The sequence below is a fragment of the Amblyomma maculatum genome, unplaced genomic scaffold (genome assembly GCF_055883805.1).
Source record: "Amblyomma maculatum isolate TAMU_Amacu unplaced genomic scaffold, ASM5588380v1 scaffold_13, whole genome shotgun sequence".
In the NCBI taxonomy this organism is placed as follows: Eukaryota; Metazoa; Arthropoda; class Arachnida; order Ixodida; family Ixodidae; genus Amblyomma; species Amblyomma maculatum.
The window spans coordinates 23,707,275-23,779,363 of NW_028146738.1; the positions used below are offsets into that span (position 1 = coordinate 23,707,275).

Genomic DNA, 72,089 nt, shown 5'->3' on the forward strand with positions numbered 1-72,089 from the left:
AAGGCACACTTGCACACATGCTAGCTAATTTGCGCGCATTCCGGCTCGCGAGCGAAAAAAAGGTGCACGTGGTGCACGAGCCTTCCACGGCACCAACGGATCAGCGCGGCGCAGACTCTCAGTACGGCACAACCGCCACAGCACCACGTACACAACGCGACCACGCTCCGAATGCGTACAGCGCCCCCTGCGCTTTCATCCGGGAAGCGGCCAACCGGTTCCGTAGGGAACCCCGCTCGGACGGCAGACTAGCAAATACTTCTAGGGACTCTAGTCTAGCCACCATACTATAGTAGAGCCATTTGTTTAACCTACACCAGCTACACCAGTGTAGAAAATCTATATTTACAATGGATTTTTGCTGCACTGGTGTAGCTGGTGTAGCTTAAAGAAATGGCTCTAGTAACGTTGCTACAAATACAACGTTACTAGAGCAAACTCAGTTCCACAGCTCCGCCCGGAGAGATGTCCTCGGTGACGGTCGCGTGAACTAGCGGCGCTGCAGTTGACTCTTGCTCCTTGCCGGGCGCGTCGTCTGCTTCACGTGGCGCGGATGCATGGAGCGCCCGGCATACACGTAGCTTTTACATGCTGTCGTTGCACTCCGCACGGCTGCATTGCAGTTATGACTACATTATGACAGTTTTGGCTTCGAAGGTATACATTACCTCAGTGAAAGCTTTTGTGAGATGCGAAATTTAACGCCATGAAACAACTGTGAAAGCGTTGTCGACTTGCTCGCCAGAACCAACGCTTTATTCGGTTTCATTTATTTTTATTACGCGATATCGTGAGGCGCAGGTCATTTCGTAAAAACATATGACGTAGCCGCTCATTGCGCAGCGTAAGCGTGCTGTCATTTTTGCTTCTTATTTAGCATCCACCTAGTTTCAGTTCAATTTGTGGCAGGGAGCCAAGCTGCCGACATGTGTGCCTCCAATTTTATGCCGTTCACTGTAAACGTAGGGTGTGCGCCGACAAGATGATGTGTCTTTACCCTAAAATAAAAAACAAATAGACGCACGCTTTGCCAGCTACGTTCCAGCCATTAGATGCCTAAAATTGGCGGAATGAAGAGACGGCGTTAAAGGCGCTATCGAGCCCTCTCTTAAGACAAGCTTTCTGCTATATTTTTTTTTACATAAGGCCTCTTCATGCTGGCCTGCATGCTTTGCATCGTGGGCAACGAAGCCTATTGAAATGAATTGCAAGTCTGTCATTCGTTCGTGTCACTAATATACTTCCTCGAGATTAAAATGTGGGCACAACCTCAGCAGATAAGAGATATAACTTACTTCGAAGTGAACAATTTCTGATCTGCATTTATAAAAAGAACTATATTCAAGTGCTCTCGTGATAGTTCGTGTAGCAAGGCTATTTTCTTGCTTGCACATATTTCGAACGCCTTTTAAGGCATTATATATACCGAAGATAAAGCACCCTAATAATCGCGCTGCCCCGCGTGTTTCGACAGCAATGCCAGTAGAGAATATGCAAGATTCCAAGAGCCTATCAGTGTACATAGCGCAAATCGGACAGCTGAACTGCACAAATGGATTTTGATTTGGATCATTTTGAGTTCGTCGCAGTACCTGCAATTCGAAGGAAATTTGACTATTTTCGCGATGAGGAAATAGACGAGCCATCAGGGAGAGAAATTTTGCTTGTTGAGCAGACTTTTGTCATTAAGCGGTTAATTTTCACGGCAATGATATGCTGCTCATAAAGATTTCATATCATGCAAATTGAGCGCTGATTCTCTTCTGAAGCATGTCAGTGAAGCAAAATTGAGCACGGGGCTTCCAACTCAGAGCTAATGCGAAGAGAGGAGACATATTAGAACTGCAGAGCAATTCGACAAGCCGGATGATCACAAAAATCAAAACGTCTTCGATGTAACTGAACATGCGGCGTAGAAAACGCAGCAAGCTGCGGCAGTTGCCAAGACAAAGAAAAAAGATAATGAATGAATTAAGCCTTTAATTATTTGATTGAAGGGATGACTCTTGGCCGCTGTTGGGGTAGTTAGGGAGTTAGGAAGGGTGGGAGTGCTTATCACTTCTTCGCGGTTCTTCAATCTGTTTCTCGTTAAAAGATAAGCATCTAAAAAGCTCAGGAGATGATCTAGATCGGAATCTACAAGCTAGGCCTTCCAGACTTGCAATGGCTGGTACATCAAGCTCCTGCCTGGACTGAGGTATGATATGTTGAACGGTTTCATAACTGCATTTTTGTGAGGCGGGCAAGCACAAAAGCTTATAAGCTTCTGAATGAGCTCAAGATATGCTACCAACCAAGCTTATGAGATCCTTAATGCATGCATTGAAGTGAATTTGCTGCAAATATGGTTTTTGCTGTTGAAGCAATACAAAATCACATGGTAAAAAAAAAAAAGATAGTCAGAGGAATTTAGGAACACTAATGCTCATTTCCCACTTGACACACACACGCGTGCAAACACACACACACGCGCGCAAACACACACACACAGAGGATTATGCTGCCTACTCAAATATTTCCCAAAAGCTCCTCTTAATTGCGTGTAACCTTGCAATGTTTTTCTATGTTGATGAAGTCAAGTTCTGGTTGTTTGCTGCATTTCATTAGCATTTGGCATTAGTGTTGTTGACAATATTGAATTTTTGTCATTTTTTCTTGCTCCAATAAATAACGATTAGGTTCATGCAATTCACTTCTAATGCCCTTTCCGGCGGTTGTAGATACCTTAAATATCGTGTTTTAAAACTGTTATCGTGTGCTATAGACCTTTGCAACGAAGGCCTCCTAGGCGCCACCATATTGCTCGCTGGGCTGCTGTGTGCGCCTGACGTCAACACGGTGGAGGCGGCAGCGGAACCGGTTTGCAACAGTTCAAAGAGGAGGGTTTCGACAACCTCCTCACCTGATGCAAAGGTCTATAGCTAGTTTGAAATTACATTTACTTCCCCTACAAGCAGTGAAATTATGTCGTTTTTATTTTCTTTGTGTGTCTAAAGGGGGAAGGGAATATCTCAAGGGTGCGACTTGATTACTCGTAATATAAGTTTTTTGAATGCGCTTGTTCAGTCGTTTCCTTTTGGCAGTGCACACGCCTATTCTCACTGATTCCTCTTTTAGTGAACTGATTAAGTAACTCTTCACATCTGACGTTGTTTTAGATGACAAAGGAATAATGTTTTTTTTTTTTGCATTGCTATATACGGGAGTGCCGATCCGGAGCTATGTTCCACGCCATACTTCGAAAGTTAGACTTTAAGAAAATCGCTTCTGATTAGGCGGCGACGCAGGCCTCAGGTCCTGCAAATGCATCAGGTCCGTCGGACGTAAACCTGAACCCCACCGATATTTCCCGGATCCGCCCGGCTTTCCCGACGTACCCCGGAGAAAAACACATCGGGTCCACCCCTGATCGGGTCCGTCCGCCGTACCTCTGAAAAATATTTATCGGATCCATCCGACGTATCCCGAAGAAAAACGCACCGGGTCCGTCGGACTCGGGTCCGTCCGATGTACCTTTAGCCACAGCCTACAACCAAACTAACTTATGCTCCCACGCTTGTAACACGACATCGCGTCAGGTCACCAAAAGTGCAGCACCGCACTTTAATTTTATCTCTTCCCACTTTACATATGCTTATCTCACCCACCTTTCAAAATAAATGTCGTTGCAGGAAAACGCAACAGGGAAAATAAAATTCTTTGTGTGCCTCCAGCAGCTTCAAATCGTAACGGCCGACGCAACGCCAAAAGTTTTTAACTATACTTCGTTTCATACATCAGGTGCAACGCAGCGAAAGCTGCGCAAGTAGTCCGCAAGAAAAAAAAAAAGGAGGCGTATCACTACGCGCTCGTTTTGTAGCCGAGTGGTTCCTGCGGAAACGGGCTCTATTCCGAGTATACACGTTTGCAATAGCTTGCTTCGCGTGCCTAGACATCTTCGCAGTGCGGATCTTATAGAAAAAATGTGCACCGAAGAACCATTTTCTCAAAAAGAGATGCGCAGCGCGGAGGGCACAGCCAGCGCCATCTAGTGGCACAGCTGGCAAGGTTGTGGGGCAGCGAAAACTCGACATGAACGAAAACGACATAAAAAGCATACAAATTCACCGAATCCGATCCGTTCTCCCTAAAAAAGGGGCTCTTTATGAAGTTGATGGCAAATGTAAGATGTATTAAGCTTGCAGACCAAATAACTATTATTTCCTCTCGTCAAGAGCAGGTACTATTTTTCATCGCGGATGCAGAAAGCGCGAACAAGAGCTGTAGCTTTGGCAGTGTTGCACTTGATGTATGAAACGGAGTATAAGTGAACTGCATACGTATGCATACCTGTGGTCCGCAGGAACACTGAAGTGCTCTCCGCTCTTGCCAGATGTGCTGCACCACTTCGCACAACAATACATGTCGGACACTGTGCCAGTTGAAGTGGTACATCTGCTTTCGCTTGCGCGGCCGCGGTGGTCGTCTGTCGTCTGCTGATGAGGCGGCGCTGTAGGCGCTGCCGTGGCCGCAATGCGTCACGTGCACCAAACTATTTTCAAATGTGTTTTTTTAATAGTTGTTGATGGTTACTGTTTAACGCAAAAGCAAGTTTTTAATGTTGTTGTGGTCAAGTAATTTTATTACAATTAGCCTTAACTTTAGCTGCGCGCGTTTACCGGTGATACCAGGTTCGCTGCAGTCGTTTCGACTATGTCGGCGTCTACAGCGCGGATGCGCAACATGCCACAGCCTCACTATAACTAATAAAACTCTGCAAAACTTAGACACCCCTTTCATTACCGCCTTAACCAATTACTTTAATGAATGCTGGCAACAAGGCACTTTGCCGGCCCAGTTGAAGGAGGCAAAAGTAGTATTTATACCAAAGCCAGGCAAACGGCTTCTCCCCACTAATCTTCGACCTATTTCCCTCACTTCTTGTGTCGGAAAATTAATTGAGCATATGTCATTCATACACGACTAAGCAGCTTTTGGAGGAACGGGAGCTCCTGCCCAACTATATGTTTGGTTTCCGTCCGGGTCTGGCCACTCAAGATGTTTTCCTACAGCTAAAGAACCACATCCTTGATTCAAAAACTCGCAATACACGAGCCATTCTTGGAGTCGGCCTCACCAAAGCATTTAATAATGTAACACACTCTACCATTCTTAGTAACCTACAAACGCTACAAGTAGGCAGCCACATGTATAAGGGCCTTCCTCAGCAGCCTAACAGCGACTCCCACACTGGACCCTCATACGCTTCCATCTCCCAAAACAACTTAATGAGATTCCAGACATACATGTCGCCATTTATGTGGATGACATCACTGTCTGGGCATGTCGAGACAGTGACGCCACCATAGAGACTCACCTCCAAACAGCCCTCAATGCTATTGACATCTATGTGAAGGAAAGAGCTAGGCCTATCATGCTCAATCTAAATCTCAACTCTTCCTTTACCGACCCAAATCCACTCATCTTGATAGCCCACCTATCACTCTGACACTCGGTACACAACCGGTTCCCGTACTCAAATCAACGTACTATATGAATGACTCTACTCCCATGGAGCACATGGAGATGTAATCAAAGCAGTCCAGACTCATGCTCAGCAAACTACTCGGCTCATCCGTCGTGTAGCACCTCGGAAAACAGGCCTTTATGAAAGAAATACACTTCGCCTCACACAAGCATACGTTACCAGCAGAGTCGCATATGCTCTTCCATACTTACCCCTCACTAGCAAGGAACGCGATCGAGTGAACGTTTTACTCTGGAGTTGTACAAAAACAGCCCTGCGCCTTCCTCCCAGCACTTCACTCCACTTACTCAAATTGGGGCCCATAATATGTATGAAGAACTCCGTGAAACCACGCTGACATCCCAGACGGCCCGTCTTTCGCGTGCACCAGCAGGTCGCGCAATGCTCTCCCTATACATCCCCAATAGGACTCCCATCTGAAGGCACCCCATTACCTCCTGCAATAGAGGCTTTACAAAAGTTAGCGCCATCTAGTGAAAGAAATAGAAACTGTGCGCCGCGGCCATGTTTTGCTCAGTCCGCCCGCGCCTCCCATCGAGTACGCTGTCAACGTGCGCCTTCGTAGAACCCATGCATGCACCGGAAGGTGCATTGGAATGCTCACAAGCGATTGTTTAATTTTTTAACATCACAGCAGTCGCTGTTAGCTCCAAGCTCGATTCAGAATGATGCCAGCATGTTGTTGCGTGCCCTACTGCAGCCAGCGCACGTCATAGACGCGCACGAAATCATGGTATACGCGTGTATGCGGCCGTTCGTTTGCAGTCCTAATCGGCTTTACAAGGGTCACTTGCATCATGTAAAGCATTACTGCACGTCCCTCTGACTGAGAGCAAGCTCACAGAATGTGCTATCGCCTAAAACAGCAAGGTTAATTGTTTTGCGCGCTATGGAGCCTTGTGAACTTGAAGGATAAATTTATGCTGCGATGGAGGACACGGGAGAAGGAGCAATGCATGTGTAACGAATGCTATTGTGCAAATACGTTCTTTGAAACATTTTGTACGTAGGTTACATTTACCATTGTGTATTTGATTTAAGACACAGGCATGATTACCGAAACTACTTTTTACAGTCGTACGAAATGGTAGTGCTTGGTGCAGAGAGCAATACGGTTGTCTAGTGCGCCCGAGGTGCGTGTTTCACGCTGCAAAAGCAAGCGGCTGCCAAACCCGCGGCGTCTAGAAAAGCAGGAAAAGATGACATTCCACTAGTGTGTTGTAACATGATCACGTACAGCCCGCTTCGACCGGTCCACGTCCAGAGCGCGCAGCTCAGGTTTTATACCTGCCAGCGCGGCCTATAAAATAACGAAGCGTGCGCTTCACTTTTGTGTTTTTTTGAGTCTCCCGGTGATTCGCTAATTCACAGCTACCTGAAACTCACAGCAATTTTTAAATATGTCAAGTTCTTGTTTATTTCCTCTGTCAGAAAGCAAACATTTGAAGCAGTAATCTCATATGAAAGCGCTGACATTGGAAGCTTCGAGGAACTCGGGGGAGGAAGGACTCGGCTGAAACGAAAAGAAATTTGAAAGGTCAACTCACATTACTGCGAAGTGTTTGTGCTTTGTGCAACTGGCTGTGTTCATAAAATCAGATTTATATTATATCATGTCGTTATAGAAAAATTAAAGGGTCACTTAAGCTCCGCCATTAAAGGTATAACGCGATAGTATCTCTCTCTCATACACACACGCACGATGTTTTTTTCTTCGCGTGTTATAGTTTAGCTCTTTTATTTATTTATTTTATTTACCAAATACTGCAGGCCCTAACTGGGCTCTAGTAGGAGGGGCGAAAAGAATACAATGCAGTGAAATATGAATTCATCAAAAGTCACATACTACACACAAGTGTAGTATGTTATATGTTATGTATGTTATATTTCTATTATTTCTTTATTTATTTTAATTTTATTTGACGTTTTATATTCTTATACACCAATACGCATGCGTCAGCAACGATCGGCTTTCCATTCTGAGCAATTTGACACTTTTGAACACATTCTTCAATTATTTCAATTAATCAATTACACATTCTAAATTTTCTTAGCATCACCAAGCACTGGTTTTTCATTCAGACACCTTTAAACCCTTACTTTCCAATTTTTCTTTTTTTCGTTTCTTTATTTCATCAATTAATTACAAAGATTTTATTAACTCGTCATCGCCTATCGCACACCAATCAATATACAATCACTGGAAGCACAAATTACCCTGACACTTTTTTTTTTACGCAGCCCCCGATTATTTCCGAGACTAATGCCAACTACTGCGTCGACGGCATGGGAAGGAAAGTGCTAAGCGCCACTCCAACTTACGTCAAATTACGCATGATCCTTTTATCATAAAATAAAATGCATCCTCGCTCATTTCACCAACCAAGTATCTTCCAGTGGGATGAGTGACGGTGATTGCGCAAACCAAGCAAACAAACTCGCGATGATCTCTCATAGGCATTTAAGTAAACAACAAAGGCGCACAGACAAAAAAAATCCACATTACAGAACTCTGAATACTGTACCTGGATAGGGATGGCGCTGCGGATTGCCGAGGGGCGGGGGGGGGGGGGCATGCACGACTCGTAGAGCAATTTGTAACTGCACTCGGCAGCGCAGCCGGTGGGGTGGGCCCTGCCACGTCTCGGCTGTCAAAATACGCTTCTAGGCGTCTCTAACAGAAACCGCTAGGGACCGAACAGAGGTCCAAGCACAGCACACTGGGTTAAAACGTGAAAAGCGCGAACAGAACGGCGAGCGCTGACGGACGGACACGAAGCGAACGGATGGAGCGAACAAAATATGGCGGCCAGCGTGGGATCTGGGGGCCGCTCACGGTTGCCAGACGTACTTTTGTAAACCCTCTATTCGCTCCAAAATTTCGGTACCCCCCCCCCCCCCCTTCCTGAAAACATGAACCCAGAACGGGACGGGAAACAGAACAGCCAGGGCACAAGCCTTACACAGACAATATGGAGAAGACCCCAGTGTGGCATATGTAGATGCGGCCACTTATGCAAACACCCATCATAAGGTATTAGCAGTTACCAGCAATCATGCAAAACTGCTCTCAGCCATTGCGCTAGCCATGACATCCACACCCGCCGCGAAAATAATTTCGGATTCTAAAACAGCTATCCTAAACTTTGCCAATAGTTTATTGTCCCCCAACACCCATCGCCTTTTGCGTTTTTGGCAACCCAGACAATCTGTCACCCTTATTTGGACACCCGCGTATGCGGGCCTTCCTGGTAATGAGGAAGCTCATTCCCTGGCCCGAGGTCTCACTTTCCAGGGTGGGGAGGAACAGTCTTCCTCAGATGCCTGCTGTCCTTTCGTGACATCCTTACCTACCACAATAGGCGGACTTACGCACCCTCAGCCCCGAATCTCACAGTAACACAAGGTGCCCATTGGCGCAAGCTACAAACACGCACTGCCTCAAACCCCATCCTTCTCCACGCCCGCTTTCCTGACCAGTTTTCTTTTTTTCTGAAAGCTCTGTGGCAAATCTGGCGACTTTCTACACACTACTCGCCTGCCCCTCATTCCCTCATCCTCCTTCACCAGTTGTGGCCCTAGATTACTGGGAAAAGCTACTCACCAGTACCTCCTATAAGAACCAGCGCAAGATCATTGCATGTGCTCTGCTCGGATAGCCCTCCAAGGGCTTTCCTTTGCTTTGTAAGAGGGCCCTCCGTACATGGAGAGGGCTCTGAAATGCCATGTAGGGGGCAACGCCCCCACCCTCTGTAATATTGGCAGTAAATGTTCCTACCACCTCCGGAGCCCTCCACTACGGGACCCCTCTCTCTTTCCACTCTCACTACCACCCTCCTCCCTTCCCTTACGGCGCGGTTCAGGTGTCTACAGAACAAGTGTGACAGATACCGCGCCTTTCCTTTCCTGTGAACCAGTTATTCATATTTTATCCCGCTCGTTCACGTTCAAACATTGCAAATTTCCCGCCACTGGAAGTTAGGCCTACGTCACCAGAAGTCGAGCACACGTTGCGCCCGTTGGGCGTCGACATTACCATTTTGGCTATTTCGACGTCTGATTGGCTTAATTGGATATAAATATTTAACTATAATTAACCCACATCAACCATTTTGTCCTCTCCACATATTTGCTTGACGCTCTATTCGGTGGTACTGTAGGGGGCAACGCCCCCACCCTCTGTAATATTGGCAGTAAATGTTCCTACCACCTCCGGAGCCCTCCACTACGGGACCCCTCTCTCTTTCCACTCTCACTACCACCCTCCTCCCTTCCCTTACGGCGCGGTTCAGGTGTCTACAGAACAAGTGTGACAGATACCGCGCCTTTCCTTTCCAGTGAACCAGTTATTCATATTTTATCCCGCTCGTTCACGTTCAAACATTGCAAATTTCCCGCCACTGGAAGTTAGGCCTACGCCACCAGAAGTCGAGCACACGTTGCGCCCGTTGGGCGTCGACATTACCATTTTGGCTATTTCGACGTCTGATTGGCTTAATTTGATATAAATATTTAACTATAATTAACCCACATCAACCATTTTGTCCTCTCCACATATTTGCTTGACGCTCTATTCGGTGGTACCATTCTTTTTCAGATATACCAACTAGTTCCTCTTTTACAGCGCCGACAGGTCATGCCCGCGCGAAATGCATTAAAAATGGTATAATCCGTTTGAGTTATCACCAGCGACAGCGGCATTCGTTACTGGACAGCAGATTAGGGTTGCTGGACAGGTTTTGGCATTCTCGTCCGAACACTCTATCCGAACTTTTTCTTGATCTCTGTGTGTATAAGCTCAGCACCTTTAAGCTGAAGAAAATGACAGAGGTGATGGAAGATCTAACAGGAGATGGTGGAGTAAAAAAAACGGTGAGAGCCACACTTTTGATCATACCGATGGGCCAATTTTTCTATAGCGTAGGCCTCGTTCCTAGCGTTGCAGTGCTGGCGTAATCTGGCCTCAGATGATGGATCATGTGGAGCATTGATTCGTTTTTGTATGCCGTGTAAGAGCAGCCTAAACGAGGAAACCAAACGCTCTTTGTGCAACTATTTCTTCCTAATGCGCTGCTTGAGGGACCTCAAGCTGCCTGCCCACCAATGACGTAGCTTAGTGGCTGAATTGGGAGCTTCTTGCGCGATTGACGAGTGAGGCGACACTTTTTAGGTGAACGCCTTTCTAGGCTCACAGAAGGAAATGCCGGGCGCAAGGGTTGTGCGCGTTATGTTTCCTTGTCTAACGTTCCTGCCATCTCCAATCCCACACTTGAACGCGCGCCAAGGAACGCCATGCGACAGAAACTATGGTGTACCGTCCAAACTCTCACTTGCTGGAAAAAGTGTGACAGATACTGCGCCTTTCCTGTAAACCAATTATAATTATATGTAGCACTGCAACGAACGCCGATAAAAGGCAAATGAGAAGCCAATGGGCAAATAATAGGAGAGGAAGGGTAGGTTCTCGCTCTAATTTTTTTTTCTGCTGTCGTACACCGAGGCTCCGAAGTCCCATAGGACTGTAACAGGAGCCGTAACTCCTGTTCTGGAATTTTGAAATCTGTTCACACCATTTAACTGACGACCTAACGAGCCAGACAGTACAGTTTCGCTCATACTTGAGTGTTGTAGTATCTGGACGAAACGTTGTGTGAAAAGTTCCATACAGGTTCGATACCGATGCCTACTCAGTATGCAGGGCATAGTTCCATCCCGCTGGCAGTCCCCCGCTTTTCCATGGAGGATCAACTGCGTGTTAAAAGACCCCTATAGTGATGGCAAACATCGCATTAATGCGTGAGATTTAGATGACACATGTCTGCTTGAGTCGATAAGAACCTAAGCAGATCGCAACACCATCTTCGTGCGCCTTTCCGCAATCACCAAACGCGAGCGCCATTTATTTGTTTCATCAGTGAAACGCTTTTGTTGTGCGGCTGTGAAGCCTTCCTAGTTGTGGTTTATTTGCGCCGGATGAGACTCCGCATATAGCATATATTGTAAAATATAAATGGCGTCCTGTGCTTATGGAGCATCTACCAGTTTCAGGAGTGATTCCCGTTAAGCGAACTAGGATCTCGGCGTTCGGCTGCTCATACAAGGGGCTTCAAACCGCGGATGCCGCTGTTACCACTACATTTGGTTTGGCTTGTAAGATTTAGTGTCCCAAAGGGACTCTAGTTGTCAGAGGCACCATAGTGGAGGGCTCAAGAAATTTCAACCAGCTGGGTTCTTGAAGGTGCGGTGTCATCGCGCACGGACGCCGGGCACTTCGTCACCATCGGAAAACGGCAACCGCTGCATGTATTAAGGCATGCCTTTCTACACTAATGGTGCGTCGGCAGAAGTGACCGCCAGACGCGTCAGCAGGAAATGTTCGCCGTATGAAGGCAGATTAATAAAGGAAAATGATTGGTAGTGATTAATAGAATTTTGTAACAGATTTGTAAAGGCTGTGACTAATGACTTGTAATGGACCTTGTCTAATGACGAAATGTAACAGTGCAGTTGATTAAAATGATTAAAAATGCTTAGTAATGAGCACGGTGTAAGAATTATTCTTACACCGTGGTAATGAGTAGTAATTAGAAAATGACTACAAATGAATTTTAATAACTACTAAGAACCAAATTCTGGAAATTTTGCACGGCTTGTGTGAATGGAATCCTTATCCTTCATCATATAATATACCGCGATTCGTTTTATCGCCCGCGTTGATTTAATAGCGACAAAAACAATTTCATTTTCCTAGCGCGCTTCTTCCTCAACTCAACAAATACGTCATAGCGCTACGCCAATGAGAAGCTCCCGTTGCCGGAGCCTGCTGAACTGAAGTTGACCGAGCTCGGTGCATTTATAGGTTCGGTGCATTTATAGAGGTTATAATTGGGCCCTGCTCTATTCTCACACAGTGTTTTTTAATATGGCCGACGTCTCAGGTTCCAGCGTCGCATGTTTAGATCTTGGGCTTTTGAGCCTTACGCCGACGCAACCTTTCGGGTGCGAGGTCGGCGAAGATGGAGCCTGCTACCGTTACAGTAACACTTGTGTCGAGAGGCCGCGGTAACCGCAGCGCAACTCCGGCTTGCAGAAACCCCGACCTCCAGCCTCCCGATCCCAGCCGTCTCGGAAGTACTTACGCATTGGTATGTTATGTCCGAGTCTTGCAGCCTAGCCTATGTTCGACCGTTGCGAGAGTGCGCAATCGCTAACCGAAGCTTTCGAACAGGTGCAGCTGCGGGCGGTGCGTGCCGATGCCGACTGCTCTTGCATTACAGATCATTCGCATTCACTCCAAATGCTTCTTGATATGGACTGCTCGTCGAGAACACAAGGTAAGAACCTTGAGCAAAAGGTGTCAGCTTGAACAAGCGACCGCCTGTTTTTCTTTTTCTCGAGCAAGAAACGCTGCAATGAAATCTATTGCGGAAGGCAGTGCTAATAAAAGAAAGCTTCCCCTTTAACGTTACCTACTTGCGATCATCCTCTCTGTCTCTTAGGAATATGCGAAAATAAAAATAAAATGCTTATGTTTTCGCGCTGTGTTTTCAGTGTCGAGTCAACATTGCGCCACGTTAGCGCGAACACAACATCGCTGGTTTTCATATTTTTCTTGTTTTCGTAAAAGGTGCGCAAGAGCACGACGTTTTACCATGCAGATTAGTGGTTTGCTTAATTCCATGCACGAGTAAACGAGAAAACACGCATCATCCGATAGTGTGAACTTGCTAAATAGAAAGGGCATGCACATTGATGTGAAGTAATCGCAAACAGAAAAAAAGCGCTGTCCAGACACATTTTCTTGTTTTATTACCCAGGTACGACCTTCAACAAATGCAGCACTTCAAAACAGGAATACATGAGGAAGGCCACAAGAAATACAGTCAATAAGTACAAAAACAGTCTCATTTCGGAGGAGTCTGTGCTAAGTGAAATTGCATGTACCAAAGTAGTCTGTCCCCTGCAGAAGCCGTGGGAAAATGCACTAAAAACACAGAGCAGGACTGGCTTCTGCAGACGATCACTGACCCACTCGCTGCCAGAACAATCATCATACCAGCACTCCTTTATTTGCTAGTTTTTTTGTTTTTTTTTTGTTGTTTTTACCCACTTGCATTAGGTGAGAGTGTTGTATAGTATGCAAATATAACTTAAAAAATTGTCTAACTTCAGTGATACCATCAATGCCTCCACACAGTAAACCTCTCCAAAATGCTTTGACACTGACATCTTATATGTGCTGAAATGTGGAAACTAAAAATAAAAAAAAAATTCAAAGGTCAGTACATCGAAACTTCCACAGCTTGAGTAAGTGTTGGACATTTTACAGTTAGCAAATTAAGTTGAGAAAAAGATTGTCATAGAGTAGTTTTGCGTGGCACCATAAAACCAAGTTTAACTGCTGGCTCTTTATGTGCTGGTTATGCTGTCTTATCAAGTCAGTGTGGCGTGTTACGGGGAAACAATTTAGAGCCGTTGACAGAAGTGGACTTGTCATTTATGGCTCCTTCAAATAGAACGACTCCATGCACACAGTTGCTTAACACATAAGTCGCATGCTTAACATCTTCGTGCTATGCGGATATCAGCGTGCACATTGACATCGGCAACAACACTAGTATACAGGGTGTAAGACAACTACCAGGTAGTGTCAGTCAAAAGCTGCATTGCCTTTAGGCATTATTTTGCTGCATTAGCAAATTGAGATTGCACTACAGTTCTAATATTTAATGGGTCTCTCTCTCTCAATCACCTGCAGCAGAATTCGAAGTTTGCCATACTTCCAGGGAGAATAAATTGCTTTTGCTAATATTGCTTTTTCTCTTGTCAACAGGAGGCACCACTACATCAGTTACAGCCAGCTTGCGCACTGGCTTTGGGGGCGTGGCAGACATCACAGTAAAGTCCTCCCTGTTTGTGCTGCAAGCCAATTAAGGGAAAGGTTTCTATCTGACAGTTGCACTGGTTTCCAGTTGGCACAAGGTTTGTAGAGTCATCACCTTATTCATTGTGAAACAAGCCAGAAGACATGAGAAGAGAGAACTGCAAGGTAGCTGGACTAACAACTGAAATTTTACTAAAGGATAGAGGCAAAAGAAGACTTGCACAGAGATACACATGTAAAAAAGGCTCCGAAACACTGTTGACCAACTGCTTAGCCACACGCACGCCCTTTGCCTTTGCAATATAGTGTGCCTTTGGATTTGGATCTGTGGCTTCCCTTTTGTAACGGGTGGTCCTTGACCATAAGGAATTTGCTTTCTTAGATGATTCAGTAGCACAATGACTTTTGGTTGTTTTCCACCCTTTCTGCTTTTCACGCTTTCACTGCTTTGGGATTTTTCGTGCACGTGCATTTCTGTGCGAATCTTCTTTTGCCTCTTTCCTTCAATAACATTTCAGTTGTTAGTCAAGCTTTGTCTTGTGCTTCTCTCTTCTCGTGTGTTTTGTCTTCTGGCTGGTTTTAAGATGAATCAGTACCAACTCATCCAGTTGTTAGTCTTGTTGATATCACTAACCTGACTACAGCCACTGCTGGGCAAATGCTTCTCACATATCCATCCGAATAACCCGATCCTGTGCCAGGTGCATGATTCCCGCAAACTTCCTAATTTCATCTGTCTGCCTGAATTTCTGTCGCCCCCTGCTACACTTGCCTTCCCTTGGAATCTACAAGACATATATAGGCTCACTTAGAATGAATTTTGTGTACTCAATCCCCACCTATACCTTTGACGGGTGGAATTTTTTTAGCACTAACCACAAATATATCATAATTGCGCAGCTGTATATACCTGTTTGTATAGATGCCTCTCCCATATCCATCCAAATAACCCGATCCTTTATCAGCTGCATCGATCGGATCCCCACAAACTTCCTAATCTCACCTGCCTACCTGAGTTTCTGCCATCTCCTGCTATACTTGCCTTCCCTTTAAATCTACAAGACATAGGCTCACTTAGAATGAATTTTGTGTACTCAATCCTAACCTATAACCCTTTTTTTTTTTTTTTTGAGCACTGACCTCAATGCATCATGAATGTGAAGCTGTATATACCTGTTTGTATATCTATGAGTGAGGAAGACAGCGAAGAAGCATGAATAAAAGATGTCTTGCTCCAGGTCAACTGCCTTCTAGCCTAAAAAATTTTAATGTACTGATGAACCCGTGGCCAACCAATAAAATATCTTGAAAGCAACATGTCTCTCTTTAACACTCATTTGGTAACAGAGAATGCCCAAATGTACTAGAGTGGTGGTCCTTGTGGCACTGACAAACCTAGATTTTCTAGTTGCCATGTTCACCTTTACATGGCCTTGGCAAAGAGTGGTGCATGGGGAATAGAAAAATCGGAAGGTTTGCTGCAAAAGCTGCTTTGAAAGGTGGCCACTGTTTGCAGCATTTTGCAGTTTCATTCAGAAGCAAGCCAACAATCTGCAATTAAGCAGACATGCATGCAATAATATGAGCCTTATCCTTTGAAATGTACTAGACATTAACCAGTCATAAAACAGCGTGCTGAAAAGGTATGTATAGTAAAGCCTCCTTCGTTCATGATCGTACACATCCACAGTTTGCATGGAAACATCTGCACTAGAACCTGCATGACTGAGTTGTTGGCCTGCTGATTGAATACGCCACCAAAACGCCGGTAATACAATGAACTTCCTCTTGTCCTGAGGAAAGACTTCCTCGGTGCTGGGTTTAAGTCTGAAAACATAAAGTTGGGATGGTGAAGTTGTGAAATCGTTTGCCGCTGAATTGTCTGCAGGCTAGAATGTAACAGGATTAAAGGGCAGCTGTAGACGTAAGAGAAGCCCACATTGGCACTGCATCTTATGTGTCCTAGTGCACATATCTGTATACTATGCATGTTTTGCTAGTAAACAATGTAACCACAGATTTGCAAAGCTCCAAGAATGCTACACTGATGCTGTCTCAGTAAGCATTCGATTAAACCCACTTGAAAATAGGAAACTAATCAATTCCTGCTTCCTCTTCAACATCCTGAACATTGGAAGCACCACAGAATAGGCCATGGTAAAGTCTAAGGCCTAATTATTTGGACACAATGTATGCTCACGACATGGGAAAAAAAAATGAGTATATCAGTTCCTCATTCTTCATCTCATACCCTACTGATGCCCTGAGGCAATAAATATCGTTAAAAAAACAACCAAAACTAGCATATTACTGCTATAAGGGTAGTGTGGCATGCAAAAATCAAATAGAACTGGTGGCTTCTGCGAGTCGAGTAGTTCTCAAATAGGCATATCTGTAAGGCTACAAATCGCAACTACTTTTACTACTTTTTATCATTTTGGCACGCGAACTTACCTCAAACCGCTTACACTTCCAATGCTTCCAATGCACTGGGCCAGCGGTTTTGCGTCGGTACGACCTCTTGCTTGAGGTCAGCTTTCTTCGTTTCCATACCGAGGCTTCGAATGACGCCGAGGTTCATTTCAGACTTCCAGTAGAAGGTAGTGCGAACACATGTACCCAATCTGTGTGCCAAAACTTGTGAAAGGGAACGCTACTTCCACTTGGAAAAGTCATGCTGCAATCTCGCAACTCACACGGTTGGCATAGTGACCACTCAAACCCGTACAACACGCTGAAACCCAGAACCTAACGTGGTTAGGAAAAATAGGCGAAGACAGTACGGTAGAAGTTGTAGGAAGCATAAAGGGAACGAACAAACATGAAAGAGTGCGGGTTCTGGACGCAGCCATTACCGCTTGAACAGCTGATGGAGTAGACTGGATCGCGGTCACGTGCTATAAATGCACGGAAAGCATTTGCGCGAGCGAATAACGTGCAATTGTTTATTACTGGCTAAGTTTAACATAAACCTATTATTTTAGGTCTAATGAAGTTTAAAACTGTGTTACGTATACGTTTCTGAATGCATGACGTCATTGAGAAGATGACGTAAGCAATAACTCTCAACCTGGCCTATAGGGTCGCATGGTCTTTCTGGGAATGCAAAAAGGCAACGATTTCAAATGCTCGTTATTAAATGTAGACTCAAAATTGTGCCGGAATTTTTAGGAATCGACATGCCTAAAGCGTACTGAAGCAACGAAAATTGCAACCGGGCAGCTACATTTTCTTTTCACGACCCCTTTAATAATGAGTAGTAATTACTCTAATGACTACAAATAGCCAAAATGTCTAACATAAAAGCTGCAATTAATGGGAAATGACTACAATGCTTAGTATTGAGTAGTAATTACTAAAATGACTACTAATTACTTGTAATGAGTAAAATTTACTAATACATCTAGCAATGACTTGTAAAGATGAAATTGATTAGAAATGAATAAACTGCTTAGTAATGAGTAGTAATGACTACAAATGGCCAATATTTAACAAACACTAGCAACTAAGATCGATTACAAATGACTAAAATGCCTAATAATAAGTAGTAATCACTAAAGTTCTAACATAATGATTATAATGACCAATAAGTCTAACGTAACAACTGCAATTGATTACAAATGACCAATAATAACTTGTAGTTGCTACTAAGACTACAAATGACCATTATATCTAAAGCTGCACTGGCGGCTTGATATGTCATGGAGGGGGCGATTTTTCACGGAGGTCTAGACACGAACGACTCGTTAGCGACCTGTTTGAGAAATTGGATCGCTTACCGATTTCTCGCGCCGCGACATGAATTAGGAGAACTCTGCAGGCAACCCGCGGTGATTCTGCCTTCTTCCTGTAGCGGGAAAATTCGAGTGTATGTGCACGTGTGCACAACTTGCTGCATACGAAGTTAAGAATCACTGGGACAGTGAAGTCTGTATTCGCATTTTTCATCCTGCGTTCGACGCTCAGGCATGAGGGCACGCGCTACCCCCACTTTCATCTTCGTTGAACTATTAAATCCCTTTCAATTTAATCCAAATGCCAGACTATTTAATCTTGGCGTCATAGAAATTAGTCCAGGCTTCACAGAAACCCCAGCGGCAAAATATTTAATCCCGACACCACTGATTTTAATCTGGGTGCAGTCCATCAGTTCATGGAAACCAATGGTCAGGTCTCATGTAATATTTACATGACTTTCCTAATCTTGAGAAAACAGTCATGAGCCCTGTGGCATTTACGGTCCTCATCCTGTTACATGACTTGGAATGAGATGCTCCAACCACATCGCAATGCAAGCCACTCCCTCACATTATCATAAGTATCACATGTTTGGCTTGATGAGTTACTTGACAATGTTACATGACTTGATGTGAATGTGAGAATAATTTGCCACCTTTTCTACCCTAGAATCATGTATATCAAATGAATCGACTTTTTGCATGTAACAAAGCGAATATTGCATTAACACAATTGCCCCGAGTCATGTGATAGAGTTACATGATTTCTTGTGACATGCACGATAATTTGCTATTTTTTTCAACCCTATCATCTGGGGTACCAAATGATTGAGCTGTTTGAGCTTAGTAAGGCAAAGGTTGCAGTACTACAATTTTGATGAGCCACGTGACAGTGTAAAGTGATTTGATGTGACATGCATATTTACCACGTTTTAAATCCTGTTATCATGGGTATCAAATGAATGGGCTTTTTGAACGTAATCAGGCAAATTCCAGTAAACCAATTTTGCCGAGTTACATTACCATGTAACATGATTTCTTGAGACATGCACAATAATTTGAATTTGTTTTCAACCCTATCATCTTGGGTATCAAATGATTCAGCTTTTTGAGCTAGTAAGCCAAATATTACAATAATGGTGTTTTTTGAGTCACATGACTGCACCAGAATTTAGGATGACATACATAATAATTTGCCACATTCTGGACCCTATCATAATGGGTATGAAATGAGCATAACAAGACTAATATAGCAGTACAATTATTTTGCTGAGTTACGTGACATGTACCATGATTTCTCGTGACATGCGCAATAATTTGCCTTTTCTCGACCCTATCATCATGGGTATCAAATAATTCAGCTTTTTGAGCAAAGGCAAATTTTGCAGTAAAATTATTTTGCTGAGTCGTGTGACAGTGTTGCATGATTGGTTTTGACTAGGCCGATATTACGCTGCTTGTTCAACCCTTTTATTATTGGTTTGAAATTAAGTTTTTTTAACATAATAAAGCATCATTGTAGTAGAACGATTTTGCTGAGACTTGTGACGATGTTAAGTGACTTATTGTGACAATTGGGAAAAATACTTCTGGAACCCTTGCGATGTGTATCAAATGAATTGGCTTATGATGCAGAAGAAGACTGCCGTCACTGTCAAATGCTTTCGCTAGCTCATCATACGCTGTCAGTGACATGCATGCAGAAAAATTTTAATAGTGCACCCCAGCAAAACTTACGATGATTGGTATGAAATGAATGTACTTTCTCAGTATATAGAGCCGTCATTAGAATGAAACGTAATCGCTGTATTAGCAGCCATTGTGACGTGACTTGCAATAACACGGTTTATGGTCCGCCACTTTTGTAATGATTTGGCTATGGTGTGAAACAATTTTTTATGCAGCTGCTCACTTTTGCTGACTCACCACTAGTTCTCGCGCAATGTGCAGCAGCTAGCATAATGTAAGCACACTTTCGCAAAGGTGGTTAGGTCAGCTTGGAGTTTGGTCTCTAGGATGTTAATGTCGCAAACTGGTGCAGATGATGAAGGCCGCAGTTGTAGAGGCTACACATAAATTGGACCACCTGGTGTAAATGCGCATTTACATTAGAGTACACTGGTACCTTGCTTTTGGCCCCCGTCAAAAAGCGGCTGCCAGCTCAGTGATCGAGCATTCTAATCACGCTCATGTCAAGTGGGGAAACTGACTATATACGTTTGGACACTGAAGGCAACATCGATAGTTTCATAGCTTAGGCTGTGAAGCACATGTTTCTGGGGTTTCATGTCGGTGTAGAAGTAGTTTTCGGTTTCTATGGTATCCATCTCGAGAGTTGTGAACATGAGAACAAGAGTTACTGTGGATGCCAAAAACAGTCCTCTTGAATTATACTCCTTGCTATGAAATCTCTCCCAATTATATTGTGGCAAAGATAGCCCCATAGCTGTCGCTAAATCATGTGTAATACCTCTGTGACACGGACACTTTCGATCCTGATTGAAATAGATCTGCATTCAACTCAATGCAGATCTAAGTTGTCACACAGCAACTTTCAAGTGCAATCGAGCCTGAGCCTGCTTGGTTTCCTTAAGTGCTTCTGAGTTCTCAAGCACGCTCAAGAGCGGATGTCAACACCCTGGTTACTACTGAGCTCTAAAATAAAAGTGCAGGAATGCAATAAAATCTCAAATATTAGCACAAGGATATTTGATGGAACCTTGTTAGAACATTATGCTTGTTATAAAGGTTCTTTCATGATCTCAAAATCACGCTTGGTGCCAGCTAACACACACAAAATAAACTCTGTGGTCTTTCAACACACCAGTGCTGCACCGCATGCTTAAATCCGTGAAAACATCAGTGTAGATCGAGATAAATGAGGGTCGAAAGTATTCGTATGACTTAGGTTGTTAAATAGTTGTTGCTGTTCCGTGAGCTTTTCGTCCTTTCTATCATACAAGGTGTCCATTTTCGGTAAGGGTGCTATCTTCCCTTCCACCAACCTGCACCATCAAACGCATTTTGCATGCACATAACAGCGACAATTTTCTAGTGTGAATTTGGCATGTGTAGATGCAACACCGTACGTGAAAGTGCTGGAAGATATATATAGTGGCTGCACAGCAACCATAGTTCTGCATAAAGAAAGTAACAACATTCCCATAATGAAAGGTGTTAGGCAAGGAGACACAATCTCCCCAGTACTATTCACAGCTTGTTTAGAGGAAGTATTCAGAGACTTGGAATGGGAGCAGTTAGGGATAAGGGTAGATGGAGAATACCTCAGTAATCTGCGATTTGCTGATGACATTGCCTTGCTAAGCAACTCGGGGGATGAACTGCAAATAATGATTGATGACCTAGACAGGAAAAGTAGAAAGGTAGGCTTGAAAAACAATATGCAGAAGATTAAGGTAATGTTCAACAGCCTCGGGAAGGAACAGCATTTTACATTAGGTAGCGAAGCACTGGAAGTAGTAAGCGAATATGTCTACTTAGGACAGGTAGTAACCGCAGATCCGGACCATGAAAAGGAAATAACAAGAAGAATAAGATTGGGATGGAGCGCATTTGGCAAGCACTCGCAGATTATGACTAGCAGCTTACCGGTATCGCTCGAGAGGAAAGTATACAACAGTTGCATCTTGCCTGTACTCACCTATGGGGCTGAAACGTGGAGGCTAACCAAGAGAGTTCTACTTAAGTTGAGGACAACCCAGAGGGCTATGGAACGAAAAATGGTAGGGGTAACATTAAGAGATAGAAAGCGTGCAGAGTGGGTCAACGAAATAACTCAAGTTACCGACATTCTAGTAGAAATTAAGAAGAAGAAATGGACATGGGCAGGACATGTAGTGCGAAGAGAGGATAACCGATGGTCGCTTAGGGTAACAAACTGGATTCCAAGGGAAGGAAAGCGTAGCAGGGGGCGGCAGAAAGTTAGGTGGGCGGATGAGATTAAGAAGTTCGCAGGGGTCAAGTGGATGCAGCTAGCACAGAACCGGGTTAAGTTGAGAAATATGGGAGAGGCCTTCGCCCTGCAGTGGTTATAATCAGGTTGATGATGATGATGAGATGCAACACCACAACCGATTTTTAAAGCTCCTTTGGGATGGATAAGTATTCAACGTTGAGTGCAGTAAAAGGTTTGCACTTAGTCGCACTCAAAGCAGCTGATCTGTGGACAATAACATGAACTTTTCACTGGCACACAGTCCTGTAATATGTTTTCTGATAAGCGCACGGCCAAAGAAATCGAGTGGAACGTGCAGTCTGCTCTGGGAGACGACACGTATCAGAGCATTAACAAACGAAATAGTTGGACAGTAAGGGGCAGCCAAACTATTCCATGTTCACAACAAGCCGTCTGAAGCTGCAAATTTTTCCAAACCACGCGCGCCCCTCATATACTTCGAGTGCCCATTCTACTCATAACAGTGACAGGCAAATGACACAGTGTCTTTCTAGATTGCTTCACCCTGCTAAGCTCACATTGTTTATCATCATCCCCCTACACCCACTGCTGGACAAGTATTTCACCCACAATACTGACATTAACTTCATCTTGTGCAAGCTGAGTCAACCTTATTCCCGCAAATTCCCTAATATAAACAACCCCCTTGAATGTCACAGGTCCCTTGGTAGACTAACGCTTTCTAAGAGTCCTCTTCGTTGCACCTACTACCATCGATTATCTTGAATTCACATAACAAGCCAGCTTATGTCCACTTTATCTATTATTTGAGCACGACAAAATCAACTAGCGGTTTTTGCTCCCTACTCTGGTCTCTTCCTGTTTTTTCTTTTCTGTCTTTTTTTGCTTTCCATAGCTTGCTGCGTTACCTGAACGCAGTTAAAATTATTTTTAAAACCAACCTTTTCTGTCCCACAAGTGATTGTTAGCAGTACTTCAGTCAATAAGCATTGAGGATTCTAAGTGCTATATATCTTGCATACTTTTACCTTCAAGGCGACTGGCAACCGCCAATCATCGCAACACAGTACTGGCATAATACTTCATCCTCATTCTTATTCTCTTCATGCAATATTTGATTAACATTCTCTCAATCTGCAGTCACTATCTGCCCGAAACAGATGTTTACCCTTCCTACTTCCAATGCATGCTGGTCCATAGTAATGGTTTGCCTCCTGAAAATGCTGAACCATCCTTTTGTTTTTTCTTACATTAGCTTTCAAACATGCTATTCAACTTTACTTGGCTAGTTCTCATCAAGTTTTCCAAGTTTTCTTGCCTGTGTAGCAGCAAAACTAGGAGGAAGTTATTTATAAGGTTGGTTAAGTGTCCGATCATGTGAATAAGGAACAAGCTATAAAGGATGCAGAACCAGTGACTTCATTTATTAGAAAGAAATGACCGATTAATTTGACACCTATCATCACAGTCCCAAAAACAGTGTCTTAAGATGCGTTCGCTCTAAGCCACGGGTTGACAGTGAAAATCTTTCTAATGGTAGCATTATTATGTCGAAAAAGTCTATTTCCTTTAAACATTATGACAAGCCTACAAAAGAGATATTTATCTCACGTCACTCAGAATTATGTAGAGAGGAATTAGCAAAATCCTTTTACTGCAATTTGCTTTATTACGCTCAAAAAGCTGATTAAATTTATGCGCATCACAATAGCGTTGAAAAAGTTTCATATTATTGTGCAGGTCTATCCATATCATGTAGCACCATACATGATTCAGCAAAATTATTTTACTCTGAATAGTCTTTTATGCAAACAAAGCCGATTCATTTGACACCAAGCGCAATTGGGGTAAAAAGCATATTATCGTGCATGTTGCATCAAATTATATCAGATCGCCATACTCAGCAAAATAGCTTGCCTGTAATAATTAACTTGCTGTACTCAGTCGATCATTTCAGTACTCATTGTGATAGCATTGGAAACGTGGCGTATTATCACGTATATCAAAACAAAATCGTTTTACTGCAATATTTGTCTTACTATGCTATAAAAGACCATTCATTTCATACTCATGCTGCCAAGTTTGAAAAAAGCACATTAAATCGCATGCGATACCACGTCAAGTAACAATGTCACACAATTCAGCAAAATTTATATATTGCAGTACTCTCCATTCTATGCTCAGAACATCAATCCATTTGATACCTGTGATTGTGCGGTTCAAAATGAGGCGAAATATTGCACATGTCACACCAAATCACGCTACGCGGTCACATAACTCAGCAAAATAACTTCACTGCAAAATTTGCCTTACTACTTTGAAAAACTGAATTGTTTGATACCCAAGATGATAGGGTTGAAACAATAGCAGATTATCGCCCATATTTGTGTTTCTCTGTTTTCTCACATTTGTGGCAGTCTGAAGTGAATGTCCCCCATGCTTTCGTGTTGCTGCAGATATTAAGGCAAGGGAGTGGACCAACAGTAACAGAAAATTCAGCCGTTCAGATCCAATACAGGGCTTACGAAGATGAAAAGCCCGATGAGCCCTTTGATTCAACATTCAAAAGGAACTCTTCACACCGATCACTGTGAGTGTGCTGCTATATATGCTATATGTTTGGAGCCCACTTGCATGGTTTTATTTATAGATTCATATTAACATGACAGCATTCTAGGCGCCATTCTCCCGGAAACCCGTTGGCATCGGCATCGGTGTTAACTTTGAGAGAAAAAACACAAGCATGACTGGCATTGGTATTTGGCAGGGGACACAGACGAGCCCTAATTGGTTGGTGGATAGCTTACGTCATGAGGTCACATGAAACAGCTGATGGCAGGCTAAGATGATGTTATTGTCCACACGTTCTTGTGTGGTATAATTCAAAGGGTGTTTCCTTGCAGTATCATTGGTTTAACCATGGTAAACCCCGAAAACTTTTAGTGCCAAAGCACTACTAAGCATGGCCAAAAGCCACCAATAATGTTTTGGGTTTGCGCATGCGAAGCTCGAATAAAAAAAAAAAAAGCTGGAGTGGTACAAACTCCCATCACCATAGCTGATCGCCGCATGTACAAGCTGCAACACACTCTTGCGCTGTGCACTGCATGTCTTTGTCTCCATCAGCTTTTGCCTGTGCACAGCAAAAGCATGTCCTACTCGGTTGAATTATGTAAAACCATACCGTTTTTCCCCAAATCACTTGGTGCGACAAATGGCGTATTCCAGGGATAAGTGGGTATGCCTCAACCACTGGGGAGGATTAAAGAAAATGATACAGTTTTGGCTGCAACTGGGATGTTATCTCGAGCCAGCTGAGTTTTGTTTACTACATTCGATATTCAGGCTTTTTTAAATTAAAGGTTATATATATACCATAAAATTCCGAGCAAGCGCCCCACCCCCCCCCCCCCCCTCTCAAGAGCCAAAAATAGCCAAAAATGAGAGGAAAAGGGGAGGGGGTGCTTTCTTGGAACGGCACTAAAATTCAAAATGGCGACAACAATTTTGTATCCTGCCAGGAAAAAAAATTGAGTGCAGTGCATATGGATTTAAAGATGCATTTTTCTCTGATCACGTGCAACGAGCTTAGAAGTGTTCTCCGAGACATCGGCGAGTTGCCGCCGAGTGTTTTTAGCTACGCCACAGCCAATGTATTCTAGGCACTGTAGCCGATCCAAACTTGGAACCCACCGACGTTTCCTCTCGGCGTGCTATTTAAATAAGTTCCCCGTTGTCTTGTTTCTTTCGGAGCAAGCTCCTTTGGCCGCTCGCATCTCTCTCGATGTCTCTCTCGCAGGGGTCACCCGACTCCAGCCATCAGCCTTTGGCCATGTGCACATCTCGGCCAGTCAGTGCATTGCTGGTGACATTTTTGTTGTGATGTTTTTGAGAGCTGAGATTGGATCGGATTCTTGGACTGGACAGGGTTGGCAGTGTCGCCTTAGTGATGAGTGAAGTGCGTGCTAAGGGTAGGGAGCGGAGAAGTGCGGTGCGTTAAGGGGGGGGGCACTTTCCCAGAACGGCGTGGAAATGTGAAATTAGCAGTGAATTTAGAGGGGGTGCTTGCTCGGAATTTTACGACTTATGATTTTAGGGAGGACTATTATTAAATATAAATACCAAGTGGAAGTAAAAACAATGCACCATATTTAATCTTTCTTCCTGTGATCATTACATGACGAATTCTAGTCAATTTCAACTACAAAAATTAAAAATATATCATTTACGTGTACCTTGGAATCATAGACTGTTGGTTCCTTTCATCGTATCATAACAAGCCCATCACTTCCCCTTCAACTTTCTGCAGTATATATATAAACGATGACTACATGTTAGTTGTGCATGTCTGGAGTTTGGGGAAGACATTGTAACAGGGAATAGCCGCCACAAACCACCTAATACAGAGACTTGAATTTACTCTAAAGCCAGATGCAGCTCATGGGAACCACGATGTATCTTGCTCCAAATATGTGTCGGGAAGATCAAAGAAACTTATGTCATCGGAAGGGGTATCACGAGACTTCTGGAGCTGTGATCCGTAGACGACCGGCAACAGTGATCAATGCATCAGTTTTTACAGGCGCATAGCACGAGCTGTGCATCATGTAACACTTGCACCCTTTTTCTCTCGCGCACAGAGTAAAAACATTAACAGTACGGGGGCTTGCCATTGCTGTACTGTCAATGCGTCAGGGCGAGCGGTGCCACGTGGTGATAGCCCCCGACTATGGTTTCGGTGGACTGGGCTGTCCTCCTATGGTCCCACCTCAAGCAACTCTAATGTATGACATCTACCTCGTTTCATTTCAAGACTATGAGCATGAAGACTTTTATCTGGAAGGCCTGAACCGTGCCGACATTCGCTCACTGAATTTTGGATCTGTCTACCAGGTGGGTATTGTCGTTGCGGCCAGCTCCTCACGTTTGCCTGGTCGTATTCTAATCATGTTCGCGAAAGTAGCTTATGACTTGCTACCTTGTGAGTATGAAGAAAGCATGTTATCTGCTATCGCTAGGGTAGGGTAGATAATGCTAGCCCAACGAGCAGCCAGTGAAGGTGCGTTGCCTGGTGAGGAGTAGCCCCATGCCCTCTGCGTTTCATTCATTCCTCCTCTTGTGCTTTCTGCCTGTTGCCAAGATGATGTGGCAAAACTATGGGGTCGAACTGCCACCCTCCTCATGGTCAGTAATTTTCCACAAGAAAACCAGGATAGCCTTCCATTTTTCTCCTGGGGTGGGGAGGGGGAGGGCGGGAAGAGGTGTGGTGTTAAATTCCTAGCCCGTCGTCCCCAGTTATCCTTCAAATTCTAGCCTTCAATGAAAATTTCCAAACGAATCCTGGCACATTGTATCAATACTGTTAGAACCAAGCAGGAAGTTTAAAACACAAGCATAATACATGGTGCCTGGCTTGGTGGTTTAGGATACATAAGAATGCAGCACATTAGTAATACGGACAAGAAAGACTGATGAAAACGGCAAACTAAGTTTGGTGTGCATCCATGTTTCTTGTCCATGGTTCTGGTGCACTGTATTCCTCTGTATACACGACATTTCCGTAGTGAATAAAGTTGTATTTATAAAACTTGCGTAGACGGTGGTGCCTTTTGATCATGTAACTTCGTAACTCGGTGGACTCCTTGCACCACCATTTTGTCTTGTTCGCAGATGTGCAGGCAAAAGTTCAAACAAGGCATTTGGTACTACACAGCGGGGGAGCTGTCATCTGCCGCATGGTACTTTGGCCTGGCAAGGCGGGTCATGGGCTGGACCATCGAACCCAACAACCAGGAGGGGCGTGACTTGCGCAATAACATGCTCACCATGCTACTTGAGAACGAGGCCCAGTGTGCACTGCGTGCACGTGACTACATGCGGGTGCGTGCGACAGAACCTTTAGGTTGCCGAATTTGCTAAGGATGGACCTGAATATAATACCCTCTCTTTCTTTTTTCAAAGGCATGGTATTGAAAGTTTATAATATTCGCAATTATTACAGCTGCATATCTGTCGCGAGCGTAAATTTTCTGATGTAGTCCCGGTCAGTTTTTTCAGGTTAGCGTGACCGGTGTATAAGGTGCTTGCATACCTTCTTTGTGACAGTTTTTAATGCGATAGCGCGTTTCGGCGAAAAAGGCAGTGCCAGCGTGACTCGAAAATTCTAATTGGTCGAAAAGGGTTGTCATGCAGTCGTGATGTAACGTGTACTGACTTCACTTAAGTTAAAAAAAGATGGAGATAAGTGGATTCGAACCTCTTGACCTTCGGTTGTGAGTCAAACAAGCTATGGCCCCTACGCCACTGATTCACTTCGATTGATTTGGTTGAAAAGCACAATGTGATGGCAAGAAGCGTGCCGTTATCAGTGATAGGATACACTAGGAGAACCCCATGAGATCATTGGCATCTTGTAGAGCTCTAGTTTCATACTGTTAGGGTGGACTAGAGTGTTCCCAAAGTTTTAACACACTGAGCTCAAAAGATATTACGCCGAAAAGTTTGCCCGCACTCCGGCGTCGGCGTCGTGTATTGGCATCGGCGCTGTGAGCAAACTTTCACGGCCATGGCGCTGGCAGGAGATAGCTGGCAGCTGACACGGCCGAGCACTGATTCTTTGAAGGTTTGTGCGACTGAATGAGACCACGTGATATCAGAAATTTGGGAGGAACTGGAGTTGCTCATTTGAGGTTGGAAGGTGGAATAAGAATCAACCTTTCAGTGCTCTTGGATGCCGAGTCTGGCACTTTACCCCTAGGCCACAGAGGCAGGTTCATATGGCTTGGTTAAAGGGTGGGCTTTATGTGTCAGATGGCAGCCTATGCTATAGCGTCATACCCTAAAAGGCAGAGCTTAGGTGTCCCTATAATTTCCCCTTCTTGTGCAGCCCTTCTTTAACAACACGAATGATGGTCTCGTTCCCAAATTAGCACCCACGAAGTTCAGAGGTTAATACCATATGGGGCCAAATCAGGACTATAGGAGGATAGTGCATTAGAGTCCAGGCAAACTTGGTAATCGGTTTTTTGTTTCCAGGCTTGTGTGAGCGTTGCGATTCTGTCGTGCTAGCACCGTTAAGAAAAAAAGATGTGAAACGTAGGCATGCAGATGGGGATGCGAAGCCTCAGGCACACGGTGACCGAGATTACATTGAGCGTTCATGCAGACTCCACATATATATGGGGATATAATACTTTCAGAGTTTTATAATTTTAGTGGAATGATATTGTTACATACTTTGTACGCGATGTTACGTACTTTGTACGCACGGGGGGTTTATTTACAGGGATCTGTACAAAGAGGACTGCAGCGAAGCATACAAACGTTCCTCTGCCCTTGCTCTTTCTTCTTCTTCACCGATCTACCCGACCGCTCTTTTTCATCTTCCGTCGACGTTCTACGAAGACACGTGACATTTCCCTCCTCGCAGACGAAGCCCGTCGAGCGAGTTACAGAGATCCTCTGGAATGAAATCGCTTGAGGCGGGCTACGTGCACCACCTGCGACTGCCATGACCGTCGACCATTCGCCGTTATGCGTGCTATGACGTAATTCAGGTCATTGATGCGTTCTAACACAACAAACGGTCCGGTGTAGTGTGAAAGCAGTTTTTGACAAAGACCATGCTTACGGAGAGGTGTCCACAACCACACATAGTCACCAGGAGCATAGGAAACTTGTTGGTGTCGGGCGTCGTAGCGGTTCTTAGAACGTTCTTGTGAAGATAAAATTCGAACTCTGGCCAGCTGGCGGGCTTCTTCAGCTCTGCAGAGTGTGGTAGCAAGAGAAGGTTCGTCATGAATGAAAAATGGCAGTATGGTGTCGAGGGCACAGCGAGGCGTGCGAGCATAGAGAAGGTAGAAGGGACTGTAGCCTGTTGTCTCATGTTGCGCTGTGTTATATGCATGCGTAATGAACGGTAGAACGCCATCCCAGTCCTTATGGTCTGCAGCGACGTACATAGCCAACATGGTGGTAAGCGTCCTATTAGTTCGTTCTACCACACCGTTCGTTTGGGGATGATATGACGTGGAGTGGCGAAAACTGCAGGCGCTGAGGCGAAGAAGTTCTTCGACAATGTCCGCTGTGAATTGGCGTCCACGGTCACTAATGATGACTGCAGGAGGGCCGTGCCGAAGAATGACGAGTCGAAGTAAGAAATTTGATACTTCAGACGCAGTAGCGGATGGTATCGCGGCTGTCTCACAGTAGCGGGTTAAATAATCAACGCACACAAGAATCCATCGGTTTCCTTTAGAGGACCGTGGAAAAGGTCCAAGAAGGTCAATGCCAACTTGCTCAAACGGGGCTGTTGGAGGTGTGACTGGCTGCAGTTTTCCATGTGGGCTTGAAGTCGACAGCTTAAAGCGCTGACATTGCACACAGCTGGCTACATATCGCTTGATCGTTGAACGCATCTTCGGCCAGTAAAATCGCTGCTGTGTGCGGTGGAGTGTTCGGGCCACTCCCAGGTGACCAGACGCGGCATCATCATGCGTCATTACTAGAACTGTGATACGTAGACTTTCCGGAACGACAAGAAGCATACGTGCTCCCCCAGAGGCGAAATTTTTCTTGTAAAGCACTCCTTCGCGAATGCTAAATGTGTTCTTCATAGGATCGTTGGCGGAATCAAACAGTGAAGTTAATGTTTTGTCTTTGCGTTGCTCGGTTCGGAAAACTCGGAGATCGGGGAAAGTTTGTGCAATTGGAGCCAAATATTCATCGAAATTGTCTGAGTCATTATCAGTCGTTTGAAGCGGCAAACGCGAAAGACAGTCAGCATCTGAGTGTTTACGGCCGCTTTTATGCACCACAGTAAAATTAAACTCTTGTAGGCGTAAAGCCCATCGAGCGAGCCGCCCACAGGGGTCACGAAGACTCACGAGCCAGCAAAGGGAATGGTGGTCGGTCACAATCGTGAAAGCATTCCCGTACAGATAGGAACGAAAGCGCTGTACAGCGAAAACAACGGCTAGACATTCTTGCTCCGTAACCGTGTAATTTCTTTCACATTTACTCAACGAGCGGCTGGCATACGCTATCACGTGCTGATCGCGTCCATGACGTTGTATAAGTACAGCGCCGATACCGATACCACTTGCGTCAGTGTGTACTTCAATTGGAGCTGATGGGCAGAAGTGGCGGAGGATTGGGCCCGAGGTCGAAAGAAACTTCAGATGACGGAAAGCTGAGTCACATTCGCTGGTCCAATTGAATGGTGTATCTTTATGCAGTAGACTCGTAAGTGGGCAAGCGATGTCTGCAAACCTTAGTATAAAGCGTCGAAAGTATGAGCATAGCCCCAAAAAACTCTGCAGCTCTTTTACTGATTTGGGCACGGTAAAACTTTTGACGGCTTCAATTTTCTTGGGATCTGGTCGAACACCTTCTTTGTCAACTAAGTGACAGAGGACAATTGTTTCACGATCGCCAAAATGACATTTCTTTGCATTCAGTACAAGACCAGCTCGTTCCATGCAGTTAAGTACGATATCCAGACGGCTGTTGTGCTCACTAAATGTTTTGCCAAATATTACTACGTCGTCCAAATAACATAAACAAATTTGCCACTTTAGTCCACGTAGAATTGTATCCATGAACCGCTCGAATGTGGCAGGTGCATTACATAATCCAAAAGGCATAACGTTAAATTCGTAAAGTCCGTCTGGTGTTACGAATGCCGTTTTTCTTTGTCTGCAATGTGCATGGGGATTTGCCAGTAACCGGATCTCAAGTCAATAGAGGAAAAGTATGAAGCTGAGTGCAGACAGTCAATTGCGTCATCTATACGTGGAAGCGGGTAGACATCTTTCTTTGTGACTGAATTTAAACGGCGGTAGTCAACACAAAACCTCCATGTGCCATCTTTCTTTTTAACAAGGATAACTGGAGCTGCCCAAGGACTACAGGACTTTCGAATAATGCCGCGTTTTAGCATGTCTTGAACTTGCTCATCTATTACCTTACGTTCAGTTGCTGAGACTCGATAGGGCTTCTGACGTATTGGAGGGGCGGACCATGTGTTGATCGTGTGATGAATACGACTGGTAGGCAGTGGCATTGAGTCATCCTTGGCAAAGTCGAACACTGTCACGTGTTTCAGTAGTAGTTCCACTAGAATATGACGCTCAGTTGTAGAAAGAGACTTACTAATCATAGCCGTAACTTGGGTCTCCATGCCTGGTCGCACCTGCTGCTCAGTGACAGAGCTGTTTAACGCCGCGACGGAACCGGATATACCTTCCTCGAAACGGGCGAGTTTCAGGCCCCGAGGCAACACAGTTGGCTCTTCGGAGTGGTTCACTGTCCATAGCTGAGTGCGGCCTTTAGTCACGGGAATGACGCAACGAGGCACAAGGATACTCTTCTTAGAGCAGGTGAATCTCGTAGGTTCTACTATAGCCTCAAAAGATTCGCACTGGTTCCGAATAGAGAAAACCCGCACGAATGCTGCAGATAACGCTGGCACAATTGTGTCTTCTTCCACAGCAAATGCTCCAAATTCAGGTGTCGAGTCATCCACAAGAACCGAAAGTAGTGAAGGATTCAAAGCAATCTCTCCCGTACCACAGTCTAAAGTTGCACCACACTCTTGCAGAAAATCAATCCCAAGAATCACGTCATGCGTAGACCGAGGCAGTACTGCAAATTCTACTCTAAACTTGAGGCCGCCAATAACAACATCCGAAGCACACACACCAAGAGGAACTAAAGGTTCACCACCGACACCACGGAATAACACTGCACGGTCACCACTGAACATTACTTTTCTACCTAAACGGTTCTTAAAACTCAAACTCATAACAGATACTGTAGCACCAGTGTCCACAAGAGCCATTGTTTTCACACCATCAACAAACATTTCCAATTTGTTCTTTAACATAAACACGGGCAGAGGTATGGACGTCATCGACTCGCCGGCGGCCTCACCTCCATCGGCCGCGCCCCCTAGTTTCCCGGAGGCGGAGGGGTAGAACGACGTCGAGGGGAAGGTGACCTGCGCGGGCGCTGGGCTGGCGGCGTCACACTACGATCAGATGCAGGAGATGAATTCCGCAAATGTGTCGAATGGTGTGAGTCCCCAATAGGCATAGTCGGGGATCGTTGTTGTTCGGTGTGCAGCCGTCCGTGAATGTTCGCGTGGGGTCGGTAATCTTGTACAGTTGGAAAACGACGGCGGCAGTATCTAGCGATATGCCCCGCAATGCCACACCTGTAGCACACAGGTTGAGGGCGCCAGCGATCAGCATAAGAGTCCTCACTAACAAAGTCGTGACGTTGGTTGTAGCGAGGCTCTCGCTGCTGACGAACCACATTTTCAGAGTAGGCAGACCTCTTTTCCATCGGCTGGTGGTTATAACGTTGAGTATAGCTGCGCTGATCATCCATATGCGAAGCGCCGCTAGGTTGAACCCACGGAGTGGACAGGGCGGCAACATTTGCCTGCGGTGCACAACTCTGCCGCACATATTCTTCACTACAGATGGCGTCCCTAGATCTTGACAATTCCTCGCGTACAATCTCTCGTATCATATCAGCCATGGAAACTGAAGGACAGGCTTCAACACTGGCTACAGAGGTGACATTGGCCAGTCTTCCGAATTTAGGTGTAATTCGTCGCAGCTTGACAGCCTCAAATGTTCTACAATGCTTTATAACATCAGCGGTGGTGCTCAGGTTCTCTTTGCTAATAAGAAAATTATAAACGTCTCCCGCTATTCCTTTCGGGAGGTGACCGACTTTGTCTTCTTCAAGCATAGTGGGGTTGACGAGTCTGCATAGCTTTAAGATAGCTTCGATATATGCAGTACAAGTTTCTCCGGGTACTTGTGCCCGGTGAAACAAAGTTTGTTCAGCGCGCTTCTTCTTTGCAGGTTCATCTCCAAAATTTTTCTTGATTTCGCTGGTAAAGATAGCCCATGTACTTAATGAATCCTCGTGATTATCGAACCAGTCGAAGGCAGTGGCGGCAAGGAAGAACACCACATTAGCCAGCTTAGTAGCGGCGGTCCAGTGATTGTATTTACTCACTCTTTCGTAGTGCTTCAACCACTCATCAACGTCCTCCTCAGGTTTTCCGGAAAAAGTATGCGGCTCTCGATAATGGGGCCAGTTGTTCGCCGTGGATGGTCCTGGCTGCTCGGTACTGCTGTCTTCAGCCATGTCTGATGGCATTGGTGGTAGGCCAGCAAGTCTACGGCTTCTTCGGTAGATGAAACACTCCGTGGTCGCTACCCAAGCACCTCTCACCAAGATGTTACGTACTTTGTACGCGATGTTACGTACTTTGTACGCACGGGGGGTTTATTTACAGGGATCTGTACAAAGAGGACTGCAGCGAAGCGTACAAACGTTTCTCTGCCCTTGCTCTTTCTTCTTGTTCACCGATCTACCCGACCGCTCTTTTTCATCTTCCGTCGACGTTCTACGAAGGCGCGTGACAATATGTTTAAGAAAAAAAAAGGACTGCTTTTTAGATAACCGTCCTGCAATGTTTTATGGCAGAGCCATCAGTTGCTCAGGGTGTCTAGCAACCAGGAATTGTTAGGGTAATTTCATGCACCGAGAAAAATCAGGGCAATGTGTGGGAAATCATCAAAAATTTTGCCAAGTCAGGGAAAATTGCACAATATATTCTGCAGTACATTTTCATTTTAAGCTGATGCACAGCAAGTATGTTATTTTTGCCGATTTTTTTTTGTGCTGAGCGCACGGCCTCACCACAAGGCGAGGTGCGATATATTACTTGTGACACCAACACATGGCTGAACTACCACAGTAGAACAAATACACACTTGAGTTGGGTACTCAACAAAATATGCAGAAGCGCTGCGTGAGAGTAGTATGCGACAAAAAGCAGGAATAAACTGCAACAGGGTGGCCATGCGGGCTAATTGGTTTGAATCAAGCATAATGCAACCAGCGAACAAAACGGAACACAAGAAGAAGGAGTACAACTGAAGGACTAACAACTGAAGTTTTATTGGAGAGTGGTAAACCCAGGAAGCCAAACGACACATGCGTATCAGCACGTTACACCCATGTGATGAGACCCCCTTACAAGCTCAACCAACAGCTTCTCCCCCCCCCCCCCCCTCCACACCCCCCAACCAAAAAGTATCGACACAGGGAAACTTCTTTTTACTTTTTCCGCCTACACGCGTACACTGTTTGTTATCAACCCAGGTACCCTCTAGTACCTGTGAATGACTGGGACATTGCAACTAGCGTGGAGAAAAAAAAAAAAAAAAAGCGGGGACAGCGACAAGATACCAATGATGGGAGAGCACGCTAAACTTCAAGCGACGTTTATTCTACACGTAAAAGAAAAGTAATGACTGCCCACGGGGACATCCAGTGCCTGTGCCTTACATGCACAACCTGTCCCATCGTCCCAAAAAGGCTGCGGGAAAGTGTGGCATTCGTGTTGTTTTTGCAGCCTCATAAAAGCTGTTAAGGATTTGCCGGATGGTGAACAACGCTCACCATGCAAAACCCTGTGGAACCAAACATGCCACACAGTTTTTGAACTGCACCATGGGGATGGTCTATTCAATCCCACTGACTTGTGGCAAGTGCTATATTGGACAAGCAGGCCAGTGTTTGAATGAAAGGCTGTGTAAACGCCGGACTACAGTCACAACTCTGATGGCTGGTGGCCATTTGGCAGCACATTGCCGCAAATGCATAATAAAAAAGAAGGCAGCAAAGGAGAAAAGTGCGCTTCACTTTTTCGCCACACGCGAGTACTGAAGCGGCTCTACAGGCAGGTTGATAGGGAAATATTTGAGGCTTTTTGCATGATAAGACAGGGGTCAAGTGCTCCAGCACCCCGTTAATAGCCCTGACAAAAAAAAAAAATTATTTGTCGAAAAACACGTGTGTCAATGTGTCTTGATTTTTTTTATTATAGCTTGCTTCTTTGATAAAGAAATGTGTGTGTTGGGGGGGGGGGGGGGGGGGGGGGTGCAATAAAAAGTCTCCTGAGCATGCGCTTATGTCAAATGTCAAATTTTTTTACATGTGGAGTAAACGTTGAAGTCTGGCATGCTGTCCCGTCAGTATCTTATTGTTGCTATTCCTTTGTTTTTTTCCCACGTTAGTTGCAATGTCGCAGTCATTTACAAAAATCCACCAACTAGCCCAACTGTCTTCTCTGACCTTTAGTACCAGGCTGATATTAAAAAAACTGGCCCTGTTCTTCCGCAGCTCTTAATGTCCACCTCCAAATCATGTCTGTGAACAGGCATTATGTGGCAGTCATTACAAAGACTATGGGAATGTAAAAAGTCACTATGAAGTTCAATGAAGACAGTAAGATCTATGCAGTCAGACTAATCATAGCAAGAATACTGTGGTGGCGGCTGCAATGGCTTCATTGCTTCACATGGTCTTGACACAAGCAAAACTTCAAATGCCAACATAAAGCAAGATCAAGCTTTCCAAGTTCCAACTGGAGCCTCAATGATCAGTTTTTCATTTTGAAAACATTTTGAGAGTGTTACAAAACACTCTGTATAAAATCTGGGCTTCATGAAAGCAGCAGCATTGACATACCCCAAAAATATTCTATTCAGAAACGAAGGTAGGACTGAACAGAATTTATGGAGACTGAAGACGCTGCCTGCTGCCTACGTGCATTGGCTCTGCCATCTGTATAACCATATAAAAGCTCATGTCAGGACACTAAAAGGGACAAAATTCATCTGCCTATGCTACCATGTTGAAAGGGAAAATTCTGTTTACTGTCCTGAGAGACATACCCGTCAAATTTCAGCCCTCAATCTTCCAATGTTGTCTGCCTATACAGCTATTGATGTTTGGCACATTCTTCGATTCAAAGCATACCACACAGCTGACCAATTTCTATCTCGGCACCAGAAAATTGGTTTTGCCACAGGCTTCTGCCAAAAGGGCAGGTGCAGAAAAAGAGGAAGTTGAGGAGCGGTTCTTTTAAAGGAGCAGAAAAAGCTTATTCTATGCTGCCTAGCGGTGTGGCTGTGCCTATGTCATGCATAGATACGAAGTGGTTCATGGAGGGCTGCCAGTAAGTTCTGAAAATGCATATTTAAAGTGAAAAAGATGTTCTTTTTTTGTCACATTTAGTACACATCAGAAAAGAGATAATATATATAAATTAGTAAGTCAGTGAACTAAACTGTAAGAGGCAAAGTTTGAACTGTTACGGACAGGCACTTGGTTGCAAAGAAAGATTTTTATCCGACCAATGCAGATAGCCACGTTTTTTATAATTTCAAAAACACGATTGCCCCTGGTGCTGCGTCAGAATAGGAATTGAAGATTGCAGAGAAAGGTCAAGCAGTCCGTAGACTGCAATGTTCCACAGAGTTGGGCTAAGAAGCTACCACTGTGGGTTCCCTAAGTTTGGATAACCCATCCCTCACCTGCCTCAGTAGCAGACGAGACCCCAAGATCTTTTTCGAATTCATGTAAAACCCGATAAAAGTTGGACAGGCAGCGATGTAAGCATAAGAATTGCAGCAAGAGAATGTGCAAAACAAAATTAAACACACTTTTTAAATCAAGTGGGATGAGTAATACCAATATTCTCTGAGCCTGGAATGAAAACAGTGCTGCCGAAGTATTCAGAGAGACTAACAAGCAATGAGGAATGCATGAAACCCAAATTAGGAGGAATGCAGAAGGTTGCGACTAGTCATAAAGCGGTACACAACAGAATAAAGGAAGGTTTTCGATGACCCTGCTAAAAGTTGAATTCATGCAAACTGGTTGATTGAGAAAAAGATGGCTGCATAGTATAAAAGAGCACTGAATAACGGTTGATGGGTATATAGCCTCAATTTGCAAACCAAGCCATTTTAACAAGGGGATTTGTATTTGCCTGTGTAGCGCGGTCATCAGTGATGGGGTTTAAATGCACTTCGGGAGCTAAAAGTGAGGAATGGGGAAGAGTGTTGATGGAGGGGGCAGAAAGGAGCAGGGCAAGAAGTGAAAGTGTTTTCTTGGGTATGAGTTTCTATGAACCTGGGACCTAAAAAAGAAAGTAAAGTGGCAGCAGCAGGAAAAGCTACAATCAGGGGTGGATGATGCATTGCCATCTAAAGCAGGTTCAATGCTGGCACTTCTTTCTTGAAAGTAAGACAGGTATTCCAAAGGCACCTTATTAAGAATAAAGCTACAATGGAATAGTTAAGAGCTTTCAAGAAGGAGGAGAGAACGACAAATGGGGAGAAAGAAATAAATCAGAATAAGCCATACCTGGGGCATTATCGAAAGAAAAGAATTAAAGAGGGAACCAAATTAAGAAAGAAACATGTTTGGAAAAACATCTGCAGCTTATTCTACTGCAAATGGGGGGGAGGGGGAGTGTTTAGGCAAAACCCTGCCGACAAAGGTTTCTCACCATTACAATCAGAATGGCTATAATTTTGATGAAGTTAAATTTTTTATTCTCCAGTCAAGCTTTAAATATTGAAGGGATAAAAAATATAAGGAGGCATTTTTAATCCATAAATTTACTCTGGAACCAACAGAAAAAAATATCTCGAAAGGAACATTAGAATTCCTAAAATATTCCCTCTGTGCTGTAACTAGTTCGGAAGACAGTTTTTCCTGCTGCTGCCACTGTTCTATTTTCTTTTTCAGGTTCCAAGTTCACAGAAAATCATACCCAAAGAAACATTTTTTCGCTGCTTGCCCTGCTCTTTTCTGCCCCCTCCTTCCCTCCTTGCTTTTATACTTCGGAAGCAAAAGCTCACTTACTCACCACCAGTGATGACTGCGCTGTCCAAATGAAGACAAGCCCTTGTCGAAACGGTGGCTCAGCTCGTAAACTTAGGCCCCCCTCAACCCTTATTCAGTGCTCTTTCAGCAGAAGTTTTGTAGCAAATTGTTGTAGCATCAAAGTAACCATGCTTCCTCCTCCTGTAAAATAATGCGGCCATTTCTGTAGTCCAAAAAAAGCATGTTGCCGGGCTAGTAGGTTTAACATCTTTTAAAAATTGTCCCCTTGTCTCTCTCTTTTGTGTGTGCAAATTTTTTTGAGCCAGGGTCTTTTCCCTATTTTTAAAAGATTTCAGTAGTCGACATCTCTAGCTGTAAACCAAAAAATGGCCTCAGTTTTCATAATCATTAGTACTATCCTGTCCTTGAAGTGGCAAATATACTTCTTATGGAAACTTACTGTAAGTCACCCCAACTTTTACAAGGCAAACTTCTTCACGTCCTTTCTTTGCTTTCAGTAGCTTCGTCTGGTAAACAGGTTTGCCTTGTCGCTAGCTTGCTCTCGCATTGCGTTTTCATTGTGGTGCAGTATGGCTAGCTGAGTTCTGCAAGTGGGCAGCCAGCAGTTTAATAAAGAAAATTAAAATTTCGAAAAGCGTTATTTAATAAAGCTATAATTTTACCTCGCAGACATGGCACATGGTGTGTACACCACTGATTTCGGAGCAAAGCGAATCATGAGAGCATGGAACGACTCAAAACATGATGTCTGGGTGTCCTCCGACAGCTGAGAAATGTCTTTCAGAAGGCGTGTGTTAGTGACAATGGCACAAAGCTTCTTACATACATTTGTTCCTGCAAACGTAAAGAATAAAGCACAGTTATGGGCATAGAAAACTAAATTTCATCTCAGTTCCTTGGAAGTCAAGTCTATTATTATGAGCAGAAGGAAACAGCCTCAAAATAGTGTGTAGAACCTTGGGCAGCTTAAAATTCAAAACTGAATTCTCGTAATTTATCTGGATGAAAAAATGACACAACATTGTTTCAAGTTCTGCCTGTAACTCGCACCTAAGGAAGGCAACACTGACATGGCATTTTACAAATATTATTTACACCTGCTTAATTTCTCAGTTCCTTGGAAGTTAAGTCTATTACGTTGAGCAGAAGGAAACAGCCTCAAAACAGTGTGTAGAACCTTGGGCAGCTTAAAATTCAAAACTGAATTCTCGTAATTTATCTGGATGATAAAATGACACAACATTGTTTCAAATTCTGCCTGTAACTCGCACCTAAGGAAGGCAACACTGACATGGAATTTTACAAATATTATTTACACCTGCTTAATTAAAATATTCCTCTCCAAAGAAAAGTCCGTGTACTTAGTTTAAGCCATTCCTTGCGTGACTGCTTCTCGTGCAGGCACCGATGATAAGGTTCATCATGGCCTTTGTGGACATCAATAATATGTCTTGTTAGGCCTGTAGGTGCAAAAGCAGACAAAACATACATTTAGTTACTAGACAGTACATATGCCGGTCGGTGAGTGCTCCTGGTGTGCTCAAGCATATACAGAAGAACCTTTCTTCTTGCAACGCAGCATCTGAATTTGTAGGAACATAGAAGCATGCTTAAAATTATTGTGGTAACCCCTATATATCACTTAATGTAATTAGCAAGGAAAAATGACCGATTTTATAAACAGTGGAAATCAAGTTCAGCGAGTGAACCTATGATGCAGATTAGCAGCATCAGGAATCTAACAAGGCTTTGCATTTGCATGTGCATTTGCATGTGCATGTGCATTTTAACTTTCTAGTACATTGTCATCTTACTCTTCCAGATGCTCAGTCGAAGATTAACATCCCCGTCGGACACGGCAGCACAGAAGTAAAGGTGGTTGCAAATAAGCTGGATCCACCCATGCAGCTCTTTGCAACCAGTCCGTTTGGAAAGGGATTCAAGTTTCTTTCGGAGACCTGGACATTCATATAAAAAATATTGAGCAAGATGAAAGAGCTACCACATCTATTAGAGCTAGAGCCTGTGCTTTGCCAAAGCTTCTAACAAAACTGTACTTTTTATTTGTGATGTGCTAAATAACAAGCCAAACTGTCAAAAGCTGAAACTGAAATAACATTTTGCGTTAAAAATAATGTTTGCTCTTTTCTGTCTACTCGGCAACTAGCAGTGCTAATTGTAACAGCTTATGTGTAGACTCCTCTGATGGCTAGTTTAACATTTTCAAAACCCACAACATAACGGTCAGATATATAGGGGAATCCCCCAAGGTAGAGTGGATTTGTAACACATCTATAAGCATAATTATATGCTTCAAATGTAATTTTACATACAAACCTTTGACAACATGCCAGCTGTCTAGCTCATGTTTGATGGTTGTTTTGCTTTCACGCATACACTTCCTTATGCCAGGATGCCTGTCGGTCGTTAATGTCACAACCATGAGGTTCATCCTTTTCAAATCATTCAGCCCTTGCACAAAGCCTGCCCGTTTCATTTGTATGCTCATCTTCACATCTGGTGACATCATTCAGCATGCAACAAATGAATTTCATCAAACATTTTGATAACAGTATAAACATGTAAAGCAGCATTCTTACCTCTCCAACATGGACTTGTACAAAATGAACAACCGTGGCTGTTTCAGTATCCATGAAGCTGTATGTACGTTAAGTACTTTGCAGAGTGTTCTGGTGAATCACCAAGCAAATCATCTCCAAGCAAATGAAGGCAGTTGTCCCCCAATGCTTCAACAAGTGAAGCCTGCTGTGTTGTCCATACCTACATGATACTGAGGATCAGATATGTCCAGGTTACATGTACATTCTAGTTACCTTTTTTATGGCTGGCAGGAGACAGCCTTTCTGATAGACATTGTATGATGTCTTCGAAAGGACTGGAATATTGATGGATGCCAGTAAGCGTAAGACCTTTAGTACGTTGGCACCACTAAACAGTATGACGCCAGACAGCAGAATGTTATCTGCTGCCATGCCATTGGTCGAGGGCTGGCTGTGCCAAATCTGCTGATGTCCAAGGTGACATGCGGATGTTATTGTCAGCAGAGTTTCCCGAACACGTTTTTTGATGCTGCAAACCTGACCACACATGCCACGAATCTTGAATAGTGGCAGCAGTGCACTTTCAAAAATTATGTACTTTTTTTCAGACTGCAAGGTGGATGGTAGATCTCTGAAAAAAAAGAAGAAATCTCAATTGTTTAAAGAAATAGATATTGCCCTGGCAACAAACTTACAGTTCCATGCTGTATTCAGATGGCTCATAGCTGCAATCTTTGGTCAGCAACAGGGCTGGCATTAAATGAGCGATCAAGTGCATCAGCAGCATCTTTCATTTTCACCTGGTGAGGTGTTGATGTTTTTATAGGCGTTAAACACAGGGTTGGTAATTCCAGGTTGCCTTCTTTGCTGCGACACCTCTCACATTCTCTTTGAGGCATGTCAAAGTCTGTGTGCCAAGGCCTTTTTTGGAGAATAGATTGGTCTGGGCACCTAAAAGAACAAAACAGCATCTCATTTTCTGTAGTCAGCTTTGAAGAGGTCATTTGCAATGCGAGAAAGAAAGCTATAGAGATAAATGGATACAGAAAACATGCCTGTAGTAGAAACAATTTTAGTATGGAAAGATGTTGCACATTGTAACTCACTTGCTGATGTGAACTACCGAGGTGCTGCTTCGGGCACTAACGGCAGCATTTGGGAGGCATATTTATGGTCTTCATGCTCCTTCACCTTAAAGCAAAATATTCATTGAAGTCAAAACCTGCTGCAACTCTGACAGAGCAGGTATGGGGCAACATCAGCTTCAATTTTACTTAGTAATTCCCCTGTTCTAACTTCTTTATTCACTTACCAGCTCATAAACTTGAGGAGCATTGGTGGCCATAGAAACTTCAGCATTTGCTCCAAGCTCAATGCTCGCTTGACCACTCAAAAATATGTCGCGGTCCTCAACCTGCATCTTAAAGCCATAAAAAAAGATATACGAGAGCCCGAGTGCATGAAAAATGTGCATGAAGAGTGCAATGAATAATATATTCCTCCTTGTGCTTATGAAAGGAAGACAAGCTGCAGTTTGAGTAATTTGCTTCCACAGCTTGCAAACAGGCGGCTCCTGGCTTACGTCTTGAAACTAGTGTTTCTGCCTGACAAGCGTAGTGTAAGCAGTACACTCCTCATTGTGCCTAATAGGCTACCCCACAAGTGATCCTTGGAGCTGCAGAGATCCACCTCCATGACCTATACTTCAGATACGGTATCCACTTAATCATAAAGTGCTACGTTCATTAAAAAAAAGTACATTAAACCCTGTTTAACAATGTCTACTTTGCCTCATTTATCACACTCTGTCTAGCGGCACCGAACGTTGTCATGTGCTGAGTATGAGCTGTCGGACGAGATTTCTCTGATGCCAAGATCGTAACCATTTAGAAAGGAAAAGAGAAAATCCTTACCGTGTCTTCTCTGGAACGTGAGCCAAAAATAGATGGCACAGCAGTATTAACGACGCCGCCTCTGCTTCTTAAATCTGCGCAGCGACGGTGCGTAGTCAGATGCAGCGAAGTGCGCTGGGCATACGCGAGCATGAGCAGGTAGAGGATAGCCGAGAGCTTCCTCCCATTGCCTTTTCCTTTTTCCATCGAAAGGCAGCAGATGGTACGAAATGCCTACAGTTTTAATGTGCCCGTTCTTACACTCCCTCAAGGCACAGTTCGTTAATGGCATTTTGCGGCAAATTCGGAGTACCCGAGGTCGCACATGCACACCGCCATGTGGCAAAGATGGTAAAGGGTGCTCGGAAGTCGGGATCCTGCCAGCCAAAAACAGAAGCAGCAGAAGCATTCCACCTGATGACGCAACTACACAACTCGATTAGTGCCGCTGCGTTTTTTTCTCTTTACTTCAAAGAATGCATTTTAAGAGAGTAACAAAGAATTTACATTTATTAGGATATATTATGCGCACTTAGATTTAAAAAATAATTTGCCAAAATGTGGTCACGTGCCCTATCACGTGGGTGACTACACCGAAGTTTCCGATGGTTTACCGCAAGATGGCGGGACAAGTCATTTTATGCGATTTTTAATGCCAAAATAAAAATTTCATTTCATTTGATTTACTATGCGCATTATCATATAAGGCATGATCTTTCTATTTGCATCGTTATCTCGCGACGCGTTCCAAGCAGTGTTCTGTCCGTTTAAAAATCGCGGGATCACGTGCAATGCGCAGCAGTTACGAGGCAGGCAATAGTTGAGTGCAGTCGTTTACGTAAGTGAGAAGAGGAAGGAATTAAGAATGACTCAGTTCTGCGTTAAGCTCCGGGCTGGTGTCTCAACCTTCAGGGTGTCTTAACCTTCAGACATCCGTCAGCTGCTGTTGGGTCCGTGGGCCAACTGTGGGGCACTGGAACAGCCAGTTCGGCTGCCACGTCTCTCTTCCGCAGGCCGTGCAGCGTTCCCGAGAAGTCCTCAGTATAAATCCAGAGAATGCGAGGGCGCTGTACCGCTGCGGCTTGGCCCTGCACAACCTGGGCTTCCTGAGAGAAGCAGCTGACATGCTGCGCCGTGCACATGTCCTGTTGCCTTCGTCACACAGCGTGAAGAGTGAGTTAGACCGGATCGAGAGGCACCTGCAGGCTCGGAGCTCGGAAGTCATTGTGCGTTGGTATGTTTTACAGTAGTTCTTTCATACTTTTACTCCTCATGAAACCTTTTCAGAAGCTTGTAGCGTCAGGAGCGTCGGCTAACGTTAGTTTGTAAAGGTGTGGCATAAACCGCGAACCACTTTATAGCAGATGTCACAACTGAGAAAAATGCTAAACATGCTAGCATATATATATATGTAACTGTATACGGGATATTTCGAGTGAGATATGGAAATATGTATGTGGATAAGTATATGTGCACGATTTTTTGGATAAGCTTTCATGTGGCCAATATGTAAAAGAAACGGCCAAAATTCATCAACATTTTAGTGTTTACTGATAGTGATGGCACCTGCGGTCACTAAAGAAAACGGTCCGAATTTCAAACTTTAAGATGGTTAGGTAAATGCACTACCACCTGTAAATAAAATTACCCGAAGAGATGATGAGCAAAAAATTTGATGCGACAGCCTTAGAGTTAAAATTAAAATGAAGTGCTTTTCAGAAGAAAGCGACAATGGCATAAGATTTTAATCCCTTCTAGAGAGCGCTACAATCCATAAGCTCCCGAAAAATCTATTCAAACCTTGGTAACCTTTTGAAGCGCAGTTTCTAAACTTGTATGGTCATAAAGCTCTCGTGTAAGCAGATACTCTGGCGAGGGTTCTACAAGCCTTCTACGTCATCTACAATGTCGTACCCTCAGCCTTGTAGTATTGCAAACTGCCTGTGAAGAAAGAAGCATTTTCTCTGAAATTTTAAACGGAGGGTCAAGCGGAATCGAACCTCTGCTCCGAGTCGCGAGGCGGGCACGCTACCTTTGCCATACATCGAAGCATCCGGTCAGTGCAATATAGTTTAGTGGCCTTATGCAGCTGCCTCTTAGCTGAGAATAAACTGCAGCCACATGTTGCTCTGCAGCAAAGCTTAGTTACTACTGATTAGTTTTACTACATTGCCTTATACTAGTTGGTGCATAGCAACACTGATTAGCAAAAAGCTATGACCACAGCTTTGTAACAATGCGCAATGTTTATGCTGCATGGTACCTCATCAACCGTTAAAGATAAGCGTCTCCTACAGATTCCCTTTTTCTAAATGTAGGGCAGGCGAATCTGAAATATGCACAGCAGACTTCTTTTATTTGATGGTCGCAGTTCTCACCGAGCGCTCTAGATGCTCGACCGGACCCTGTTTTGCTTTTGCGCAGGCCCCCGGCAGTGCCGCCCGTGCCGGTGAGCATAGACTTGTCGGCGTTGCAAGCGCACCGAGTCTCAACAGCGGTGGCGGCTCGCAGGGAGTCCACTGCCGTGCCTTCACGTAGGGAGTCCAGCGATGCCAACCCGGAATACCTGTGATTCACATTGGGCCGCTGAGTTAGTCCTAGCTGCTTGCTTCCTGTCAATTCTGTGTGACTCGATATCCGTAGCAGGTGTTCCAAATAAATGTCAGTGGTGGCAATGCGTGCTGTTCTGCGCTATACTGTTAGCACATCATATGAGACTGCGGATGCATACACAGAACAAAAACTGCTTTTTAAGAGGCTCAGGTAGTGAAACATTTGAGTCCAGCTAGATTTATCGGGCTCTTGCGCAGCACCGTCGCTGTCACAAACTAGAGACCACAAGGTAGATTTTGGACGCTCTGACAACACGATTGCAAGATCAATCGCTGTGGTTAGGGTGCTCGGCTGCTGAACCTGAGGACGCAGGGTGAAATCCCGTCCATGGCGTCCACTTTTCGATGGAGGTGAAAAGGAAGTCGGCCATGAATTGTGTGATGTCAGGGCCCTTTAAAGAATCCCCGTGTGGGCGAAATGTCCGCAGTCGTTCATTATGGCATCCCTAATAGCTTGAGTCGTTTTGGGAACTTAAAGCCTACAAAAGCACACGAGCTTGAATTGTCTCTATACAGGGAAGTCCTAACCAACTCACTTCGCGAAGAATAAGCAGCCAAGAGTGTTGGAAGAACACGCCAATGCCATCTGCCATCTTTAACAGTGGAGCCAAATGGAACCGCGCATGCTCGGCTTTGCCGCGAGAGGCGCCGTCATGTTTGGCTTCCATAGAAACTGTGTTGAGCAGCGAAATAGTAATGACATCATGGTCTTGCTCCTGGTGCTGTATCATTACTGTAATCCAGCTAAATAGCCTCGCTGATCCCACAATGATCCTTGTCCCAGTGTCGTGTTTATTTATCCTGGCTTTCCCCAGCAGAGTTTTTTAACAAGCTAGCGCTTTTGAGAATGCCAATATCACAATGCAGTCATTTGCTCGTTTGATACATTAAGTGCTTTTAGTTCCCATTGTCAGCGACCTTGAGTTGGCGTCGAGGCAACACTGAGTGCCGTCATCTGGGCACCAAATTGGGAACGTTCAGACACCGACCGAGATTTAGTGAGATGAGTTGTCTACCCTCGTACAGGACTGGCATACAAATCCTGCTGCCCAAACCAGTTAAATTCTCATGTTCGTTGAAATATCACTCAAGCTGAACATTTAAGCTACGCTGAATTTTAATCTGGCATTTCTAATAACGGTGTGCAAAAGACAGATGCATGGCACCATGCACCTGTCATCAATTGTATGTTGGGCTTTTGAGAAAGGGCTGCTCCAGGGTAAGAGGACCGCTGAATTGTGAGAGGAGTGCTCCTCAGAACGGCTCCAGCGCCATCTCCAAGGATGGTGCCACGGTCCCATGCTTGCCTAGCCGAATAAATCTACAGAACAATGTCAAAGTACAACAAAATATTCTGCTGTTCTGCCCTAATGTGAGGCTTTTCTGCAGTGTTTTTCTCTAGTGCTTTTCGATAGACTGTTCTGTACTAGTTACTGTTTCAACCACTCAAAGTTCCGATGTTACTAAATTGTTGTAAAACATGTTCACAATCGAAAATTGCACAGAAATTCTGCTCTGACACAGGAAAACTTTAATCTTTTTTTGACTAAGATTAACCATTTCAAGCTTAATCTACTCTCTACTGTGGCAGGGGCAGTACACTCAAATAATGTGGGACACAACGTAATAACTGTGAGGCTTACAGGGGTTATGTCACCAAATTTTTTAAGCCCACACCATTAATGACATGTTACTGCTTGTGCCCTCCTCAAAAGCTGCACAAAATTTGGGTGCATTTTATACGATGAATAATTTGTAATTGAATTTTTTTAATTGTAGAGCGAGTAGTTTACTGTTCAAGCAATACTGGTGAGCGCGGCCCTCGTGACTTCACTGTGGCAGCACACGCGATAGCTCTCGTGGGAAGCTCATTGCTGTCTTTTTTGAGATTTCCTTGCCCAAGCATCCTTGGCCAACTATTTACGTGTGGCCGACGTTCGGAAAATGGTCAGCAGCCGGCTTAGTTGGCTAGTGAACCACGGCAAGCGGTCGGCCCGGAGGTGGCCGCCAGCCATTTCGGCAAGTAGTTCGCAGCGGGCTTCGGCCCGACTTCGCGGGCGGACTAAATGCCGGGCACGTCGCCAGGTTAATGGCAGGAGTGCAGAAATGCGTCGGCCCGACAGTTGAGGTGGTACATTGAAAAAAGTTACGAAGAGCACGACTGCAACTTTTTTTTTTTAATTTGCCTATTACTTGGCTTTGGTTTTCCGCGATGTTATGTAATTTGCACCTAGTGGAGCAAAATGATACATGCTATTTAGTGTAAATGTTTTGCTACAATGATTGTTTAACTTGTCTCTCACATTTTTAATGAACCTATATCTGTTAGTAAAATTTTTTACCGAGTTCTCCTGATAAACAGCAAGCCATGAGGTGACTGCGATTTCATGTGTAGATCATGTCATTATACTGTTTGTTACGAAGCGCAGCAGTGAGTGATGTAACATCAATAATATATAATTCTGGCGCACACGAGCCCGCATGACCCCTTTTAGCCCGTATCACTCACTGAAATTTGTCAGCAGGGCATTTAAGTAGACGCAAGTCCGCATTGTAAGTGGGAAAGCCATAGTGTAAAAATAAAAGAAGCGGACAAAAGGGAAAAAGCACACGGGGATGCGCCGCAGGGCACTGGCGAACCTTGGCCGGCGAACGTTCAGGCAGGCAAGCAAAGAGACAAACTAAAAACACGACTGGAGAAGAGAAATACGTACACGGAAGGAGTCCCGGCCGAAACAAACCAACAAACCGACAGCGCTCTCTGACGTTTTGAAAGAAAGGCGGAAGGATCCTCCATAGGGGCAACTGTGTCACCACCGCAAGCTCGAAAGTTTGCGGCGAGCGTTCCTGACTGGGCGAGAGAAGAGCGTGTAGTGTACACGCCGACTTTGAAGAGAGCATGCAGTTTTGTGGTATTTGTATACTATTTTTGGGAGAGCTCTTTTTCAACAAAGTTGTCTTACATGAAAAAAGAAACCAAGGAAAATGATTATTGACCAGGTTATTAATCGCATACTTTGTTTCTAAAACAGTCTGGTAAAGCTAAGAGCCGCGAGAAAAGGGGCTAGCGTCTTTGTCATTTGGTTTTGTTTCTTTGCGTGTCGCCCATTAATCCTCTTTTACGACCTACCGGGGTGGGACGGGCGGCTCTTTTCATTTTTTTTTTTTTTTTTTTTCGGAAGTCGGGGGGAGGGGTGCATTTTCACAGCGAGCGGTCCGATTCTACAATTGGACCGGAAACTACCCCCCTCTCCTCCCCCGCTTCTTGTCAAATTTCTTGGAAGACTAGGAGCTTGTGCTCGTGGATGCGTGCTTTCAAGTTCGTTGCAAAAGCGCGAGGACACGCTGTACGTGCGAACGAAATGTCGGGAATGTGAGCGCGTTTTCCAAACTTGCACGTTATTAGTGAAAGTCAACTTTGTTACCTTCAATAACAAGAAGCCGGACAACCAGACCTCTTTTTCATTCGCATTTATATATTGTCAGGACAAAAAACTGTGGTAGTTTTCAACTGCTTATCCTTTCAGGAACTCCGCCAAGCCATCCCGAAGTAACGCGCTCCTCCGGCGCGTTTGGACACAAAAAATCGAAGATGCTCTGCTTTTCTTGTTTTTTTTTTGCTCAAATAATGGGAGTGTGGTTTCATAGGAATGAAAAAGTATTTTTTTTTATTAGTATTTTGCTTTTTGTTTTACAGATTTTGCTATGGTTTTGATTTATGGCTTCTTTTTTTTGCTTGTTTTTGTCCACTCCTGGTCCGTGAGAGACATATTTTCTCAACGCATCCTGCATATCAGTATGAGTTTGAGACCCCTATATTGTACAACGTGATTGACAATTAAGAACATTTATTTACAGCTACACGAGGTACGCGCAAGTAAGCAGCTGCGCAATTTCGGGTTTTTGTTGTGGCTTGCAGACCAATAATATGGAGAACTTTTAGTTAATTTTAAGGCGTGAACATATATCGGAAGTGATTAAAGCGAATTATCTGTTGTACGTACTAAGCCGAGAGATCGCTTGTAGAATAGCCCTGCATATGGAAGGAATGTTGCGTAAGTGCAGAAAGTTAGGACTTCTGCATGAAAAGTACCGAGATCAGAGAATAGAAACGATCATGACGTCATAGGCGCAAACTTGCAACCATTGCATAAAAGGGAACACAAACATGAAAATAGCAAAGCACACTGGGACAATAAATAATGTTTCAGTAAAACAGCAAACAGTACCAAACATATAAGGTAGCGACAAGAAATATATGATGCAGTGAGTTTCTGCTCACACGTTGTGTATCAATAACGCAGCTGCAACAGGACTCCCTCGGGAGCTCTGACTACCTAACAAATTTCCAGGCAGTCGATTGCTCCTTTAGGCTCACACATATATTGGAATGTACTATATTTTATTATACTCCTTTACCTTTTACTCTAAATTGTCCTTTCTCCCTGTTGCTCACCTTTTTGATTTCTCCTACCTGTCTCCCTGCTATCCCTTTATTTCCGCCGCCCCAGTTCAGCTGCTTCAGCGCATTTCGATAGCAAATACCGGGGCAGGAAAAAGACCTTTTTCCTTCCTTTAATTATTTTTTATTTTATTCTATAATAATAATAATAAAACCACTTACTACCTCACATATACTCGTGAGCTGCAGGCTAGCATCTTTCAAGAGAAGAACCTAGTTCAAATCACTCCGATGTACAAAGGGACCTTTCTGAGGTGGATGGGCTGCGTCAACAACCTCCGGATAAAGCTTTTCTCCCGAAGAGCTAACAGCTGGCTATATCCAGTCAGACGCACTAGCATGGGGAACAGTAGACGACGGGGTCACCGAAAGAATACGACCACGTTCCTATTCTGCCAAATGATCAAGCCCACGGACTAAACGTTCGAACGCTTCGCGCGGCCTTCCTCTGTGCGATGAAAAAGCTCACGACGCTAAGCAGCGGAATGTCCAAGCTGCAACGCAGTCCTCCACGTGTCTGTGAGACTCGACCTGACCACATTTGATACAGTGCATATCAATATGCCCCAGCTGTAAAGCCTGTCTTAATTTGGTGGGGATCGTGTACGCCACTCGGTGCGCCACCGAAAGTCTCTTACAGCACGCGGGAGATTGGGTGCAACAGGCGCCTCCGACTTCGCATACCTCTGACACATGTCTAGGGGCGCAGAATAGCAGAGCGCTTCGCAGAGCCTAAATACGGCCATTGCTATCCATGCTCCGTCTGCAAACATCTCCTCTAACTGTGCGAACACGCGCGCCTGTCTTTCCCCGTGACCATGCATTACAAACATCTGCCTTCTACTTCCAAGCCAGTATAAAAGTGAAGGCCGCCCAATGTAACCTTTGTGATCCACTAACTCGGATACCCATTTAGCGCCAAACAAAGGGCAAAATGAAGGCAAGGCGGAACCCAAACAGGCGCCACCTCCTGGTTATAGTGAAAATATAATCAAGTACATTGACTTTGCAAGATGAATACACATTAAGAGAAAACACGTGCTAAAGCCATGCAGGGTCGTATCTGGGGAGGCTGGATCAATAAACAATCAAGGGAACACAGATGTGTGAAAATTGGCGCCTGTGTGCATTAGGCTTTTTTCAGAAGTTTCGCGCATACTTTAACTAGCTGTAACTTTAGGATGAACAAGATGTCCGAGATTATTGAGTTAATAGTCTATCCCGACATCGGCACGCAGCCGTGTGTGACGCATGCACACACGTATGCATGCACTCGCACAGAGTAAATTGTTCCACGACCTTACACAATGATGATACGATGAAGTAGTTGATAATAATTGAAAGAAGGAAATAAAAATTAGGGGGATGCTCAAGCTTCGCCTAAACAGTCGACAGGATACAACGCCTTCTCATTCTTCTCTCTATTTCGGTGGACAACCGCAGTTAATTTGTAAATTGTTTTATAGAAAAGTAAAGGTGCAGCATCTATCACAGATCGCGGTGGAAACCTGAACCGCACCTCCATATTTACTACCACGTTCCGAATATTTCAGACAAAACTCGACAGTACTCAAGCGAAAACCGGGGTAGCGAGGTGGCTTTTGGACCAAACGAGCTGTAAACGCTTCATATAATGTATGTTGCACTCTCCATAGACTCGGGGATAGTGCCGACATGAAGATAAATGGAAGAGCTTGGGATAAAATATTTGCCCGCCTCCGAGTAAACACGGGGGATTAGGAAAGCTTTATTCCTGATATATCAATATGCCGAGGCCGACTGTCTTTATCCAGAACACAAATGTGGTCCTGATAGTTTCCATATAAAAATGAAAAGGCACGCAAAAGAGCTGATCACCCGGACGATTCGCCTGTCCAGCGTAGCTTGCTGCGAACACAAGTATTATGCAAGGAGTAACCTTGGTTCTTTTGAGAAAATTCAAAGGGATTGCGTTTTGAGAATCCCACGCAACATGGCGAGGATCGATCGGCTCTTGCGCCAGTAGCGGTTTACATTTATGTTAAATTCTTCAACGTCGGTCTCACACGCAGAAATATGGTATGAAATGCCAGGATATATATAAAGTTCCTCGAATCCCCTTTTCCCCAGCTGCGTATTTATTGCTGCTATAATATATCATTAAATAACATTGTGCATATCAAAGTAAAGTTTTCTGCAATACAGCAGGTTTCCCTTCTAAGTTCCATGAGGCAGTCGGCAAAGCATGAGAAAAGTGGAAAATTCGTACCATTGAAACAGCTAATTTTATGTAGCATTGAATTATACCGCATGCATGATATATATTGACTGTTATTTATACATATTTTGAAATAAAGTTTTAACCGCGCTGAGCTGCGGCGGGGTTGGTACACTTTGTAGTTGATCGCGAGTTGTCATGAACTTATGCTTGAATTTATGAACTGGTAGGCGCTGATTGTCTGTTTGAAGCATACTTAGTATTAAGTGCCCAAGATTTGCGCGGTAAACTGCTATGAACCTACGAATGTAACTGTTCATTTTTTTTTTTAGTTTAAATGGTAACCTCTGCATTAAAACAACCTCATCATAAAGTTAACCTATAACCTAACCCTAAGCAAACCCACGGTAAACCGAAGAGATCACGTGCATTTAAGGATTAGATGTTAACCGTCAGTTATACTTTTGTCATTGCCCTTGAAACCTGTCAATCTTAAACGCCCATAAATTCGTTTAGCAGGTATAAGCCTCAGTGCGTTTACCTTACGTACAGGGTCAAGAAAAGAGGCGGTGAGCTTTTATGAGCTTTCATCCGGATCCGGTGAACTTTGCCCTGCGACCTTCTACTGCTTTTCATTCATTCCTATAGAACAAATTGGCAAAATATTTTTGCCAGAAACTTGCAGCAGTTACTATGTGGTTCAATTGGTATTTATCAGCTTGAGATCGAGGTCACGGGCTTTAGTCGAGCTGCAGAAGCCGCATTATGATGGAAACCAAACGCGAAAACGGAAATGTGCTTTGCGATCGATATGCCAGCCCGAGGTGCTCTAAATAACCCACATACTGTTTTGGGAAGTATAAATCCGCATGGACTATGTAATCTCTGCAAAAGCACTCATAATATACAGTGTTCTACAACTTAACCGTCTTGGAAGATTTTCCCACCTCCACCGGTGGGAACATTTTCTAAGACGGTTCCGATAAAGTTGCTAAACACTGTATACGTAGGTCGTGCTATTTAAATTTGGCTAAATGAAGCTGCAGGTGTTCTACTGCTCCACACTTGGTTTGTGTGGAAGATATTCGGTTAAAAGAACATTACATGCATTCACAACAAGCATATTTTTTTCATGCAAAGAACTACAGCCGCTGGTATCAAGACAAGAGCTCCACAGAAGCCATAGAAAAAAAAAAAAAAACGACCTCGACGCTTTTTGAACGACGAGGGGGGGGGGGGGGGGGGGGCGTGAGGAAGAAAGAAAACTGCTTCTCGCTGCCCGGAACCAGCTCCCCCCATCGGTCCATCTCTTCTCCCTGCGGCAAAGCGGAAAGAACCACGGGGAGGCGAAAGGCATCGAAGCACCCTACCGCGGGGGCGACAGGGACCGGGCGCCTGTTGTATGGCGCCACCGTCGCCTCGGTGGAACAGCGCCGCCCGCGGCGTAGTGCTGAAACAGCGGAATGCCGAGGCAGCTGAGCGGCGCAGTCGTTTCCGTTCTGCGTGGCATTTTTGAGCGTGTTCCTACCCGTCGTTTTGCGGTGTGGCTTTGAGCTGCGTTGAGTAATCGCAAGGAGTATTTTTTGACCGGGAAATCTTGAAAAAGAAAAGGGCCGTCCTCGGCAGGGCGTGCGTGTTTTTTTTTTTGTTTGTTTGTTTTTTTTTTACCGCCCGGCGCATGGTATTTCTGTTATATACTTGAAAATGCCACGCACGTGATTTCACCATGCGCTAGGAACACCTTCATTAGGCACTTGTTAAGGCGACTTCGACGAGGGGAATTGCGCCTGCACTGTGCGTCCATCTTATATTAGGTCTAGTCGAAACCTGCATGAAGATCAAATACCGCCGAGCCGTGTAGCCGTGGCGCCGTAGTAGTGGTAGTTGTAATGGTCAGCGTTCATGTAAAATGAAAACGATGCTGCACCTGTCTTTTTTGGTAATAGCTAGGCTCAAATGATTCAGTGTAGGATAATAGCAAATGACATTCCAGTTTCAACCTTGCAACGAGAGCTGTAAAAGGGGAAAAATAAACAAGCAATACAAAAGTAGGATACTATTTATATGGTTGGAATAGCAAACACACATATACTTCATGGGCTTCCTGCACAATTGCGCTACAATAGCTCACTGAACCCGGCCTTGAGACTATCAAACTTAATCATAATTAATATAAGCCAAATGAGTAATACCACCTCAGCATCATTTTTACATATACGACAATGCTCATGTTGAACACGTCGGAGCTGCTAGATATAATTGACTTAGAAAATATTATACTATGCATGCCTTTCTCCCGACATGCTGCGGAGGTTGTGAAAAGAAAAAAAAAATTAAATTTCCTGCTAGCGTCCTCTCAGCGCAGGAAGTTCAATGCGATTGACCGCACCTGCCTTGAACATCTGAAGGCAATAGTCCAATACTGTAAAACTGTTAAATACGATCGAAAAAAAAAAAAAAACACAGTATGATGTGTTGTAAGATAAGCCACCGACAACTAAGAGATCGTTCTATTGTTAAATGAATCCCTCTGATGGCTCGTTCGCTAAGGTGGTCTACTTTCTCAGCGTACCACGAACTTGCGGGCCGATACCTAGCTGACCTCGATACCTGATGAGTGTGAGGGAACACGACCATGTATGTAGTTTTCTATTTGCACGTAAAGGAATCCGGATAACTGAAAGCCATTTATTTTACAACTTCGTCACTGCAGCTTGCCGGACTGCTGCTAAATCTGTTTACATTGGCCATAGAAGCAATTTCTGAGAGAGGTAAAACGGTCTTGTCATACTACGCCACAATCAGGAAATCTCACGTTCACTAAAACGCCGATGAGAAACATGTATTTCGGCGGGCCAGGAAATGGACGCTGCTGAGAAAATACGTAAAGTCGTGTCAGGTGTAACGTGAATGCGAAAAAAACAACTGCTACATGGCCTTCGAAATTACAAAAAAAAAAAAAATTGTACGTTTATGCTCGTTTCCACACATTAAATTGTATTTTTTTTTTCTTGTTCGACTTTTATATGAAGCCGACAGCAGATTTTGTGACCATGCGGTTTTGATTGAGCTGTGAAATAAGTGATTTTATTAGGCAAAATGGACATGCCACAAACAAATGTTAACAAATTCTAAGAGTATCAATGCAGAGCTCTCAGCGTATTTTCATTGGTTGACAAACGAAAAGAGGAAAAATGACAAGATTATGGTAATAGGAATTGTCGTGTCTCCTATCTGCTCTTTCTGTTAAGAGAAAAAAGTAAATTATCTTTGAATATGTCAGCGAAAGTATCTGCACATTGTCTCTGCCCATCACTGAAGATCGCAACGCAGCCCGAACGACGATGGTGGAGCTGCCTTTTCTTTTTCCGTGCTGGGGTTTTCTTGTACAGAGGCGGGGAAATGCTAGCGTTGTAACTTACGTTGTTGGGTTACTTCGATTTCCAATTGTCAATAAAGTGACTACAGATGAAGGAGTGCGGCTTCGACTCCGAGACTCTCGTGCCGTCACTCCTGGGGAACAGAAGGCACAGAGCATCCGGTAGCAAGCGGAATTTTAAAAATTCGGCACTTTCCATGACCACACAGTAACCAAATGCGTAGATTCGTGCCTTTGCCTTTCTAAGAACCAGGCTTAGGTCACCCGCCACTCATGCTTCTGTGGAAACCCGTAGAAATGAATCGACTTAAAAACATCCGGCGAGTTTGCATAGCTGCCAGTGGAGCCAACAACGCACCACGTTTCGCCAGCCTTGTTTGGCCAGACTTCATTTCACTGGACATATTCACACAACTAGCCCAACTTTCTGTTTTCTTGAGGATAGTATATTCACGCACAACGTCATCTAAACCTTAGGATTGCCAATTTCCACACAAACCAACGACAAACAGTACGCTCCAATGCGCCGGCCGGGGCCGGCGCATTCCGGCGTTTGAGCGATGCGCCGAGAGGCGGCGCCACCCGTACAGCTGTCCGGTCCGCACTTCTCAGCGTACATAGCCGCACTGGCCGCTAGTCACGCTGGTTGTCTTGAACGTCACATCCGGCGTTGTCATGACAACACTGCTGCCCGGCCGAGGACGCCGAGCAGCAGCCATGCCGAAGGACGACCGAAGCCGAAGCTGAGTACTTTTCTTTTACCAGTTTTTATATGTAATCGTATAGTGGCGGCAAATTTAGAGTATAATTTGGCTTAAGATCAGAGACAGGGAAGTGAAAACATATAGGACTTAAATCGCTTAAATAACATAGAACAGCGCTAGGAAAAAGTATTTAGGCCTAGTCCGGAAAAATTTTCTGAGCAAGGCGAATTCGGTCGCAGAGTTGAGGCTATGGGGCGGCCGGCCAGGAAAGCAAAGGGTGGGGATCCTGGGGATCTCGTCCAGTGCGGAACGTGTGAGCGCTGGTGCTTCCTGGACGAGACAGGGTTTGAGAGCATGATGGAAGCTGAGGAGGCCAGCTTGAAATGCAAAATATGCACGGCGGTGGAGAAATTAGAGGGGGATCTGACCAAGGAGGTAGAACGGATGAGGAAGGAGCTTCAGGAGGAAAGGAAGAGAAGGGCGGAGTTTGAGACAAGAGTCGAGAAGGAGTGGGGCGTCAGGGTGGAGAACCTACAGCGCGAGTTGAGAGAGGTACGCGATAAGGCAAGCAGATTGGAAGATCAGGTGGAAGAGTGGACAAGGAGACAGGCAGAGGGACGGAAGGCACTCCACAAGAATGCAGGCAGTAATGCCACCCTGGACGACGGGGGGGGGCGGACGCGTCACAGGGGGCGTGCAGGGAGAATGTAGCGATTATGGGGGACACGAGCCCCGATGGTAACCGGAGGGAAGAGGGTACACAGGGGTCGAGACAGCAGGGACTGGATACCACTGACAGGGAAGAGACAGGAGCCGGCAGCAAGAGGGTATGGGTGGTAGGGAGCTCTAATGTCACGAGAATTAAAAAGGTAGTCTTAAAGACAGTGAAGTTTACTGAGAAAGTACAAGTGGAAAGCAGGCCGGGCGAGTGTTTTGGGCAGGTAGTGGAGAGGACAAGGGATATGCTGTGGGAAAATAGAGAAGGAGACAATCTGGTAGTCATCCATGCCGGAGTAAATGACGTGCTGAAGAACAGGGGACAAAACCTAGGCAGGCAGATAAGAACAGGGGTGGCGAAGCTACGGGCTACAGCTGAGAATGTGCACATAGTGCTGTGCACAGTGCCGGCAGTCAAGGGACAGGGCCCGTATGTAGCCCACCAAGTACTGAGGGCTAATGAGATGATCTGGGAGGTAGGGAAGGCCCTCAGGTGCGATGTCATGGATGTGAACAGGGTGATACATGGGGATAGGAACTACCTCCCCTTCACGCCTGATGGCATCCATTACACCGCACCAGCGGGATGGCAGCTTGGGCTGCGGATGGGGCGAAGGGCGCTAGCTTTTTTACAGGCGAGCAGATTGCCCCTGCATACCGAGAAGTAGGAGACAAAGATGGAGGGAGGAAGGGCAGGACGAAGGCACGGAGGAGGAAAAAGAAACAACCCGTAAATTTGGCCTTCATTAATATGCAAGGGGGTAGAAGTAGAATTAAATGGGATGAAATTCAGGAGCAGCTGCAAACTGGAAATTTTGTAGTATATGGTGTAGCAGAAACCCACCTTAGAGACAGTGAAGAACCTCCACACATTGAAGCATACTCATGGCTGGGGTGCAATAGAAAAGGGAAGGACCGAAAAGGAGGTGGCCTGGGGGCGCTAATCAAAGGCCAAGATTGGAAAAGGATAACAGAAAGCTGCAGAGAACATATATGGCTCCAGGGTAGAGTGGGAAACCTAGATAAAATACTAGGGTTTGTTTACCTAAAAACAGGAAATGACTCGAATGAGGAAAATTCAGAACATTTCAGATGTTTAGCTAAAGACATAGAGGAATTTGGCCAGAATAAGGAAGTGATAATCTTAGGGGATATGAATGCCCATATGGAATTTTTTGATGGAGCTACCGATACGACAGGCAAAATGTTAGGAACATTTTGTGAAACCCAGGATCTCACAATAGTTAATTCAGAAATAAAGTGTGAGGGAAAAATAACATGGGAAAGAAATAACTCTCATTCCACAAATGACTATTGTCTGATGTGACAGGTTAGTAGGTATGGAAATTGATGAAGAAGGGGCGAAGAGCTTAGGAAGCGATCACAAAAGAATTAAACTCCAATTTGGCGGGACAGCGGCCGCAACAAAAATGCAGGTATGTGAAAGCAACCAGAAACTCAATGATATGCAGTTGGAAAAAGGGTCAAAGCGCATTGAAGACATAGTAAACCAACAGCCAAATAGAGAATGGACATACGATGACCTAGTAGAAGTATTTAAAAGAGAGCTAAAAAAGGGCAAGATTAGAAGAGGAAAGAGAAAATATAAACCAAAAAGCTGGTGGGATGCTGAAGTTAAAGCAGCCATAAGGAGGCGTCAAGAGGCATCCAGAGAGCACAGATTAGCAAAGAAGAGGGGAGCCACACCAAGGGAAGTAGAATCCAAATGGGAGGAGTACCTTGAGAGAAAAAGGGAGGCGTCAACCTTAATCCAAATCAAAATAGGAAAAGCTGGGGTCCAGTGGATGATGGACATAAGTAAAAAAGATAAAAACGCTGCAAAGAGGTTTTGGAACCACATAAGGCTACAAGCAAAAAAGACGGAAGGGGTCCAACACTCACTGACCACACAGGAAGGAAAAAGAGTGGAGGGAAAGGAAGCACAGGAATATGTTAGGCGCACAATAGAAAGAGCCTTTGCCAGTCTGGAAGTGAATGCCGCAGAAGAAATGAAGAATAATGAGGACCACAGGGACGAGGAGCAAGAATACAAGGAGATGACAGCAAGACAATGGGAAAGAATAGAACGGAAGGTCCCCTTGGGAACAGCGACAGGACCAGATAGCATACCCATGGGATTGATTACCAGATTAGGACAAAAAAGCAAAGTAAAATTGCGACAGTTGATTGAACAAACAATAAAGGGCGGTCAAGTACCAAAAGATTGGAAATTAAGCAGGATGAGACTAATATACAAAGGCAAGGGAAGCAGAGATAACATAAAGTCCTATCGGCCAATCACAGTTACATCAGTTATATACAGGGTAGCAATGCAGTTAGTAAAAGTAATGATGGAGGAATGGGCAGAAGGAGGGAATATCCTCGGAGGACTACAAAATGGTTTCCGCAAGGACAGAAGACTAGAGGATAATTTATTTGTGCTTACCCAGTGTATAGAAACAGCAGCTGCAACTCAGAGACCACTATGGATAGCGTTTTTAGATATTAAAGGGGCATACGACAGTGTAGATCAGAAAAAACTGTGGGACCAGTTGAAGGAATATGGCCTGAATAAAAACCTGGTTCAGTTCATACAAGAAGTGTATGCAGATAATGGGGCAGTGATAGTATGGGAGACGGAAACAACAAAACCAGCAAAAATAAAAAGGGGGCTTAGGCAAGGGTGCCCACTGTCACCGCTGCTTTTCATGATATACATGAGCCAAATGGAAAGGCGCCTGGAGGAAAGTAATAAGGGATTCGATGCAAGCTATATGCAGGGAGGACAGAAAGTAACACAAGTTCTACCAGGATTGATGTACGCGGATGACATTGTACTGCTGGCAGATAAGAGGGATGGGTTGCAGGAGCTGCTTAAGATCTGTGGAGAAGAGGGCGAAAAGCTGGGACTGCAATTTAGCAGTGAAAAATCAGGAATAATGGTATTTAATGATGAAAGGGGAGACGTGCTGGAAATACAAGGCACCAAGGTTGAACATGTGGAGAGCTATAAATACCTGGGCATATGGATCAACGAAGGAAAAAATTACCTAGAAAAGCATGAAGGAATTACGATAGACAAAGGGAAAAGGAGTTCGGATATTATGAAACACAGGGCCCTCTGGAATTATAACAGGTATGAGGTTGTTAGAGGGGTATGGAAGAGTGTTATGGTACCAGGACTCACTTTTGGAAATGCAGTCCTGTGCATGAAATCAGAAGTACAGTCAGGCCTTGAAATCAGACAGAGAAAGGTAGGTAGATTGGCATTGGGAGCACATGGCAACACACCTAATGAAGGAGTCCAGGGAGATATGGGCTGGGCATCATTTGAGGTTAGAGAGGCAATTAGCAAACTAAAATATGATCAGAGACTAACCGAAATGGAGGAATCAAGGTGGGCACGAAAAATGTACAAGCACCTCTTCATGAAAAGCCTGAATACGAAATGGACTAACAGAACCCGAAAGCTCAGATTTAAGTACCTAGAGTTTGGAGATACACCGCAGCAAAACAGCAGCATTGAAAAGCAGGTAAAGGAGGCAGAAAGGAAAATGTGGGAGGAAAGAATGCAAGGAAAATCAGCATTGGGTATGTATAGAACTCGAAAACAGGATATAAAGAAAGAAAGTTTATTCGACAACTCACGAGGGAGCTCATTGCTGTTTGAGGCTAGGACAGGGGCCCTCAGAACAAAAACGTACAGAAAAAAATTTCAGGAAGTAGATATATTATGCGCGGCGTGCGGAACTGAGGAGGAAACAACGGAACATGTTGTTCTAAGGTGCCAAAAACTTCGTCCTGCCCTTCCCGCGGAAAAAGCGGCAGATCTGGAGAGAGCGCTGGGATTTGCTGGGGAAGATGGACGAATGGATGAGGAACGCGTTCTGATAACAAAAGAGAGGTTAGAGGATTGGTGGAAAAAGTCAAGAGAATAAAGAGAGGAAAAAAAGGGAGGGGGGCAGATACGGGCGAATTAGAAGCAAAAAATGGGGAAGAGATAAATATATTTCTTTTAATTTTTTGGCTAGGCGGCGCAAGCTGCCGCCCGATTCAAAGGGCAGAGCCACTATCATCCATCCATCCACCCAGCCAGTTCGCTCGTTGCTTGCATATGGCCGCCCTCATCGGCCGCCTCCATGGGGTATACGCCCGTGTAATATTCTGCGGTTAAGTACGCGAAGCGACTAATTTCAAAGCTGTTTTTCGGCAAGTATGTGACAGTGGTTTGTTGCGAAAGGTTTGTTGTCTCTTCATATTTTGTGCCATGCTGTGCATCGGGAAAGTCGATCCGATGCTAGGAGGAGAGCAGTGATGTGTGTGTGAAAGATATTCCACCGTGATCGCGATGAGACTATTTCAAAGCTGTTATTCGGCAAGTGAGTGGCTGTGATTTGTTGCGAAAGGTTTGTTGCCTCTTCATATTTTGTACCACGCTGTGCATCGTGAAAGTCTTGATCCGATGCCAGGAGGAGAGCAGTGATTTGTGTGAAAGATCTTCCACCGTGATCGCGATGAGGCTAATTTCAAAGCTGTTATTCGGCAAGTGAGTGACTGTGATTTGTTGCGAAAGGTTTGTTGCCTCTTCATATTTTGTACCATGCTGTGCATCGAGAAAGTCTTGATCCGATGCCAGGAGGAGAGCAGTGATATGTGTAAAAGATCGCTTGCCAAAAATAAAACTGGCTCTGGGTAACGACGCTAGAGTATCGTTTTTCCTAGAAGCAAGATGTTTGTTTGGTGAGTTATGCTTATGGGGAGATATGTTTATCACAGGAGGTTGCAAGATCGTAGCCATCTTTTTAAGCTGGCTCGGGAACTGAAATGTTGATTTTGTACATTACTTACGAATAAGTACACGCCAGTGGAGATTTGTTGCACGACATGCTAACTGCAACAATTTATTTTGACATTGCGCAAATTTAAATAACGTCTATAAGTTCAATCAAGCTATAGAGTGAAGCCCGAAGCCATCCAAATGCATATCAGCGCTGCCGTCACATGTTTGCTTCCAAATACTTCACCTCACAATCTGCAATTGCAACCGAAGGATCGGTTTTGTTCACTGTATATATGTCACCTTTCAGCCATTAAAATTAAGTTTTGAGTTTGCGCACGTCCTGTCCACCACTTCATTTGTCCGTGTGTTTTTTAGCGCAGTACCCCCCTTCGTGGAAAAGATAAAACTTGGTAAATATGTTTGTCATCATCTGGATGATCAGGAGTCTTAGGTGTAGTCTTTCTGAAACATCCTTTTTGGTTGTTGTTACATGGTTCTTGCTAACCTCATTGAAAGGCCACATTATTTCTGGTATTGCTGAAGGCCAGCTGTTGCACAGAATTGTGTAAACAAGACTGGGAAATTTGGTGTGTCAAATCTTTCACTTTGACCAATTTGGTCAAGCCTTCCTTTTCATATTTATTAGTGTCGTATGAGGTGTTCATATAAGTGTGTCATGCTGTCCAGAAAGTCAGAACAATATTGCCAACATTTGTCAATTAGAAAAATGGAGCATATTTCTGTGTTTTGTCTTTGGTTTCCTTGGTGCTTGCATCATTCACTTTGTTGTGTCATCATGCTGAAAACAGTTCTTGGTAGCCACTTCTTTCAAGATCTCTCTTCACCACTTTCAATTAATTACCAAAGCTTCCCAGATTGCAGTAGCTATTTCTTGCAAAGTGGCTAAATTACCTGTGCCACTGGTTCACTGTGAACTGCTGAGAGAATAGATAAAAATTCTCTTCCAGTGTGCATTTGTTTCAGAAGACAAAAAAATAAGCAGTGAGAACCACATTTTAAGAGAACACCTAAAATAGATTATTGCCATCCACCTTCTTTATTCTTTGTCTGCACAGGATGCAGAAATGCCCTACTCGCAGTTGTTCTTCAGGAGAAATCAGATGTTTGAAAACCTTGCGATGCTTTTGTGTAGAATGCAGAAGCAATTGTCGGCATACCTCAAGAGCGCTATTAGTTGTGGCATAAACAAGCCCAAAGGTTTGATTTTAGTAGTCTCCATTATCAAGTGGACAGCTCTGACTAAATTTGATAGTTGCATTGCAATTCCAATAATTTTCTTGTGTACAGTACTTTAGTAAATGCAGTATATTTTGGCCATGCAGAAGCAAAGGAGCTCATTGGTCATACTGATAGGTATCATACTGATCTTTGCAGGTGTCCACAGCAAGGTGTTTGAAAAGAGTCATGAACAAATATATTGCCTTGATAGCTCAGTGGTTATGGCGCTCGACTGCTGTACCCAAGGATTGAATCTGGCTGAGGAGGCTGCTTTTCAACGAAGGCAAAAGGCAAGGCACCTGTGTGCTGTGCTATGTCGGTGCACATTAAAGAACCCCAGGTGGTCAAACTTTCTGGAGTCCTCCACTACGGCGTCCCTCATAGCCTGAGTTGCTTTGGGACGTTAAACCCCACAAACCAAACCATCATCTAGATCGCAGAGAAGCTCGGGCCGCGTCACTTCAACAGCGGTATGCTGGCCGACTTGACATACTTTACACAGATGCGGCAGACCATCCTACTCGGACTGCTGCAACAGTGGTTGCCACAGATGAGAACATGGCTCTTCATGCCTCCTGTTCCGTACGCACTTCACATATCTCTACAGCGCAGGAAGTAGCTATTGCTCTCCACTCCTAAAGCTAAAGTAGTCATAAGTGACTCACAGTGCGCCATTCTTATTTTTACTCATAGCTGTATTTCAGCCGTACCATTTCGCGTACTCATATCAAATCCTCCTAAACACTTGACCCTCCTGATATGGGCTCCAGCCCACATAGGTCTCAAGCGTAAGCACATGAGCTAGCTGCAGGGCCACTTTCCGAGCAGCTTATCATCCTGCCCCCAACATGCCCGCCTTGGTTAGGAAGGACACCATAATCACTTCACGTGACCTGCTCCAACACTATTGTCTTTCTCGGTAACTCTATCCAGGTCCACACCAAGAACTTACAAAGACAAAGGCCGTCATATAGCGCCAACTCCAGACGGACACTTTCCCCAATCCTAAAAAGTTCATAATATTGCTACAAAGATGACGAAGCGGGCAGTGGCGCGGGGCGGAGCGCTCGCGCCAGGCCCGCTGGCCATAAAAGCATATTTCATCGTCATGTCATCACGTCGTTCTGTGTCGCCGTGTTCCATCGCTTGTCATGCCACCACGTAACAATATATTTCCTGAACAGTATATGCCGATGTGTAAACACTGCAGTATCCCAGCAGACCTTCATATGGTCTGGACTTGTCCACGACAACACACGCCAACACCCACACAGCATACCTGGGAGGCTCGTCTACTCAGCTCTACCCTGGACGACCAACAAGCGCTCATCGGTCTTGCTCTAGTGGCTGCCAGATTCCAAGGAGTCTTGGCCGACCCCTAGATCTTGGCCTTTGGCCCCTTGACTGTTTTAATAAATGTTTACCAACCAACCAACCCAGCTGTTGGCAATTGACGTGCATGTAGTTTTGCACACACAAAGCTGAAGGCCGAAGCCTAATGAGAGAAAGTATCCAAGATTGATAGGAGGGCACCCTCTTGAGTGAGAAGATCTTGGTGAGGGCTCCACACCGTGATGTCAATAGCATATAGCAAAACAATTGCAGGGATGCTGTGTACACACTATGCTGGGGGGTTGAAAGCAGTATTAAATAAAGTCGGTGACAATACTGACACCTGGGGCACTACTGAATGTCACTATGTATTTCAGTGTGTGTAATGAGTAAGTGAGATATTTCAGAGGCCTTACCAGTATTTGCAAAAAGGCATACCTCTTACCTAAGTTTCACATGCAGCCTTTTAAACAAGAGGGCAATATAAATGAATAGAGGAGAAGCAGTTACCGAGTTGTGTTAGTCACCATTGAGAAAATTCTTGTCGAACTCGGTGCAGTTTTGAAGCTGTCACATTATCACCTTCGAGCGAACTAGAGGTTAATCTGGCCTAGCTAGAACATGTTACCTTAAATAAGTCTTCATGTGTAATCAAAAGTGAGTATTGACACTTTCAGACTTGCTGAGCGACTTAGGGAAATAGTAGCTCTACTAGTATGTTAACAGTTCAAAAGACATGCCACAAGGCCTGTTTTGACACATTATGCTTGCTTATACAATGCATAATTGCTGTAGGGATGCCAAAAAAACTTATTTACAAATCTAGAAATATACACTTAACAAGATCACACACATTGCTCGGACATCTGAACATTTGCACACCGCACGCACACTTCCATTGCTCGTCGACTGCTTGTCCACACACTCTGTCCTCGGTCTCTCCCAGCACTCTGCATGGCTGCGCATCAAATGAAGGCACCAGAAATGAATGAAACGTACGCAAGAAAATCGCAACCACGCACACAGAGTTGCACATATGTGTCGTAGACTGTGTGCAGGTGTGTGCGCCCAGCATGAGAAAACGATCATCATGTTAGTGGATATGGGATACTCACCAGAAGACCAGTTGCCAAAGCGTCTCTCTGACAGAGGCCGACACAAAAGAAAGTCACACAACAGCTGGAAGGAGTCGGTTGACATAGAAAGAAAGGTGCAAACAAAAAAGGTGCTCGCTTGCAATAGGTACCACATTGTTGTGCTGATACACTGTCTTGTATATGCATTTGGCAAGCAGCACGTGGGAGAATTTTCTTCTTTCCAAAGGCCACGCAATGCTGGAATCTGTTGAGCTAAAAATTTTAGCACATGGTTAGAAGTTGAAATGAACTAGCCGATGCTTTCAGTAGTTCCTTTGTATCCCAATTAAGAGTATTTATTTTTCTGATTTTCTTTGTAGTCTCGCATTACAAAATTGGTGCAAAGCTTTCTTGTCTCTACTGAGCCATACTGAAATTAAAAGCTACTTCTCTGTTTTTAAAAGGAAACTCGGGTGTATCTTTTAGCATTTTGAGTCTATAATTGCATCACATTACTTAGTGTCCCTAATTTCTGGTAAAAAAGAACATTCAAAGTAGAAGTACTTTAAGATAGCTGAAACCAGGAAACAAACCGAAAGTAGGTTTCAACCAACCTGTGACATCCTGGATACGGCCACAAGACCAGTTGTGTGTGTGCATCCTGATTAAGTTCGCAACTGGAAGTTACAGCTAAAGTCACTCTATGTCTAAAATTAAAATTTTGTCCTGCAGCAAACACAGAATGAATAATATGGCCTTGCATTCTGTAATGTCAAGCAGTTATCCGTAGAAACCTCACCAATTTAGGGCATGGAATGGGAATAATAAATTTGTCCTCCTGCAACAAGACATCGGGCCATGAAATTTGGTACAAATGAGCAGAAAGCTGAGAACATACAGTTACAAAGTTCCAGGAAAATCTGAGGAAGTCTAAAAAATACCACAGTTGCACTTGAAAAGAGCACCACATGGGACATTGTCTTCAAAATTCAGCCTATCACATTTTTGTACATCTCATTTGCCCCATTTTGGAACATATTTTTTGCTTTCTGAACGGATGTACTTTTCTGAAAGACTATGCAAACTGCTGGAGCATTAGCAGGTTTTAAAAGCGATAAAAAAATCAATGCACTAGCTGCCAGTCTATATCAATTTCATATTATTTTTTAAAAACTCCTGCATAAACTGCTGCAAAAACATTCTTACCTTTTGTAATAAACACCTATTATTGTCTCGCCCTCAGCATGGTATTAGAAAAAAAAAATGGATATTAACGCTCCACTAGAAACACCGTAAATGCTCTCAATTGGTTAAATACCAGTCATGGGCAGTATTGAAGATACATGTATCTTTGATACTATCTTTAGATACATTTTGTGTATCGGTATCAGGTATCGAGTGTTGAAAATGAAAGTATCTGAGTATTGGTATTGAGAATACATTTTTGGTGTATCGTGTATTTTAATGATACTCGATACTCCGCAAAATAGCGAAACCACTGTGTGCCAGACATTTGGTTGACGGCGCTCACTCAGGTGCTAGTACAAGCCGGGAGGCATCTGCTTGCAGTGCATACTGAATTCCCTCCTGCTAGAAGTTTCTTTCAAATGCCCAGTCTCCTTAGCTTCCATCTATCCATATTTCCTTTCTTTAAAACTGAAGGAGCCAATTGCAAGTAGGCGCTCATGAGGTTGTTTACTTGTGAGCACCGAGTGCGTACCACGAAGCCCCTAAGCCGTTAACAGACGCGCAGAAACAAAGAACAAAATAAACAGCTAAAACACAAACAGGGAGTAGGGACCATGTGCACTTCATCCCTAGCTGCTCTCCCACCCTTTAAAATCCGCCTCCTTGTCCGTCTCTGAGGCATGTGATTCTTGTCAAGCAGCGTGCTCAGAGCGCTGACGAACGCAGTAACTTATGCACTACCATAGCTCTTCAGACCCTTGAGGTTCCCATGTTGGCTTTGTTTGGCGGCAAGAACATGAGCGTCTAAGGCCTCATTTGGGCACGATGCAGTTGCCAATCTTGTCATTTACAGCGTTTGATTTGAAACAAACATCTTTCTTTCACTAGGCTTTTTCTGTAAAAAAACTATTACGTCTAAAATATTAAGAAATACACAACGTAAAAGCTATGTAACTGCACTTTTCCAGCACATAAATTTGAATAACAAATACATGGTGAATTTTTTTTGCCAAAAACATTTCAGCGAAATGTGAATAAATCTTGTGAAGATACCCTTGTTTCATAAAGCAATAAACTGTTAAAATGTTTTTGAAATATGCGAATTGATTGACGTCATATTATCCACTCTCTCTTAAAAAGAACGTTTTCTTTTATATAACCCAGACGTCTTGACTTTGTTAACTACCTTCAAGATAATTGAGTCGACGCGGCTATACTTCACTCTTATCTTCTGGTAAAGGGCCCCTTCATCAAATGTAACAGTGCAACGTGCTCGATTAATTATATAGAGATGCTTATCTTGCTCACCTCGTTTACAGAACGCCCATATGGCGCAGCTATTTCGGAAAACGTTCAGCCATTTTATTTTTGTTATCCTCTAGCTTTTAACGCAGAATGCGAGCTTCAAAAGTCTCCTATTGCACTAATATCAAAATGCCTGCAGTGCACAGGAATTAACGAAGACTGAAATCTGACATGATCTGACGGTTTTCAGATAAAGTGCAAGTTTCCACCTTGTTTTTAGGTCTAAGTGGCTCTACTTCCACGTAGATGTTACATAAAAGTCCATGTATTTACAGGAAGGTGTATCCTAATTTGGAGGCAAATTTGTCACTGGAGCAGTTAAAACAAAAGTAACTCGCACTGAGCATTCTGCATAGACATGGCTTGTAATAGCTTTGTCACTGGATCCGTATAACTTAGTTGAGATTTGAAGCCAACCTTCTACACCATCTGCCACTGATGCCCCAATTGCTTCTCACATCCCTGAAGCGGATAATCCGTACAGCTTGAGAGCTTAGAAAGCAGCATGATAGTATGAAATTTGTAAGGATAAATGTGTGCAATACACTTTTCAAAGAATTAATGCCACTTTTTTCTGATCTTTGCTTTTTGACTGTAAAAAAGCAAGTCCACTTACTACAAACTTCGGATACAAGCAAAATCCACGTGACCGTCAGGTTTATTATAAGTGAGCTTAACTGCATTCAAAGCCTCATTTGGCTGCTAGCTCTTATGATGATGTACAAGTTATCAGATTGTGCAAGGAATTTGCCTCAAGAGCCACCAGTTAGCTGTGGTAGCTGAGCCCAGTTTAATCTTCGTCACATGAAGCATAGAAAAATTTGCTGCCTATTCATTTGTTGCCCTACCAACTTTTGGGATAGGCAGGCCTACGAGTTGGAGCAAAAGACGCAAAAGTAGCACTTGATTACAAGTTTCCAACATTATCTTGACTCCTGCAGCTGTTGAAACAGAAGCAGGATGAGATTACCAGTTTAACTATAATTCTTGTATTTAAACATATGAACAGATGGGACAAAATTTTCTGTCCCTACTCATTTAAATATTCCATCTTGCTGCTAGTCTGCTTCAAGCTTGAAGAAAAGCATTTGGTTCAGACTGCATGTAAATAAATGTTAACAGTTTGCACTGACAGGATTTCTGCAGGCAGTTGCAAGCCTGCCGAGTACTATATATCTTGCATAAAAGAGTGCTAAGACCTGAGAAATGTTTTAATAGAACTCCAGCTCAAACACTTCCTTGTTGGTTGATATGGTACTGTACTTGGCACATAAGAAGTGATTGTGTTGTACCGGTAAGGGGCACTGCCATTGTTGTAATAAAAGGGGCCGAATGGCACCTTTTAAGGATGCAAATGTATTGATGCCTAGAAAGTGCAGATAATCACTTTGTGCAAGCATGTGTTTTTGCTCCACAGTGGATGTGCATTATCACCGAAATATTGTCCTTAGACAAGCATGATTAATGCTTACATGGTGAAGGCTTGTTGACTGTGGCTCACAGTGCTGTTTATTTTCTTTTACAGCCAAAGTTGTATTTCAAGCAGCAGACAGCTGCCTTTCAGGGACAATTTCATCACCACTAGATGTGTCTGCAGTAGTAAATCTGTACCGAATAAATACCTTTTCAAAGATACAGTGCTGCTGGATGATCTTTTATTGTTTTGTTTTTGCATAACTCATGCTGCCAGTGTCTTACAATGCTCAGTCCTTGTCCCTTGGAGAACCACAAAAGCTTCTTTTACAAGCGATCTCGATTTTCTCGATGCACAGCATGGTACAAAATATGAAGAGTCAACAAACCTTTCGCAACAAATCACAGTCACTCACTTGCCGAATAACAGCTTTGAAATTAGTCGCATCGCGATCACGGTGGAAGATCTTTCACACACTTCACTGCTCTCCTCCTGGCACCGGATAAAGACTTTCTCGATGCACAGCATGGTACAAAATATGAAGAGGCAACAAACCTTTCGAAACAAATCACAGTCACTCACTTGCCGAATAACAGCTTTGAAATTAGTCGCTTCGCGTACTTAACCGCAGAATATTACACGGGCGTATACTCCATGCAGGCGGCCAATGCGGGCGGCCATATGCAAGCAACGAGCGAACTGGCCGGATGGATGGATGGATGGATGGATGATAGTGGCTCTGCCCTTTGAATCGGGCGGCAGCTTGCGCCGCCTAGCCAAAAAATTAAAAGAAATATATTTATCTCCTCCCCATTTTTTGCTTCTAATTCGCCCGTATCTGCCCCCCTCCCTTTTTTCCTCTCTTTCTTCTCTTGACTTTTTCCACCAATCCTCTAACCTCTCTTTTGTTATCAGAATGCGTTCCTCATCCATTCGTCCATCTTCCCCAGCAAATCCCAGCGCTCTCTCCAGATCTGCCGCTTTTTCCGCGGGAAGGGCAGGACGAAGTTTTTGGCACCTAACAACATGTTCCGTTGTTTCCTCCTCAGTTCCGCACGCCGCGCATAATATATCTACTTCCTGAAATTTTTTCCTGTACGTTTTTGTTCTGAGGGCCCCTGTCCTAGCCTCAAACAGCAATGAGCTCCCTCGTGAGTTGTCGAATAAACTTTCTTTCTTTATATCCTGTTTTCGAGTTCTATACATACCCAATGCTGATTTTCCTTGCATTCTTTCCTCCCACATTTTCCTTTCTGCCTCCTTTACCTGCTTTTCAATGCTGCTGTTTTGCTGCGGTGTATCTCCAAAGGTACTTAAATCTGAGCTTTCGGGTTCTGTTAGTCCATTTCGTATTCAGGCTTTTCATGAAGAGGTGCTTGTACATTTTTCGTGCCCACCTTGATTCCTCCATTTCGGTTAGTCTCTGATCATATTTTAGTTTGCTAATTGCCTCTCTAACCTCAAATGATGCCCAGCCCATATCTCCCTGGACTCCTTCATTAGGTGTGTTGCCATGTGCTCCCAATGCCAATCTACCTACCTTTCTCTGTCTGATTTCAAGGCCTGACTGTACTTCTGATTTCATGCACAGGACTGCATTTCCAAAAGTGAGTCCTGGTACCATAACACCCTTCCATACCCCTCTAACAACCTCATACCTGTTATAATTCCAGAGGGCCCTGTGTTTCATAATATCCGAACTCCTTTTCCCTTTGTCTATCGTAATTCCTTCATGCTTTTCTAGGTAATTTTTTCCTTCGTTGATCCATGTGCTCCCAATGCCAATCTACCTACCTTTCTCTGTCTGATTTCAAGGCCTGACTGTACTTCTGATTTCATGCACAGGACTGCATTTCCAAAAGTGAGTCCTGGTACCATAACACCCTTCCATACCCCTCTAACAACCTCATACCTGTTATAATTCCAGAGGGCCCTGTGTTTCATAATATCCGAACTCCTTTTCCCTTTGTCTATCGTAATTCCTTCATGCTTTTCTAGGTAATTTTTTCCTTTGTTGATCCATATGCCCAGGTATTTATAGCTCTCCACATGTTCAACCTTGGTGCCTTGTATTTCCAGCACGTCCCCCCTTTCATCATTAAATACCATTATTCCTGATTTTTCACTGCTAAATTGCAGTCCCAGCTTTTCGCCCTCTTCTCCACAGATCTTAAGCAGCTCCTGCAACCCATCCCTCTTATCTGCCAGCAGTGCAATGTCATCTGCGTACATCAATCCTGGTAGAACTTGTGTTACTTTTTGTCCTCCCTGCATATAGCTTGCATCGAATCCCTTATTACTTTCCTCCAGGCGCCTTTCCATTTGGCTCATGTATATCATGAAAAGCAGCGGTGACAGTGGGCACCCTTGCCTAAGCCCCCTTTTTATTTTTGCTGGTTTTGTTGTTTCCGTCTCCCA

General features: G+C 44.2%; 1 protein-coding gene across 2 annotated transcripts; it reads left to right on the top strand.

Moving 5' to 3' along the window:
* Positions 1 to 10,291: 10,291 nt before the first annotated feature.
* On the top strand, positions 10,292 to 45,941 carry LOC146172370 (inactive peptidyl-prolyl cis-trans isomerase FKBP6-like). 2 transcript variants are annotated; one of them, XM_084586054.1, is made up of 6 exons: positions 10,292 to 10,399; positions 24,542 to 24,675; positions 26,726 to 26,978; positions 27,756 to 27,965; positions 44,280 to 44,500; positions 45,691 to 45,941. In XM_084586054.1, exons 1-6 carry the CDS (start codon positions 10,349 to 10,351, stop codon positions 45,836 to 45,838), a joined length of 1,017 nt encoding a protein of 338 aa, XP_084442180.1. In that variant the 5' UTR covers positions 10,292 to 10,348; the 3' UTR covers positions 45,839 to 45,941. The 2 variants fall into 2 exon arrangements, with proteins under 2 accessions (XP_084442180.1, XP_084442179.1); XM_084586053.1 differs by lacking the exon at positions 10,292 to 10,399 and adding an exon at positions 12,407 to 12,672.
* The last annotated feature ends 26,148 nt before the right edge of the window (positions 45,942 to 72,089 follow it).

Bases quoted from the DNA above. Each gene is read 5' to 3' on its own strand.
- LOC146172370 (XM_084586053.1), top strand. From the start codon at position 12,544: ATGGAGCCTGCTACCGTTACAGTAACACTTGTGTCGAGAGGCCGCGGT. The intron at 26,979-27,755 runs GTGGGTATTGTC...TCTTGTTCGCAG, and splicing joins ATTTTGGATCTGTCTACCAG to ATGTGCAGGCAAAAGTTCAA. The intron at 27,966-44,279 runs GTGCGTGCGACA...TCTCTTCCGCAG, and splicing joins GTGCACGTGACTACATGCGG to GCCGTGCAGCGTTCCCGAGA.